Genomic DNA, 72,089 nt, shown 5'->3' with positions numbered 1-72,089 from the left:
CCATTATGTAGCCAAAGGAAAATTCTCCTCAGTCATACAAATGGAACCTGAATTTTGGGACAAAAACCCATACAAGGCAATTACTAAAGTCTTCCCACCAGGATTTCATTTCAGACCATATCAGGCTAATAAAACCAGACAGTTTTATGAGTTTATCTTAGTGGATTCAGATTCTGTTTCCATTAAGCATTACAAGGACCACAAGGATCCGTCAGTTACAACCCATTCAACAATACAAATCCTGAAAGTCTTAACTCCAAAGGCTTTTGGAAAAAATTTAAATTCTTACAAAAAGTTTTCCCAACCATTTGATCCAGTAGGATATAATTATTGGGACTACATTGACGCATGGACAAGAACTTTCTGGTTCCAAAATAAACTTAACCGACATTCTTGGTTAATATATTTTAAAAAGAATCAGAATTATAACTTTCCAAATTGGTTCCTCCAATGGTGGGATTATTTTGGACCAATTGAAGAAATCCTTCCCACTCCTGTCAAAGAAGGATACAAAATTTACAAGGGCAGATATCTGCGAGAATCAAGAATTCCAGCAGATCTTAAATACTTCTCTGATTTTGCCCTGGCATGGGTATTCTCATGGCAATACAGGTATGGCAAGACAGAAAATGAAGACACTCTCCCATTGTTACACAGGTATTCCTTTGTAAAATGGTGGAATCAATTCAATGCGGAACATGCCGGACCAGAAGGAGTTGCTGAATATTTTGGGAAAAATCCCAAATTATTAAATCTTGCTGACCCAGCAACATTCCAATTCCTTAATCAGAAATCCAAAATTGCAGCATTCTTATCAGGATGCGATACCAAAGAGAAAATGAAGAAAAATCTTCAAGATGTTCTCCTGTTATTGCAAAGCCAAGAAGAAGGAGAATCTTCTAACCAAAATGCCAATATTGAAGAAAATCAAAATGAAGATGATTGTTTCGGTATTGACATTCAGGATCTTTAGAAACAGGTACTATAGTTAATAGTTCCAGTCACCAACCGGAACTGTAGAAATAGTACTTTAAGATTTTCTATATAAGGAGGCCTCGACTATATTGTGAGGTACCCTTTCATTTCAACAAGATAAGAGAGATTTAAGAGAGAGAAGCTCTGAGAGAAAAACTTCTTGTAAGCCTTCTTCTTCTTTGAGATCTTTCAATAAAATTTGCTGTTTCAAATTATTTTCCTCTCTTCTCCCTCTTAGCCGGTCCTGTTCGGACTACCGTCGCTCCGGCTTTCTTCTCTTCTCCCTTCACTAGATCTGTGTTGGTTATACCACCGTTCTAGTTTCTTTATGAGCTAACTGTTTTACATACTGCACTTTTAATTTCTGCATATCATTTAGTAGTCCTGCTACTGCCTACTTTCCTTTCAGTCTTTGTTTCTTTGATCCACTACTCATAATCTGGTATCAGAGATTTATATAAATTAATACTACCAAAATTCGGAGCATTACACTTCATCTATCTAATTTGCTCAAAATAAAGTCATATACATTCTCAATCACAACACAACATATTTTTATTATATATATATATATATATATATATATATACACACACACACACAATCATACATTTCCATGAATACAAACATACCACGTTCTTAGTAACAAGATAGAGTTCTCTTTACTACAAAGAACAAGTTTTGTGAAGGTAAGGGTGGAAAGAGTGGTCCTAAAAACTAATATCGTCCTACACTTTATAAAGAGGAGTGTTCTCTAAGAAGAGAGGAAATAAAAAAAATAGAGTTGAAAACAAGGAATCAAGCTCCGAAACACTCACTAATGACTCTGTGGAGTCAGGGTTTAAGCTTAGATTCAGAGTAGCTTTGAAGTTTCTGAAGCTTTTCTCTAGAGGAGGAAAGAGAGAGTTTAGAGAAAATGAATTAGGAAATCACACACTTTCGCTTGAGCAAGACTATCTTCGCTTGGGCGAGCTCCATTTCGCCTAGGCGAGATATGAAAACAATGGTTTTTCACCTATTTTTTGATATTCTCACTTGAATGAATGAGCCTCATCTCACCTGAGCGAGATGACGTCTAAAAAGATGGATGTTTTTCCTGTGAGTCCTCGCCTGAGCGACTCATCTCACCTGAGCGAGATCACTCTCGCTTGAACGAGGAGACAATTTGGTTGAATTTATCCTATCTCGCTTGAGTGAGATCACTCTACATCAAACTTCTCTAGAATGGTCAAAATTCATTTCTAGATACATCCTAATACTGTATAATACTGAGTAATTCATCAACTATCCAAATAATGAAAAATATGGTGTTACAAGATAAATGTTTGTTGGATGCTTGGTATAATTCTTAGAAATGCTTGGAATATGTTGTGAATTATGTGATATTCTCATGCGACATCTTTTAGGGGAGGGTTAACGAGAGGTGAAGGGCTTATGTAAGGATAAAAGAGGTTTTGTTTCATTGTGAAAGCATTGGAAACAAGAAAGAAAGAAAGAGAGAGAGAGAGAGAGAGAGAGAGAGAGAGAGAGAGAGAATTTAAAATAAAATTACTTGTCTTAGATAAAGGAGTATGAAACCAGGATAGAGAAAGAAGAGGTATTAGGTAAGAAGACATTATGAGGGATCTTACTTGTTTAGAAGAGATGGACTGAGAGCAAAAAAGATTTAGAATGTTAGAAGTGTACTAAGTTAAGGAGAGTCCGAAACAATTATGATTAGGTCCAAAATTGAATTAGTAATGAATAAGAGAATTAGCTTCGTATAAGTGAGTGATTAATGTTGCTAAGAAATAGATATATAGGGATTCAGAGAAGATGTAATGTTAACTAATACCTATCAAGGAACATAATTTATCCAACCATAATTAGACTATGATTAGGGAAAGATAACATGTATTTAGGAGTAGGTGAATGGGTACACATATACTTTTGTTCTGTCTAAACCCTTTGAATGAAATATTGTTGTTATTGCATGGTGAAATAAAGGAACTTGGTGGAATTATTGGTATATGGATCATGATATGAGTTATGACCATGGTCATGAATTAAGGAAATGGATGAATAAAGATATGTGTTAACCTTATAAAACAAAAAAAGGGAATGTATGGATATGCAACCCCATTAGCAGGAAAGTGCTATGCCATGAATGTAGTTAAGATAATGAGAAATAATACATGCATCATGAATATGAGAAATGAGATGGTTATCGAAGCAACATTTTGGCATAGCTATGAAATGACAGGTGTCCAGGTTTTGGGAGAACCTTTGATATGATGCCTCAATGGCACAGAGTAACTTATTATTGACCAAACCAGTTGCTTGCAAACTTTCACCAATCCTAACGTGAGCAATCATTATTAGATTTGTTATAGATCCATTCTTAGCTTCCCTTGAGTCAAGTGTATTGTTCATAAAAAAAAATTGATTTAATTATGTGCCTGTACATGTAAGGGATGGAGTCCTTTGACTACTTCTGACGTTAAGTGATCATGCGTTGTGTTGAGGCATTGTTATGCCCTAGGGCCCTCATGCATTGCATGATTAGATTAAACCAAGAGAAAATTCATAATGAACTTACATTATGCATCATGAAATATGTGAATTTTCAGCTAGGCCATGTATTTGGTATTAGGCGTGCTTTTTGGTAGATATTAATATTGTGATTGTTAATAAAAATTGTCTGTATGTTGCCAAATGGATGTGGACTTGTATGTATTTTATGAATGTGGACTCACTTTACATACTATTGTATTTCTTTTTCTTTTCCTCTTCAAGTTCTTTCGATATTGCGTTTCATATATAAGTTAAGACCTTATAAAGATTTGGATTTTTCCTTCTGGAGAAATGGTATGGATGTATGCTTCTCTACATCAATGCATATATCACAAATTGGTCATTGTGGGTCTTATTGATTCTTATATCTAAACACAAAACTTAAGCAAAAACATAAGAACAAACTAGCAATAATCACAAAAACAAGAAAATTGTCGAAAACTTAATGTAGGAATGACTTGATTCCTTTGAATTTGCAAATAATTCCTAGAGCAACTTCAAACACTGAATCTTGCTTTCATGAAGAACAATGCAATTGGACAAAAAATTTCAAAGAAAAAGTGGAAGAAGAATGAGATAGAAATTGGCGCCACTCTCAATGGGAGATAAACCACATGATTTTTACCATGATAGAAGGATCCATCAATAAGAAATAGATTCAAGTTCTCTACCTAGATTACTTGAGAGAAAAGGGAGTTTCAGCAAACTCATTAGATTTCATAAATCTGAAAAAATGAACTAAGGTTACAAAGTACAAAGGGAAAGTGTCATATATAGGCAACAAACTATACTAGCTATTAGACTAGGGCTAACTATACAAGAAGACAAAAACCCAAAGGTACAAAATACACTATGAGATTTAAGAATCATGAATGATACAAGAGAAATAAGAATAGATCTTCAAAGTGTGGCCTTCTATGGGCTTAGGCCTAAGGTGACTCACTAGGCCCATAAGCTTGCCTAGGACTTCTTTGATTTTCTTAACTCTTGACCTAGTTGTAGGGCCTTGAAGTCCTTTCAAAGCATCTTTTACTTGCCTAAAGCTTTTCAAGCTAGTAAGGCCCTCATCAAAACTTAAAAGAGAGAGAAGAAGAACACCAAAGTTTTAATGTGGTTCAACTAATATGGCCTACATCCACGAGATAGAGCAACCAAAACAATTCCACGAGATAGAGCAACCAAAACAATTCATTAGATCACCAAGAATAGGTTATTAGAAAATCCATGAGCATTTATCCAAAGTCTTTTTCTTTCCCTTCTTCACATTGTTTTCCCTCTTGCTTTTGATCACTTATTTCACTCAATAACTTACAAAACTCAAATGAATGATACCTTGTTTTGAAGAAGACTAGAAACAAGTTTTATACAGGAAACTAAGACTCTAATCAAATTAGTTAGGAAAGTCATTAAAAAACTAACAGTTCTAACAACAAGTTGTTATTCTATTTGAACTTGTTTTTAAGTTATGACATCATCACAAATCTCCACCTTGACTCTAAAACACTAGACATAACTTGTTTCCTTGAGTTGCTCTCCCACTTAGCTTCAATCACCTTATGAAATTGATCAAGTCCAAGCAATGCTTGAATTTCACTCTAAGAAAGGACTTTGACAACATATCTGCAAGATTTTCTTCAGTTAAAATCTTCAGCACTTGAACCTCCTTTGAATCAATCACTTTTCAAATGAAATGAAACTTCACATGAATATGTTAACAGTCCTTTCATGGTAAGTCTGATGGTTTGCCAAATGAATAGTAGTTTAGCTACCACAAAAGATACTAATTATAGCTTGACTTATGCCTAAATCATCAATCAAACCCCTTAACCATAATCCCTCCTTTACTCTTTTTGTAAGAGTAATGTATTTATCCTCAATAGTTGATAAAGCTACCAGTGATTGCAAATTTACTTTCCAGGTGATTGTTGTCCCAAAGAAAGTAAATACATAATCAGAAATAGATTTTTGATATCAATGCTATGACATCCTAATCTATTCGTCAAGAATACAAAACATACATACGCCTAACGCAACAATTCATTTCGGGACATATACACGCATGTAGGAAAATCCATGGTAGTTGATAAAAGTGAAGAAATAAATTTGCATATCATAAAACGCAAGTGTAATTTAAACATTGAAAGGTGTCCTCGTGTCACGTCTAAAATAAGTTTGTTAACCACATATAGTCATCCACATAACATAACAAAGACTAAGAAAAACAGAAGAGTCTGCGGTACCAGTAAAGCTCCTAGAAAGCGTCCACAAAAAGAAACAAAATAACTACTATTTCTCATGCCTTTTCCCAAAATAGCCCTACCATACAAGGAAAACACAAAGTACGTATGAAACACTATTAGTCTAAAGGAGAGTATTCCTCTGAAGGGTCAGTGTCTGGTGAGGTAGATAGAGTCGCATCCGGGTCACTAGGTAGGCTAGGTAAGTCTTCATCCACATCTTCTAACCAGCCAGGAGTAGGTGGGGGGTATATGGGAAAGTGGAGAGGACAAAGGTGGAGAGGGGTTAAGGTGTGAAGGACCAGCCTTATCAATGAGAGAAAGTCTATGAGGTGGAGTAGGTGGATGGGGTCGGACAGTGGACTAAATGACCTGGATGTCTATGTATTCAAACTCCACAGGAAGAGGAGAGGAAGGTCGAGGTACATGGGCATTAGGGATCACATCTAAGACAGGAGCGAGAGCATCAGTGTCCATGAGTAGTTACAGTTCTAGGGGTGATGAGGGGAAAAGGTATAACAGTGTACGGATAAGAAAAAACAATCTCAACAGGTAGATCGGTGGTGCAATGGGTTTCCTAACCCACCTTAGATATTGAACCAAGGGTCATGCGAGCGAATCCTTGGTAAATAGTCTGTTGGGTGTCATCATCATAAATCCATAGGTCGTCCATTGTCAGGAGGACTGTCATCTTGACCATCTCGAATCTCATATGCACACGACATGCAAAACACACCAAACAAGGAAAAAAGGAACAGAAAGAAGAAAAAGGGTGAGTCCATATAAGTTAGTTAAACCATACAATGAATATACACAAAATCTTATAATACTAACGTTATTATATCCAAAGCATAGATAGTAAGATCATTCGTAATATGAATATAATGATGCATGATGCAAGTTAATTATGGGATTTTCTTCTTACTTGACCAATTTTTATGCAATGCATGGGGATCCCATATTCTTTTATCCAAATTCACATTTTTCTTGATCTTAAGGCGATCGAAGGACTCCATTCCCTACTATCACATTCAGTAAATACGTAAATTGAAAATGTTTATTATCCATTTGCCTTAAAGGTGTTATTTAGGAATTGACTTACTACGATTCTGGTAACAGGTGTTCACGTCAAGCTTGACAAGGGTTTGTTGGCGACATGACCTAGTCACAGTGAGCTACTCTGTGCCGTTGGGTCATCCCCCTTTTGCCACCCCCAAGGCTCGTCATTAAATCTAACACAAGTATTCCACAACTGTGCTAACTGTAGCCTTAAGTCTGCCTCCTTCTTTATGAGTATGATGCATGACTACATTCAGGTTTTAGCTAGTTTCTTTTATCTTGTCTCTATAGACTTTAACTAACTAATACAAACATCATACCACATTTGATCCACATATGAAGTTATCTATAATCTAGGCTTGTCTTAACCTTCTCCATTTCATGACTCTTTTCATGTACAAAATTTGAACCTTAGGATTCTTAATTGTTAAGGGATGTTTACTAACTATATTATCTAAGACCGCCACATTTAAAATTTTAATGCTTACCTTATTATTGTACTATTAATAAATTTAGACTAAATGATGAATTTTTATTTTATTTTATTATTATTATTATATATATATATATATTTATTATTATTATTATTACCTCACTTCCATCACCCCTTGGTTTCACTTTTATTATCTTAGGCTTCAAATTGACAATCCCACTTTACTGGATGCTTGGCGCCTACCATTCAAATATTTCTTAATACACACACACACATATATATACACGCTCATCATCCCTACGTCACTTAGCATTCAATGTTCATTTCTAATTAGAATATCTACCATTTCTATTCCTAGGGTATCTATTCTTTGATTCGGCTTTGGACAATCTGTATTTAATCCCCTAAAATCCTATTATTCTGTAATATTAAAGATTTTTTGATGGATATAGTATGTTAGCTACTTACGATATTTAGGAGTATATGAGGTTATATTCTTTTTTTTTCTATTCACCCTCATATTAGTAATTTATATCACACATTAGATACTGGAAAAAACAACACCAAGCTATACTCTCAGGGTTTTATTGCTATGTCTCAACTATGCTATTAAATACGTTGTCATCATATTAATTTTTTTTATACCATGCTATTCAACTAAGTTCATTACAACATTTTCCTTAGTGTAAGGTGGTTATTGGTGATTTCAAACACTTATTCTCACCATTATCTCTCTAATAGTCTACAAGACTCAATTACCAATTATTACAAATTTGAATATTCAGACTTTGCAATGTATATACCACCATTATGTGCAGTAAAAGTGCACTCATACACACATCATACGAAACAGACACAGTACAAGGAAATTCTTATTTTCATTTAGTTTCTTGATCCATAACATGTACACATTTTACAAATTAGTCGTGCCAATACAACCACTAACAAAAATAGAATGGAAGAATTTTGCATGCGCATGAAACACCCATTACATTTAATCCAACAATCATTCATACAACACAAACTAAGATTATTCAGCATTTTCTTTTTACTTCAATCACTTAGTAACAATTCTATCAAGAGAAGTACATCTTGCAGTACGACTTTCACATGCAAGGATAAAAGACATGGGACTATCCGATTCCTACTTAGTATCAATTTATATCTTTATACTTGACACATTATTATTCACTCTTTTTCCAGCAAAGAGGACAACTTCATTAATTTACATACAATAGAAATTTTAATAGAACATGCAATAAAATTCAACAAGGATTTTCAACCAATATGGACCCTTTTATTTGTTAAGAAGAATCATGTGACAAGAAGAAGGTATTGGATACGAAGAGTCTAAATTCAGCTGGGTGAAAACTTTAATTGCAATCCTAAGAGAGACAAGGCAAAGGAAATGAAATATAGAAAGATGAGGGAGTGTAAGAAGAGAGAAAAAGGTTGAGATTTTATGGCTAAGTGTTTTCCTAAAAGTGAAGAACCAAAAGCTATTCTCTTATCAATATACACACACCTTTCACCCTTGTTTGCATGCAGGATATACTAAGTTCGGCTTCTTTTAGTGATTTGTTTTCAATGACGAGAGTTCTAAGAGTGTGGTGCAGCAAGACTTTAAATTGAGGGGACTATGAGTAGCCTATTATGATTTTCAAGGCCACTTGGTTGTATGAATGACTAGTGGGACGGCTGGGTTATGATTGTGGAAGAAGGGTGTAGTAGTGTGGTCATCTCAAGGTTAGAATAAAAGGTTTATATGGTAGATACAAAGATAGGAGAGAGACACATTTTGTGTGTAAGTGGAAGGTGTATGTATTATAGGATTTGCACTCCATTTCACTAAGATTTAGAGCATAAATCATGCCTATTCTCTAATGTGTATTAATGTTATTGCAGGACTTAGCAATTTAGCAAAACTGAGGATGATAGGTAGTGGGGTACACGTGCAGTGTGGAAGGATGGTCACTTGAACTTATGCCATGCAGAGACAAGATGAGGGTTAAAGACTCCTTTGCAACATTGTACATTTACGTGTGAAAGGGAGATATTTAATGTTAACCTTGTGAAGTGATTTAACAATTTAGAGGTCCTAAAAAATCGTAACTTCTCAAACAAAGAAGTTGGATGTGGTTCTTTAGGGTAGTAGCTTACTCCAGCAGCCTATAATTGTCTACCTAAACTGTACCCTTTGTGAAAGGAGAAAAATCTGATTGCAAATTAAACTAAGTGCATCATGTACAACCATTATTGAAATTTAGGATAAAAATAAAATATTGGGGAAGGGCTTCATGTGTTGCCAACATAGTAAAATCTTTGGTGTGTATGGCTTCATTCACACTAAGACTTGGATAAATACTAAGGAGAAATAACTAGAATAAAAACAAGAAAATCTATAAACGTGGATATATATGTATATATATAGATAGATACATACATACATACATACATACATACATACATAAAGAAAGGAGTAAAATGTTGGAGTGTTACAAATGTAGTTTGCATCCACATAACTTATTACAACATCACTTCTAGCCAGATTCCCTTGAATCTAAAACCACAATCTAATGTACCATTAAGATAGCTAAGCACCCACTTAATAGCATTCGAATGAGCTTGTCTAAGATTTTTCATAAACTTACTTATAAGATTGATAGCATAAGCTAAGTTGGTCTACTGCACACCATCCCATACATGATACTTCCTATGACACCCTTAACTTTTTATTTGTAGCATACATAATATTTTAAATTGAAATTGATCAATTGAAATAAAATTTTTCTTTTAGTCCTACAAGAAAATTAAAAACTTAGTTGTCCAATGAATATCTTCACTCACAATTAAATTGAGGCAATAAATAAAAGAAATAAATCATAGTTGAATAATTACATTATTTTGAAAAGTTTAAGAAATACATGTATTCTAATGTCATTTCATATAGACAGTATAATAATTTACAAATACTTGCTCAAAAGCTATAAGACTTAGAGTAATTAATTACATAATCAAAATAAACTATGTCCTAAGAGAAATCATAATCCATATCCAAAATACTGAGGACTCAGTTTTATTCGTTACCATGTCATTCCTGTATTTCAACTAACTCCTCAGAATTTAGACCATTGTCTTCTCCGAGATAGAGATTGCCATAATTAGCCGCAATCTCAACACCTGTGATCCGCTCAAAGGTCACTCGGGTTAGTCTTCCAAGAAGATCATGATTAAGGTAGGAGCATAGATAGCTCACAGCTGCTGAAGTTCTAACTGCACTTCTATAAATATAAATAGAGACGATAGGATGAATCCTATTGTTTATAAGAAAATCTAAGGGCACATTGTAATACAGGTCCATTTCTAAGGTATAAATATGTCTAAGTATATTATCACAAAATACCAAAACTTAAAATGATAAAACTTCAGATATTCATTAAATACGTAATTTATTCTACAATTTATATAGCTATTTATTAATCTAATTTGTCTTTGGAGTGTCGTTATCCTTGTTCCCTGAAACATTTAGTAAGCATGAGTGTCTACCTTATCATTAAACATAACATAATCTCATACAACATACTTATAATCATGGAATAAGAAGGACTGTAATTATATTAATCACCAAAATAATATATAAAAAATTCTCATACAATCAAATATACATTCCGTCTAAATCCATCACATTTCTCTCTTTGAAATATACACTCCCAGTGCATTGTGATCACATATATATGATACCTCTAGCATTTTTTGAGGTCTTACACAGCTAGGTAAATAGTCGTCGGTTAGCCCATGCACACATATACAATGTATATAATAACAGGCCCCTTAGCAAAGGTATAGTTAGGAGTCTAGTTAGAAAACAAGTGTGAGGTCATGTGTACACATTCATGTGACACATTCGCTCTTAGAAATAGTGTGTACACATATGCAAATGTCGCTCATCATCCTACGTTCCCTCAGATTTCCCATAATCTTCGGACTTTATACCTTAGTGTATCTTTATAACTATTCACACTAGATCCATTCAACACTTTATACTCATCCCATATTTCCTTTTCATATCATTCTCTTTATCCAGCTAAAGATCGTGCTTAATAAATCACTTCCAGACTAAGTTCATATCACTCATAGCATCAAGATACAATTTCAATAATCAAATCCTTCACATTAGCATTATTAACTTTTTATCACAATCATATATTCTTTAACTTTAAGATCGTATCTAGTTAAAACATCTCCACGCATACATCACCAATACAATATATACATTTCAACCAACAAATACAATATCATATCCAACACCTTCAATATGCATTTTCAATTGTTATTTGGCTATAATATCATACTTTATCATAATATCTCTACACTTGATTCTCATCACATATTGCATATAAACACAGCATGATCACTCAAACCAATCAATCAAACACACATATCATCAGCTTTCCTTCACAGATCCTATTATTCTAACATATATTCTCATACAGTAATTATGTAATAATGCTCCCATGAACACAAAATATACACTATAATAAAATGATAACATAGAGCCCTCCTTATCTCGAGATGAAGATTTAGGGAGAGATTAATGAAGACTATCGCTCAACAACAGAAGCTTTTGCCTAGATATCACAAGATACTATTAAGAAGTAGAAAATGAAGAAAACCAAACGGAGAATATAGAATCAAACTTAGAGAAACTTACTTAGAATCACTTAGATTAGACGTCTAAGTTTGGATTTGCATAACAATTGGAGTTTGAAGGAGGTTTCTCTAAGAAAAAGAAGTGGAAGTTTATAGAGAAATGAGGGAGAACGTAGAAATGAAATATAATAAAATTTTCATGTTGAAAATTTTATTAAATATCTCTCAAATCTCCCGCGCTCTTGCTTGAGCGAGGTGACTCTCACTTGGGTGAGACATATCTTGTCTGGGCGAGAACCCTAGATAGTGATCATTCTAGGCTTTTTCTGATATTCTTGTTTGAGTGAGGGTTATTCTCATCTAAGCGAGAAGACGTCCAAAGAGTTGGTTACTTTTCTTGTGAATCATTGCTTGAGCGACTTATCTCACCTAAGTGAGATCTCTACTAACTTGAGCAAGATCACTTTTTACCTAGGCGAGAGGGCAATTGAGCCAAGTCTATCTTGTTTCGTTTAAGTTGATTGCTCTAAAATCATGTGATTCTACGTGCTAAGTCTCACTTAAGCGAGATTTATCTTGCTTGATTGAGACTCCCTGCACCAAAACTCTATCAAACACTTATCAATTCAAATTAAACCACTTTCCAATTATACCCAATATCAAACAATTTTATCAAATAATAAATAAATAAAAAGAGGGTTTTACACTGCCAACACCAATTGCATAATGGATGGACTTAATCTCATTCCTTTCTTCCTTAGTTTTAGGATTCTGAGAACTTGAAAGTTTTGTAAGAGAATTCAAAGGTGCGTTGGCAAACTTAGATTGGTGCAATCTAAATTTTTCAACCACTTTCCTTAGGTAACTTTGCTGAGACAGAAACAGTTCTCCATTAATCCAGTTCCTTATAATGTCCATGCCTAAGATCCTTCTAGTTGGTCTAAGGTCCTTCATTTCAAACTCAGAGCTGAGTCTATCCTTAAAATCTTTTATCTTCTCCATGCTAAGACTAGTTAGCAATATATCATCCATATATAACAATAAAGACAACACACACTCTTCATTTCTCTTAAACATATACACATAATTATCATATCTGCACTTGTTGACGCCAGACTTTATAATAAAAACATCAAACTTCTTATACCACATCCTTGGACTCTATTTTAGACCATATAAAGACTTCTTTAACAAATAGACTTTTTTTTTTTTGCTACAAAACTTTGTAGCTGCTACATAAAGATAGTTTCCTCTAACTCTCCATGTAGAAATGCTATTTTCACATCCATTTGGTCTGATTCCAAGTCCAACTAATTCACCAAACTTAATAAATTCTTATAGAACAATGTTTCACAACAAGTAAAAAGATTTCATTATAATTCACTCCTTCAACTTAAGTAAAACCCCTTGCTACAAGCTTTGCTTTGAATCTTTGTGACTCCACTCCTAGCTTGCCTTCTTTCCTCTTGAAGATCCACTTACAACCCACAACTCTATTACCTTTTGGTAAGTTTACAAGTTCCTAGGTCTAGTTCTTCATAAGAGATTCCATTTCTTCATGTTTAGCCTTCATCCAATTCTATGATTCACAACTCTTTATAGCTTTCTTAAAAGTCCTTGGTTTTATACTTTGAATTTTCTCTTTCACACTAAGAGCATAACAAATCAGCTCTGCGTATCCAAATATGTTTGGTGGCTTATGATTCCTCTTAGTTCTATCTCTAACCAGCTAATAATTAGAAGCATTCATGTAGCTCCACCTGCACCAAAAATATCCTTGACATACCAAATGAATCCTTAATTCCTCTGTCCCTTTCCTCTTTTATAGAGACTAACCCTAAACTAAACCTAAGCTAATAAGTTTAGAAAGTAAAATAGAGCACAAAGTCTAATTAGGCTCAAATTCTAATTGCAAATTACTAATCGATTCTTAATGATTGTAACAAGGCCAACTTCAAATGTCTATAACATTTATTAACCTTTAGGTACTTAGCCTATACATCATCATTATTCACTTTAATACTTTTTTCTCACCATCTTAACCAAATTTACTTTAATTTAGCATATAATAAATTATCTTTAATTTTTTTATTGTAAACTCAACATGTGGCATCATATATATATATATATATATTTTTTTTTTTATTTTTTTTTTTATTTTTTTCAGTATAAGTACCAATCTTTAATTGTCATGATAGGTAGGTAGATAGATCAAAATATATAGCTTCACTTTAATTCCACGTCCAAAAAACTTTTGTAATTTAGTCTTGGCGATTATGAAGGTATGAATTTTAATTGCCTAATATCTCTTACCTTGCTTTAAAGCTTCATTCACAATATCAAAAAAAGATTTCATCCTCATCGTTGGATCATCGTATACAATCTCACTTTTTCATGTCATTTTGTTGCATATTACCCTAAAATTTCATTCCTATCTCATTACCTAATTATAGATCACAAAGCTTCAATCCAATATGTTATTGGCCAAAGTAAATGTTTAAATAATAAAATGTTGTGTAGTAAATACAAACATATATTAATATTACCAAGTGTCACATTCTTGTGATATTTGTGTTTCAAAATTTACATTTAATTGTGCTTCCACTATGTTAGTTGGCATTTTTTTAATAAAATTGTGTAGAAGGCAAAACATTGATAATGTGATTTTAAATTTTAATTGGGTAAAAAAAATTGACTTTTAAATATAGTTCAATACAATTTTTTGTAATTCAACCTATCACATCTTTTGCTAGTCTCATATTAAAGATTTATTTCTTATATGATGGTGTGTATCCACATCTCCAATCATTATGATGGTATCGACATTCTCTATATGGAATAAATAATCCTTCACAATTTGTATAGTCAACTTTCACAGGATAATAGTATCTTAAAAAAACTATAATTATCAACTAACAGTCCCAATAACACATATATAAATTTCATATGTATATAATGCCAATATTTTTTTTCATTAGATCTTTTATTAAGGGAAAGAATGGAAAAAGGAAACATGAAATGACCATCTATATGAAACATGATAGAAAATTTTAAGTTATATCTATTTGCTACTTAGCATATATGCTAATGAACATATTTGTTTTGAAGATATAATCAAGTTTAAATTCAAATTTTAGTATGTTATAATAAAGTTGGTAATGATACCTGTACAATGTCTTGGGACTATTTTTTAGGTTTAAGTATACCAATAAACTATGCACTAAAAGATAAAGAAAATATCAAATTAAATAATACTAGAAGGTAAAAATACAAAATTATGTGTAGCAACTATTTTTATCATGCAAGTAAATGTTTAGTTTCACATTTGATTAATCATGGATGCATAATCATTTCAATCTTGCTAGTCATAACTTTTACGTTAAATCTCTATTTATAAGATTTTTTTAACGTGAAACCAAGCAAACTAAATTTAGTAAACAAATTATGTGCAACAATATTTAGATGCAAAAATAAGAAAACGTTGTATAAAAATCAATGCGCCTATAATTCCTCACATGATTTACCATTAAACTAACAAAGCAAGACAAGAAGATGTTATTCTTAATTATTGGCTAACAAATATAGTATTGTTTGTAAAAAGCTTCCAGCGGAAGAAATAAAGCCAAAGCCCTAGTCAAGAATTATCCACCATCTCCAAAATGGTTACTAGAAGAATTTGTTAGTTAATTGAGCAATTTCCTAAGCTATGTATCAATGAAGTCAAGTGTTAAATGAAAACTCATAGTGAGGTGTAAAATGCATAATTTTTTGGTGATCTAGAAAAAGGAGCTATCAAATTTTGTGGAACCTAAGTTAAAAAAAGAAAAAAGAAAAATAATAAATAAATAAAATTAAAAGATAGGTAGTGACAAGGAAAAATATGAATGACTCACTAAAACAATCATAATATTTAACACAAGAGGAGTGTCAAAAAGAGTGGAAGAGAATAAAAGAGAGAGGAGGATAAAAAAAAAATTAAAAGAAAGTAAGAGAAATAGTATGTATGTCACAAAAAGAAGGGTTATGCACACTTGCTAGAAAAAGGAGTTCCAAAATTTCATAGAGTGCACATTTTTTTTGGAAATTTAGAAAAAGAAGCTTGAAATTTTGTAAAAAAAAAAGTGTATAAATAAAAATAGAAGTTAGGTGATGCAAGGAGAAGTAGGGATGTTAGGATCACTAGGACAATCATGAGGGAGAAAGGGGAGGGAAGGATAGAAATCCAAAGAAAGCAAGGATAAGGGTATGCATATCACATGAAATAGGCCCCACAAAAAGCCTTGCTCAAGGATTTGGACGAGAAACAAATTTTCTTTTCTATTGTGTTCCTATATAACCCCAACCATTTCTACTAGATTAATTTAGAGTTTAGTGAAAGGATAAGTCTATCTTATCCTAGTAACTCACCAAACTATAAATTAGAATATGATATAATTTATTATAACCTATCCTATTCATCATGTCTACCAAATAAGTTCTTAAAGTTCTCTTATTTATGTAACCAGAACTTTAAGAATTGCATTTTAAATTAATAATCATGTTATATATATTTAAGAAACAATTTCTTTGAAAGCTATTCCACACAGAGGTTTTGCTTAATATCCCTTTCTAGCATGATTTTTATAACAACCAAATTTTATAGGATTTTGTTTATACTCAATTATGTAGTATGTGAAATTTAGAATTAAGCAAAACTTATTTTTATTTAAGTAATCATACACATCCATAATTGTGTGTGGAAATAATATATAATAATATATTTTCACAAGAAAATATCTACTTAGAAATTTTACAAAGCAATTTTTCACTCTCTTAAGGGCCATGATTTAGTTAATATGACTATGTTCTTGTAAAGAAAATTCTACTTGAAATCTTGTCACAATTCTTATATACTTAACAATGGACCAGAACTCTTTATCTCTTGTTGACATAGAGGATGAATAAAGAGGAGTCATGTTCTTTCCCACTCCTTGTGGGATTTATCTATCACTTACTTATAGGGTTAGTGAAAAGGTATATACACATTCTTGTTAACCATGATATGATGTTTCACATTTAGATTATCCCGATTTTAGGTTGCAAAATAATTTGACACCAATGATACTTTTTCTTTTGAAGTCTTTTAACCAGTATCCTTCTCTTAAGGTATCCATAGTTTATCTCCTTAACATGCAATTTTCTTCTTTTCAAAATTTCGGTAACCTCTCAAAGTACATGCTTTTTTCCCCCTCTAATATATGTCAATTCTTTAAAATGATGTGTGTTCATACTATTTAATTTATTCTTTTCTCAATTTCTTGACCTACCTATCACAATCTTTCCCTTTAGCTAATCCTTCAATATTATTTCTATGGTCTAGCTTTAACCCTATTTATTTTACTATTTAAATTATTTACATTTTTACCATTATTTTTCTCTCACTATTTAGACAAATAAAAAATTATAGAATAATTTTTCATTATATTTTTTAAAATTAAATAAAATATAATTAGATTTATAAAATCAAAGTTAACTAAAATAATATAACTAGTAGTTAATATAATGTTTAAATCTATTAAAATATTTTTAGATTCATGAGTTATTGACCAATAACTCAATGAATAATAAAACCTAATAAAAAAAAATCTAACCTATTTTAAAGATAAAAGAAGAGAAATATAAAGGTTTTGTAATTAAATTTCTTAAATGTAATTTATCAAAAAAATATACCAATAAATTAGGGTTTTAAATAACCTTAATAATCACATTTTTGTTAATCTAGAAACACTATATTCATAAATATAAATGAAATTAAAGCCTTTAAATAAAATTATATATAATTATATACATATTTATATAAATAGGAACTAACTATTGTTTTTACACTAATCAGTTTGGGATACAGATAGTTCTAAAATATATTCATATGTCAATTTTTTTGAAATATTAGTTAAACAAATATCTAGCAAATCAAATAAAATTTTATAAGAAACTGTCTAAATAATAAGCCTTTTATAAGTTTTAAATAGATATTCATATAAACAAAAACTAAATAATGTACATACACATCCATTTAGAAAATAGAAAATTCTTAAAATGTAATTAAGAGTGAAAACAAAGTTTTTGAAGTATCAAGAGACATAAAACGCGTCGAATAATAATTTTTTTGGAAACTCTTTAAGTATGAATTTAATTAGCAAAAATAATCAATATAGAACACAAATATATTAAAAAATAATTAAATATACTGAGAATTATTTTAGTTATCCAAACAAACATTCACATTGGAGTTAAGCATTCCCTTCAACTAAATTTAAATATCCTATATCTCTCCAGACTTTAAAGTTGTATTTGGATGGAAAAATTTTAAAATTCTATAAAATATGAAATCAATGATAAAAGATGTTTAAAGTGAGAATCAAATATGAAAAAAATTAAATAATTTTTTTATAAAATTCTTTCTAAAAATAATTTATTTGAAATTTTTTTTATTTGACATAAAATTATATAGTTAAAATTCTATACTATTTAAAAAATGCTTTTCTTTATTATCTAAATAAATGCGCTATAATAAAGTTGAATTACTCTATTCAAACACAACATAATATCTTCCTCTTTACCTTACCCTTCATAAAATAATTGAGGAATTTTAAGATCAGTAAACAAAAACTAGAGGTCTAGAGGTAGGTGGCTCTCAACCAAATTAAGGAAAAGAGAAAAAAAGAGTTTATTTGAAAAATTACTACTATGTTGAGACTTTGTTCTCGAAACTAACATATTTTTCTCCTTGAAGATATCCGAGAATAATGGTTGTTTCTAAAGGAGGTGAGGAATAAGCAAAGGTTGAGAATTGAATAGAAGTTTATGAGAAAAATGACTTTGATAAAAGAAAAGTAATAAAATTTAACTCGCGGTGGCATTCTCATACTCAATTAGGATTTGAAATTGCTAAATCTTTGAAATTATATAACACTGAGAAAAAGATAGAGTTTTAGTTTGTCACGAAAATGGTCAAGTTTGATCTCCATTTTGTATGACACCTAAACTCCACTTGAATTAAACTTGACTATTATTGGGAATAAAACTGAAGTTAATGGTTTTTGGTTTTTTCTGGATCATTTAATCCAGGTCATGTTCACCCAAAAATAAGAATAATAATAAAATCCCAGGGTCACAAACAACTTAGAGCTTGATTTTTTTTCCCCCTCACACTTTAATTAATTAGGCATTGATCAAACTATTTTATCAAAAATTAAATTAAGGGTTAGCCAAACTTAGGTTTGAAAGTAATAATTTTATGAGCTTAACTAATTTTAAAGAATTGTGTTTTATATTCATTTCATTTTACACTGTATATATAAGGTTAAAGAATAAAATTTAAAAGTAACCCAAAAAACAATTAAAAAAATAAATTTTGAAATAACGTAACAAATTTATACTTAAAAATCTCTAGCAAAGGTTTTAAGGTGATTTTTTTAACACTTAAGAATATAGTTAAATTAAAATTGCTAAAGTTATGAATTAGAATTCTCTAATAATTAAATAACAATATTTTAAGAATTAAAATTTTAGAACAAGACATCTCTCATACTTTTTTAAAGTGTGACTTATTTAATTTTTGTTAAACAATTCGACACCATTTACATATATAAAAAAAAAAAAAAACCGACTTAATTAGTTTACTTCAATTCCAAAAATAATTGATTCAAATTATGATTTAGATAAGATATCTAATCGATTCTCTATTAGGTCTAAGTTTTTAATCATTACCTTTACCATAGGACTTTCTTCTTATTATAGATGAGTTTTCACCTCTCTTTAAAAACATTTCTTTTTTATAAAATCGTTTATTCTTTCTTTTATTCCATCCTTTCATCATCTTTCTCCTTTACTGCTACTTTGATTCTTCTCCTTGTCTCGGCCTCCATATTTTTCTTTTTTTTCATCACTCTTCTCCTTTCACATACACCAACCATCCCTCCCTTCTTGATAAGTTTTTTTTTTTTGTTCATTCCTTTGGTCTAAAAGATAAGATTATCAATAGTTAATCATCATTAAATGAGCAAGCTATTTTTTGTAATTATTTTTGTTACAACATTATAAAATCACTCTAAAGTTTTTAATTGAAAAATAAGAGAAGAAGGACTGAATGTGTTTGTAAAAATACTTTTTCTTTCTAAAATTTGTAAGTTTTTCAAACTAGTAATTTAAAAAGAAAAAGTTGTATCATACAAGAGAAAAAAGATAAGGCAATGAGCAATTGAGTTGTATCATACAAGAAAAAGTTGTATCATACAAGTCTTTTGATATGATTTTTCAACTAATTACACTAAGTATTTTTCTATACACCTAAAGACTAAAAAAGAATTGAGTTTAACAAGATAAGAAAGACTTTGAAGGCTGTGATAGTTAAATATTTACTTCTTTTATGCCAAGTATCAAAATAGCAAAAAAAATATAAGAGAATAAATATGATTTTGTCTTTTTTAAATAAATATAACTTTATTCTTTTTAATAATAATTTTATTGATAAAAAGTATAATTTTTAAAGATTGACAAACTCTCCTAGTTTGTACATATAATTTATTCTTTGAAATTGTCTATTTTTTCATCCATATCTTAAATAAATCATTTGATAGATTAAACTATTAGATAAACAATATTCTTAATATAAAAAACTCTTCAATCATAAAAAAATTAAACAAACCGTTCAATCTTTAACACTTATAAATTTTCTTTTGTAGTGCCATTAGACTGCTCTTCCAACTTTTATAATATCTTTAATCCTAAAAAATCTCTCTTCATGAAATATTTTTTTTTCTTAATATAATTTGAATTCCCTTATTTAACTTTCACAACTCTTTTGATTTCATTTAAGATAATTATGTAATTGTAATTTAAAAATTAAATTAGGTGTAACGTTTGATAAAAATTAAAATATGAAAAATGATTGTTTAAAGACTCCCAGAACCAACGAAAAAAAAAAAATCTCTGAAATAAATAAACTGAACCAATCATACATGTGATTTATGAGAAATTTTAAAACAATGATATACAAGGAGTATAACCCACGATTGCAAGCTTAAATGGAAGTTGAACTAAACATTGTTATGATCTCAAATCAACATCAATAGGCTGCTAACCGTGCAGGATTAGTGAACTATATTCGAACAGAAACTGGCATAAATCAACTGATAAATACACCATAAGAAAATAGAACAAACTTCATTAGCTACTATGATAATTCGCCGAGAGCAAAGTTAGAACTAAGAAAAGGGTACAACTGCTATTGACCAAAGAAAAACTAAGCTAAATCGCTAAAAATTCCTATACACAAGAAAAAAAAGTGTAATCGACCAACCAATTAGGCATCATAATTGGTACGTGAAACAAGCCTTCCCATTCTTGTAAGACATTCTTATAATCTTCAACCTTGCCACTTTACATGTTCATTCTCATATGGCTCAGCAAATCTTTGTTGCCAACGTTGTTCACTCTCTTTCAGCTCTAAATTTGGGTCTGGTTTATCAACTCAACTCGACTTTCCTGACTTTTTCTGAGCCGGTTTTTTATTTTACTTAGTGTCAGAAGGGGAAAACAAGCAAAACCTTGGAGCACAAAATAGTCGTGCCAAGTTTCAAGAATGTAACAGCCAAGATTAGGAGATTACAAAGAATACACAAACTTTACATATCATGGTCTATGAGTAGTACATCACGAATTCAGACAGTAAACTCCAATTTTACCCTACAAGCAACGTATAAAGATCCCTCAACCATAAAATAATAATAAATATGTAAATTACATCAGGGTCCAGCAAACCCATAATGGATCACTATCATACAAGGAGAGGAAGACGAATTCAGCTAGGAGCCAAGCTCATCGTACCCACGAAACAGAATCAATTTCATCCCTGGCTGCTTTATATAGTTCGAGCCTTTTCGCACACTGTTGTCTCCTCTCCATCAATGCAGGGTCTTCGTCCAACAATTGGGACAGCTGTTTACCCTACAGCAAGGAAAATTTCATCAAGGACATTGAAATTATGTAAAACAGTAAGTACATAAAGTTCGGCATGGAGGAATAGAATGTGAACGCATAGTTACATCACAATAGAGGATTAGTTTATCATGACAAACAGAAAAAGCGTTGAGATGATAACTTCGTTTCAAACCATAAATTAGTTTCAACACAGACACGTTCCTTTAAATAGCACCATCATATAAATTTTGATGGTTCATTTATATGTTCTGTTCATGGCTGGCTCAAACTACTACAAATTCTAAGAAATACACAACTGTATACAGTGTTTGAAGCACCTCAACAGATATAATGGACCGACAGTCAACAATTTTTATATTGATACAAATAAAGCAATTTGCCAATCTTTATTATACTTTTTATCAATAAAATTCACACAAAATAACAGCTAAGACATAATTCTGAAAGTAAATTATCACATAAAAGCAATATGCAACTGAGTGATCTTTCCATGGTATAGCTATTTTGATAGGAGTAAGGGTCTTAACCCTAATATCTTTGTAAATACTAACCTAGACAAGGCCAAGCCTTGGCTGGTTTACTCTAAAAAAAAGAGGACGGTTAATAATGTTAGTTAGCAGTTGGCAATTAGCAATTAGGAGTTAGGAGTTATTTTTCTGTTTCAAGCCCCAGTTATAAATAATAGCTGGGAGAGTAGTTAGGGGTCTCTTTTGGAAAGTTAGTTTCTGAAACTTGGCAGAGAAAATTCTCTGAGGAGCACTGCTCTGGGAAACAGAGTTGTATACAGAAAATTCATCAATTCAATGAAGAATTCATAAAGATTGTTTTCTCTACCCTCTTTTCTGGTGAACACAACATATTTACTGCCAAGCTTGTAGAAAAAGATGTTTGTATGCAGCTGATTGTCTCCAAGAGTACTTCCCTATCCCAAACAATTATCAAAGTTTTTACGTATAAAGGTGAATGGTAAGATAAATCAAATAACAGAAAGGCATGTCATCCACTCTCCTCACTAGTGCCTCCAAAGGTCTTCTTATGGGTCTGGTCAATAACTAATAAAATCTATCTGTTTGGATAAAGATAGGTTTTATACTAATTTTCCAACAACACTTACGTTCATCCAAAATAGATGGTGATAATAAACAGAAGCAAGGTGCAAGAGAGAATGATGTACCTCTTTCTTCCCTATTTGTGTGTAGAAATGGTTTAGCAAATACTGTTTTGCTTGTCTGACCTGGCAATAAACCACAGCCTTAGGAATTGTGATCCTAAGTGTGTCTGCCACCAACCCTATATAGGATGACACATTCGATGCAATTCTCCTGAAATGTCCCTCTGCATATCGATCAATGTTTGAGGCAGCAGGACTTCCACTTTTCTCCACTTCTTGAGGAAGTTTTCGGAAGAAGTCCACAGTGAGATAAGATGATTCCATGTCTACAAGCCGAAGAGTTGTCTTCTTACTCTCTTCACGAAACCTTTCTAGAGCCTCATTTGCGGCAGCAGCTAGTTCGGCTTGAAATGTTGGGAAGCGCTTCAGTTCCTGCAGAGTCACATATTAGTATCTTAACTAACTATCCCAGCAGTTTGTAAACAAAATAAATATAAAATATACTCCCAAAGGTTACCCGAGTTTCAGCTATTGATTTCCTTACAAGTTCTTTTAGAACGAAGTTAACCTACCAAAAAATCAAGAAAAGGAAGCTTAAATTTTTTACTGTTAGATAAAAATTAATAACCAGAGAACAAACCAGAGTGCTTACAGCATCCACTGAAGCTTCAGCTGGGCCTCTAAAGTAACTGAGAGCCCCATCAATCAGGCGCCTGTAACCTTGCTCTGGCGCAATCAAGTGAGGCTGATATCCATCAGCCTCTGATACCACTTTCCTTACATTCTGGAGAGAAAGGTGCCGGTCAAATGGAAGCTTTCGTAAAGCAGCAGGAAGTTGATTGTCAAAGACATTATATATCCTATCTCCTCCTGGCCGCCTAAGAACAAAATAGAAAAATAATATGTAAATAAAGAGACCTATCAACAAGTTTGTCAGACATAACAAAGTCAATCCAAACAATAATTTCAAACTGTTTTAGCTTATGCAGTGGACAACTAATCACATCACAAAGGTTCCTATTGCTGAAAGCACATTTTCAATCAGAAGTGCATAACAAACAAACCATTCATCATTTCAAGCTGTAAAGCCCAGATACGTCAAAAATGGCAAAGTACCTGTATCGGACACGTATCCGATACGCTTAGATACGTACCCAAGAAGTATCAAAAATTAAATTTATTTTTAAAAATTAAATTTAAACTGGATACAGTTGCGATACGGCTTGGATATGGCTCCAAATATTTTGATACGGCTCGGAAATGGCTTGGAAACGGCTCCAAATCAGCTTAGCTAAAAACTTATTTCAGATTGAGTGAATCAACAAAATTGAAACGGAGAGTTTCACTTCATCTTTCACTTTCCCATTTCTTCTATCATTCGTGAGTTAGGAACAAAACAGAACACCCTAAAATCAAAAATCAGCTAGGGTTCACGGTTCAAAACTCATCTATTTCTCCATTTTCATCATCGTTTTGAGGTTGGATTATGGGCTTCACGGTTCGACATTTGAAATGGAAGGTACCCAGAAAGCAAAGCTAAGAGGATAACCCGCACAACCAGGTTCGACCCATCGTATCCTTTCTTCTTCAACACCTCTGGCGCCACGTAAGCTGGCATTCTGCACGGCGTGAGGAGCATCCCGGATTTCCGCTGCTCAGGCAAGGCAAAGAAGACAAAGTTGGAGACCTTGAGTTCCTCATTCTCATCAAGGAGGAGATTTTCGGGCTTCAAGTCAGTGGGTGTGTTCTGAACTTTGTTCCTCTTCTCTCTTCTCACTTCTCTGGACTTTAGCAACAATTTTAACATTTTTTCTCCATTGCTGTAGCGGTTCAAGTCAGTGGGTGTATTCTGAACTTTGTTTCTCTTCTCTCTTCTCTTCTCTGGACTTCAGCAACAATTTTAACGTTCTTTCTCCATTGCTGTGGTGGTAAAATCTCACAAACTTCCTCTTTCATAAATTTATATTTTCTATTCATTTTATAGCAATATTCAATAAAGTAAAAATATTATTCTTGCATTTTTTCACAGCTGTGTTTAATGACAAAAAATGAGTTTTGGTTCTGACTCTAGTTTTAGAATTCCAAGTAACTTTGGTTCATTAGAATTTCAAGATGATCATGCTCCACTTTGGGCATTTGTCACTATAAAAGATAAGCTAGGAGATGGAGGAGGCAACAAGCTATGGAGTTGTAATTTTTGTGCTAAAGTGGTCAAAAGTTCATACTCAAGAGTGAAAGCACATTTACTTAGAATATCAGGTGCTGGTGTTGCTCTTTGTCCTAAGGTCACTCCTGAATATTTGGCTGATTTGAAGAGAATTTGTGAAGAAGCTGAGAATAAAATTAAGCCCAAAACTATCCCACTACCTTCAGCAGCTCCAGCAACCTTATCCCAGAAAAGAAAAAAATAGGAAGTGGTACACTAGAAAGGGCTTTCAATGAAGATGAAAGAAATCAACTTAGAGCAGAGATAGCAAGAATGTTTTATTCAGCTGGCTTATCATTTCATCTTGCTAGAAATTCTTACTATGTTAGCTCTTATTCATTTGCTGCAAACCATAACCTTAGTGGTTTCCTTCCTCCTAGTTATAATACTTTAAGAACAAGTCTTTTACAACAAGAGAGATCTGATATTGAAAGATTGCTCCAACCTATAAAATCTTTATGGCTTATAAAAGGAGTTACATTGATTTCTGATGGATGGACAGATGTTCAAAGAAGGCCATTGATAAATCTCATGGCTGTAAGTGAAGGAGGACCAATATTTTTAAAGGCTGTTGATGGTTCTAAGGAGTACAAGGACAAACACTATATGGCCAGCATAATAAAGGATGTAATTAATGAAGTAGGGCCAAAAAATGTTGTTCAAATCATAACGGATAATGCTCCTGTTTGTAAGGCAGCCGGGATGTTAATTGAAGCTGAGTTTCATCATGTATTTTGGACTCCTTGTGTTGTTCATACTTTGAATTTAACATTGAAAAACATATGTGCAGCTAGAAATATTGATGGAAATGAAAATATTTTCAATGAGTGTCATTGGATCACTCTCCTAGTTGATGATGCATCTTTTATCAAGACTTTCATAATGACTCACTCTATGAAATTGGCTATTTTTAATGAGTTTTCATCTCTTAAATTGCTTTCTGTTGCTGAAACCCGTTTTGCATCAATGGTTGTCATGCTAAAACGATTGAAGTTGTTGAAACGTGCTTTGCAAAATATGGTCATTAGTGACCAATGGAATAGTTATAGAGAAGATGATGTTGGTAAAGCTGCCCATGTGAAAGAACTTATTTTAAATGATATATGGTGGGATAAATAAGACTATATTCTTTCTTTCACTGATCCTATATATAGCATGCTTAGAAAATGTGACACAGATGCTTCTACTCTTCATTTGGTCTATGAAATGTGGGATTCCATGATTGAAAAAGTGAAGACAGTCATATATAGGCATGAGGAAAAGGAAGCAAATGAAGTTTCCAATTTTTATGATGTGGTTCATAATATACTGAATTTTAGGTGGAGTAAGAGTTGTACTCCACTTCATTGTTTGGCCCATTCATTGAACCCAAGGTAAATTTCAACTTAGTTACTGTCTCTTGAAAAATAAAAATCATACTATAACAAATTTTTTAATCATCTGTAGGTATTATAGTGAAGAATGGCTTAGGGAAGCTCCAAATAGAGTTCCTCCACATCAAGATGATGAAGTTTCGAGAGAAAGGAACAAATGTTTGAAGAGATATTTTCCAAATGCTGAAGAAAGAAAAAATGTTTTTGTTGAATTCTCGAATTTCTCATCTTGTGCAGTTGACTTTGCTTTTTTTGATTCGATTGAAGATAGGTGGACATTGGACCCAAAATCTTGGTGGGTAATGCATGGATCTTCTACCCCTTTACTTCAAAAGCTTGCCTTAAAGCTTCTTGTACAACCTTGTTCTTCATCTTGCTGTGAGAGGAATTGGAGTACGTACTCATTCATTCATTCTATGAAGAGAAACAAAATGGATCCAAAAAGGGCTGAGGATTTGGTTTATGTGCATTCCAACCTTCGTCTTTTGTCTAGGAAAGAAGAAAAGTATACTAAAGGAGAGACAAGGATGTGGGATATTAGTGGAGATGTACATGATCCACTTGATAATGGTGCTGGATTTCTTGAATTGGCTGAATTATCTCTTGATGAACCAGACTTAGAAGTTATGTTTTTTGTAGATGATAGAGATGGAGAAAATGAGTGTGACAATGTTAGAATTAAATAGTATAAAGGAAGAACATTTTTTTTGTGATAGTTCTATATTTCTTTTGGATAAAACTACCATTTCTTTTGTGAAATTCTACCTTAAATAGGGGTAAAGTATGTAATTTTTTTATGTGTTCATAGACAAGGAAAGATATGATCGCATGTATTTTTTTGTAAAATGTGATCATTGATATGTAAATGTAACACATTAATATAAATTATCAATATCTCTTTATAAATATTATTTCATTAAATTCATGTTAAAGTATCTAAGCCGTATCGTATCTTAAAATTTAAATTTTTTTCGTATCCCCGTATCGGTGTCGTATCAAGTATCCGGGCTTCATAGATTTCAAGTAATACTAAATTTTGTAATCACCAAGGAACTAGGTATAGTAGTTTGTCCAGAGTAGAAGCAGCTCAAGAAAAGCAAACCAAGAAACTAGGTAGTTTGGAAAAAGAAAGAAAGCATACTATTGCAAGAATGCAAAATCCCTAATGATATAGATCAATGTTAAATAAATTAAAATTAAAAAGCACATAAATTTTGGTAATAACTATTTCCACTTAGGAACAATAAAATCACTGAAGTGGTTATAAGTCTATATGCTTTTAATTTTCATTTTTTTAACATTAATCTACATCATAAGGGATTTTGGTAAAAGTATTTCCACTTAGGAACAATAAAACCACTAAAGTGGTTACAAGTCTATAACTTTTTAGCCACTAATTACTCTTTGACCATCCTTAATCAGTTCAGTGGTTAAATATTGATCTTACAATCTTTCCCTCCAATTTTTGGGGTAAGGGACGGAACAAGTGTTCTTTCCTTATTCCATCATAAAAACATTCAAATAATAAAATGGTAATTTTGTTCTATTTTCCACTTCATTCTATTTAATCCATCACCATTCCAAACATGCCTAAAAAAATGGGAGTAAAATAAAAATCTGCTTAGTTTTTAATAAGGGTAAGATACAATTTGCTTTATCACAACTGAAGGTCGGCAACAATTTGTTTGAAAGAAATAAAAGTCTCTCAATCTCAGCAGAATCATCTCAACTGATGATTTTCCCAGCAACTACAACTGACTCCAAAGTACCAGAAATAATGACAGACCTATGTGATGTAATGTAACACTCCACTGTAACAGCACCGGTATTTGGCACAATTGACTTCTCTAATGTACATGATATTAACTGATGTAAGTACTTATGTTTCCTATTATGATTTATTGTTTTTTGTGCTTATATTCCTGATCCAATCCTAGGTAGGATCTGTAGTTCACACCCTAGGCGCTACTACCCTTTATTTGGATACTATAAGAAAAGAAAAAGAACCCTCTTCCATAGGTAAGTTTCGTTAAGAAAAAAACTCTACTCTATTCATTCGGCTGAGCACCAAATTTATGGGTGCTTGCATCCCCTTTCTATTACCCAAAAAATATCTTCGAAATAAGGATTTTCATCACTTTTCCCCTTCTGTCTCCCTCCTTACAATGAATTCAAACACAGCACAAAAATAGAATACGGTAGAAGATATTTACCCTCCATCTAAATGCTCCTTGAATATCCTCTCAAATGCTCGGCAAAGTTCTAGGATAGTGTATAACTGAGCCTGAATCAGAAATCAACATTCAACAAATACATAGGACATCATGGAATGAATTTTACTCTCTAAATAAATCATCACAAGAACAAACCACTCACCCCAGCATCAAGAGCAATAGGTCTCCCAAGATGATCCATCTCCAATTCAAGTTCCTCAATGCTTTTGTTTATTAAAGACACTATACTAGGTATCCTTGCCCTGATTACTGACTCCAAATGCTACAAAATAAGCTCACATGATTTAAACGATAACCTATCTCAATAAAATATCAGTAGGGAATATCATCAAAAGGCAAACCTGTGAGAGAAGTTTTGCAAGGTATTCTGAACCCATTTTATTGGCCAAGTGCCCATAATCAGGACTGGTTGCAAAATACTCACGCTCCTTGCGTCTAGCAACAATCATATCAACATTTTTATTGATGTCCGCTTGAGATCGATTTACTATACCAACCCAAGGATGCTGCAGCCGATAAGACCTTCCTTCAAGGACCTAGAGCATATAAACCCAGCCAAGAGGATAAAGCAGTTATATAATTTTACAGGAATACTTCAAACTGGAGTATCAAAGGAATATATGCATCAAATAAGAAAGAGAGATATTACATCCAAAGAATTAGTTCCTTTGTCCATCAAATCTAGCTTTGTCAAGACCCCAAATGTCCTTTCACCTAGGCAGATTTAATGGATTTTAGTACAAAATTAAAACAAACAACAGGTAATAATTGGGTATTCCAGGAAGTTATAAGAAAATATACCTGTGGGATCAACTTCCCTAGCAAGTTTAATAGCATCAGAAGTAGCTATGTCCTGATTGGCTGGAGATATTGCTAGTATGATGCAATTAGGCTGTTGAACATAAAGCATGATTAATGTATGTAACTTATTTTTCACAGATACTTTAACAAAGAAACAAATTTTACCCACCCATCACCAACAGAAATGTATAGAAAGGAATGTTATTTGAAAATTGACAGTTCATAATGGTAAACCCAAAATATATGTGAAACTAAATAATGCGTCCACATCCTCATTTATGTGGATAGATAATTAGGAATGGAAATAAGTCAGGATGTCCAACAGAGGCCTACAGCCTATCTTCGTAAAGCCTAACTCAACTTGACCTAATTGTACCCACCCATCACCAACAGAAATGTATAGAAAGGAATGTTATTTGAAAATTGACAGTTCATAATGGTAAACCCAAAATATATGTGAACTAAATAATGCATCTACATCATCATTTATGTGAATAGATGACTAGGAATGAAAATAATTCAAGCTGTCCAATAGGGACCTATGGCCTATCTTTTTAAAGCCTAACCCAACTTGACCTATTTAAATAATAGGCTTAATATAGACTTTTTAAAAGGCTTAATTAATTGAATAGATCAAACTTGAACTAAAGAAAAAGTCTATTAAACCTATTAGAATGATCTATTTAAAACTCATAAAATTTATAACAATATATTAAATAATTTTATATCAAAATTATAATATAATATTATATTAAATAAATTAAATTTTAAAATGAATAAAATCTAAATTATAAACCTAATTCTTTTCGCTGGAGTTGAAGAGTGTTTCTATTATATACCTCGAAGAAAAAAAATCATACTTGCTAGAGTCTTTTGCGTTACTGTTGTTTGATCTGTATTGTATGCATAATATTGATTTATATTTGTGCTGTATCGATTACGTATTTTGATGAAATAAATATGTAATTTTATTACACATATTTAAAGTCTTAAACCATTTTTTTATAGCTCATTTAAATATATGTCTTGTGTGTTTTATAAAGATATACCTATTTAGATCGTTTAATAGCCTATTTATAAAAAAGCTTAATCATCGATTGAAGGTCTCAATATGAAGTAAATCATTAAAAAGACTAATAGACTAAAACATACTTTTAAAAAGGCTTTTATATATGCATGGTTGAAACACACAAATTCATCCACATGTTTTCTCACTTCTCTCTCTTTCAACAAGATATCTAAAGCCTAATAAGAGACTAACTTTAATCTGTATATCTTCAAAGGCCCACTTCCCATTGATAATCTCTTTCTTAACCAAAAATTGACTTCTCTCTCATTTCCAATCTCTTCTGCAACTGTTCACCACTGGTGCACTTTTGTAGCAACCACGTGATTCGAACTGCCTCTTCGTGTGTAACCAAATGCAGCTACACCCATGTTGATTGTCTCAAACACCCTAATAGGCGTAGGCCACCTTTAGTGAAGGTTTATCAGAGGAAGCCTATAAATAGGACAGCTGCAGAGGATTTGAATTGTCAGTCATAACTGTATTAGTTATAACTGTATTTTGTTTCATGCTATATAAATAGTTAGTTAGAGAGGGGGGGAAGATATCTTGGGAGAAATCGGATATTGTAAGGAGAGACTGGAACTCTCGAAATTCTAGTACAAAGGTGCTGTATTGTTTCCTATTCTCTTGTTCAGAGAAGATTCAATAAAAAAATTCTATTCTTTGTTCGGTACCTATCAATATGGAATCAGAGCTCCATCCAGGAGCTGTGGTATTGGTATCATTTATGTGCAAAATAACTACCAGAATGGAGTCAAGAATCGAACGATTGGAGCAATGCATGGAGCTGTGGAACCACGATCAAGAAGCTTGGAATTGCGAGTGAGAAGAGGATCGAAATCGAGAGGAAGAACGATTCCAACGACTAGAAGCATTGGTGGAATCCTTGGTTTGCCATTTTGGAGAAGATGCGAGAAATGACGCAGCGTGTCGGACGGCAGAAGAAGCAGAGCGACGGGCGGAAGATGACCCTCGGTCAGATGCGACAGTAGGTGGGCAACCTGTCGGAGTGAGTGAATGATGGAAGAAGATGAAAATTCTGGTGTACGAAGGAGAAGAAGACGTGTTTGGGTGAGTTAATAAATTGGAACGCTATTTTCGCTTGCAAGGGACCGAGGATGGGGAGAAACTTTAGGCGGTGATGTTGGCACTTGAAGGTAAAGCTCTAAGTTGGTTTCAATGGTGGGAATCATGTCATCCGCACCAAAACTGGGAAGTTTAAAGCAACTATTATTGGTAGATTTCAGCCTGCCATGGTACATAGTCCTTTTGTGGCTTTATTGGCTTTAAGGCAAGAAGGCATGGTGGAGGACTTTGTTTCTCAATTCGAGAAGTTCGCAAGAATACTGAGTGGGGTAGGAGAGAAACATTTGATGGATATATTTGTCAATGGCTTGAGGGAAGAAATTGGAGCTGAGTTGAAATTGTATGAACCTCTGAATCTATCAGCAATGATGAAGAAAATGTTGATGATTGATCAAAAGAATGCAGCACTGATGAAGAATGGTGTTGGGGCCGTAGGGAAGCATGGGAGCAATCATAAACCATCCTCTTTTTCTCGTGGATACAAGGCAGAAAAGGGGAGTGGGAGGAACATATGCTAAAGTTGTTTCAGCTGCATCGTCTGCTGGTAGTAATGGAAGTGGGTCTGGATTTAGAGGACGGGGTGGCAATTTCAAAAGGTTGTCCAATGCGGAAATGCAGGAGAAAATAAGAAAGGGGGAGTGCTTTAGATGTGAGGAAAAATATGGGCCAAATCATATTTGTAAAAATAAACAGTTAAAAGCAATGTTGGAGGAAATGGAGGGTATGAATGGGAGTGAGGAGGACAATTCAGAATGTGGGGAGAGAGGGGCAGAATTCAAGCAATCATCGTTAAATGGTATTACTGGATTTACCTCCAAGAGGTCCCTTAAGGTGTGGGGTGAACTTGGTCAAGAGAGGGTGATAGTGTTGATTGATTGTGGGGCTACCCATAATTTCATCTCCCATGAATTGGTAAAAAGAGCTCAATTACCAGTTCAAGATACGCCTTCCTACGTGGTAGAGGTTGGTGATGGACATAAGGTTCGATGTAAAGGTAAATGTGCTGAAGTTGCCATGATGATACAAAGGGTGCCTATCAAACAAGACTTTTATTTGTTTGAATTAGTGGGGGTAGAGATGGTTTTGGGGCTGGAATGGTTGGCCAGATTAGGAGAAATCAGAGCAAATTTTGAGCAATTAACTCTGAAAATAAGGGTGGAAGGGTAGCTGGTCACATTAAAGGGGAACCAGAGTTAATGAAGGGCAGAACTTCATTGAACTCTATGATTAAGACTATACAGCAAGAAGGGGAAGGTTTTTTGTTGGAGTATTGATTGATTCAGCAGCCTGTATTGACTACAGTTCTGCGACAATATGCTGATCATGCCATACATCTTAAGGAGGGAGCTGCTATTCCCAACATCCGGCCCTATAGGTATCCTCATTACCAAAAACTAAAATTGAAAAGATGGTTAGTGAAATGCTGGTAGCTGGAATTATTAGACCGTGTTTGAGTCCCTATGCTAGTCCTATTATTTTAGTAAAGAAAAAAGATGGAAGTTGGAGGTTTTGTGTGGACTATAGGGCCCTTAACAAGGTGACTATACCTAACAAATTCCCTATTCCCATTATTGATGAATAGGGTAATGCTGAAATTTTTTCAAAACTGGATTTGAGGTCCGGTTATCACCAAATCAGAATGAGAAATGAGGATATTGAGAAGACAGCATTTAGAACTCACGAGGGGCACTACGAGTTTGTAGTGATGCTTTTTGGGCTCACTAATGTGCCATCAACCTTTCAATCTTTGATGAATGAAGTGCTGAGACCATTATTGAGGAAGAATGTATTGGTATTTTTCGATGATATTTTGATCTACAGCAGAAATGACGATGAGCATGCACAGCATTTCGCTGCAATAATGGATCTTCTACAGCAGAATGATTTAAAGGTGAATGGAAAAAAATGTATTATTGGCCAGTATACTTTGGAATATTTGGGCCATATTATTTCAGCGGGTACTGTGGCTGCTGATCCAAAAAAATTAGAATCTATGTGGATTTGGCCTCAGCCTAGAGATATGAAGAGCTTGCGTGGATTTTTAGGTTTGACGGGATATTATAGACGGTTTGTGCAGCAATATGGTCTCATTGCTAGACCATTGACTCAACTCTTAAAGAAGGATAGTTTCTTGTGGAGTGAGGAAGCTCAAGTTGCTTTTGATAGACTCAAGCACGCCATACCTTACTGCCCATGTTGGCTGTTCCAGATTTTTCTAAAACTTTTGTTTTAGAAACTGATGCTTCAGGAACAGGTTTGGGTGCAGTTTTGCTTCAAGATGGGAAGCCTCTTGCTTTTTGGAGCACTGCTTTGCCAGACAGAAATCAGAAGAAATCAGTGTATGAGAGGGAGTTGATGGCAGTAGTTAAAGCTGTGCAAAAGTGGCGACATTATTTTTTGGGAAGTCATTTCATCATACGGACAAACCAAAAAGTTTGAAATTTCTCACTGATCAACGGTTGTGGGCAGAGGAACAGTTTCGTTGGATTTCAAAATTGTTTGGATATGATTTTGAACTACAGTATAAACCAGGCAAAAATAATACAGCAGCTGATGCTATGTCTCACCGAAGCTCTTATTTTTCAATTTCGATTATAAAGATGGCTGATTTTGAGGAGTGGCAAGAGGAGATTCAACAAGATGCTAAGTTGAAGGGTATTATACAGGATTTATTGCTAAACCCAGCCTCTCATGAAGGGTACGTTCTGAAAGATCAGAAACTATTTTATAAAAACAGTTTGGTGTTGCCTAAATCTTCTGCTAAGATTCCCATTATTTTAAAGGAATTTCACTCTTCGTTGATTGGAGGACACTGGTTATTTTAGAATAATTGCCAATGTGGTTTATTGGGAAGGTATGAGGAGTGATATAAAGGAGTTTGTGGCTGCCTGTGATGTGCGTCAGAGAAATAAGTATTCTACTTTGACTCCAGCTGGATTATTAGAACCGTTGCCAATTCCCGCTGTTGTATGGAGAGATATATCCATGGATTTCATGGGGGAGCTGCCAAAATCCAAAGCGAAAGACACTATTTTAGTCGTGGTGGATAGACTAACGAAGTACGCCCATTTCTTGCTGCGGAGTCATCCTTACACTGCTGGAGATGTGGCAGCCATCTTTGTGCATGAAATTATGAGGTTACACAGCTTCCCTAGTTCTATTGTGTCGGATAGGGATATGATTTTTATGAGCAACTTTTGGAGAAGTTTGTTCAAGGCAGTAGGTACCCAGCTGAAGTTCAGTTCCACTTATCACCCGCAATCGGATGGTCAAACGGAAGTGGTTAATAGGAGTGTGGAAGTTTACTTGAGGTGTTTAACTGGGACAAGACCCAAAAACTGGAGTTTGTGTTTGGCTTGGGCTGAATTTTGGTTCAACACAAACTATAACGCATCGAGTAAAATGACTCCCTTTCGGACTTTATATGGGATTGACCCCCGAACGCTTTTAAGGGGTACTGTGATTCCTTCTCGAATGGAAGAAGTGAATCAGCTGCTGCAAAGCCGTGATGAGTTGTTGGTTGAATTAAGGGACAATCTTCTTAAAGCCCAAGATGTGATGCGGGTACATGCTAATAAACATAGAAGAAAGGTGGAGTTTCAGGAGGGTGATTGGGTGTTTTTGAAACTTCAACCTTATCGTCGAAGGTCTTTGGCTAAAAGAGTGAATGAAAAGTTGAGTCATCGATTTTATGGACCTTTCAAGGTGCTGTCTAAGATAGGACAGGTGGCATACAAGCTGGAGTTTCCTCCAACGAGCAGGATTCATCCAGTGTTTCATGTTTTATTGTTGAAAAAAAATGGTGGGTCCGTTAGTTCAGACACAGCCACTGCCGGAAATGTTGTCTGAAGGTCAGGAATTGCTGGTTTGTCCACAAGCAGTTTTGGAGGTTAGAGAATCCACTATGGGTGATGTGGAAGTTTTGATACAATGGCAAGGCATTCCTTCTTGTGAGAATAGTTGGGAATCTGCTGCGAGGATACAAGAGGCATTTCCTGCCTTCCACCTTGAGGACAAGGTGAAGCTTTTGGCGCCGGGTATTGATAGGCGTAGGCCACCTTTAGTGAAGGTTTATCAAAGGAAGCCTAAGAATAGGACAGCTGCAGAGGATTTGAATTGTCAGTCATAACTGTATTAGTTATAACTGTATTTTGTTTCATGCTTTATAAATAATTAGTTAGAAAGGGGGGAAGATATCTTGGGAGAAATCGGATATTGTAAGGAGAGACTAAAACTCTCGAAATTCCAATAGGAAGGTGTTGTACTGTTTCCTATTCTCTTCTCTTGTTCAAAGAAGATTCAATAAAAAAATTCTCTTCTTTGTTCAGTACCTATCACACCCCCTCACGCACTTTAAAATCGAAGTGTGTCAAAAATGTCCAGCCACCATAATCACTGTGCTTGACTACATTTCTCTAATCATTGTCGACATCTATGGCATTGCCATTCCCTTCTTCCGGACTGGGGTTAGTTTGCTTGTTTTTGCTTCCTATAGCCAGGGTTTGGCATTTTTTACACTGTTCACATCAATTTCTCTTGCTTTTGCATTGTCCCATGGCCCAAACAGATTCATTTGCTCCTTCTAAGCTTACTGCTTCAGTTGTGATCTCAACTTCTGCTCCTCATTCCACATACAGTAACTTCCTTCGATGGTACAAGGTGTATCATGCCTTTATTTCCATTGCCTTTGTTGCACACACTAGCAATTCCTTCACCAATATCTCTCACTCTACGTCTCTTGCCGCAAGAGTTGTTGATTCTAGGACTACTACTACATTATCAAAGTCTATTTTCTTTTATCTTTCTACTTCTGGTTATTTACCATTGATAGTTATGACCAATGAGCCTCAAACACAATCTTATGGTCTTGGTATTGTTTATCTCCTTCCATCACTATTCATTAATAATGTTCTTTATATTCATGGATCTCTCTTTAATTTGTTATCCATCAATGTCTAACTCATTCTCTAGATTGCATCATATAAGATAAAGACTATTTTTCTATAGGACCAAAGTTCAGGGTGGATGACTGATATCAGATTAGTGTCACAAGGACTTTATCATCAATATCTCTTGGTTCAAGTTCAGTTAGATCATTCCAGTCTGCAAGCATATTCGCAGTATTTGCAGTTCCCTTCCTAATCATATTAATCACTGAGCTTCATCTCTTTTTAGTTTAGTTCATTATGATGTTTGGGGTCCAAGTTGTACTATGTCTAAGATTTAGGTATTTTGTTACTTTTTTTAATGATTAATCCAGTTGAACTTGGTTATATTTAATAAATATTTTTATTTTCTATATTGCAATCCACTCTTCTTTATGGGAATATTCCTCATCATTTTTGAGGAAATGTCCTTACAGCATGCTACGTTATAAATTGGATGCCTTCTTCCATCCTTAACAATTAGCAACCGCACTTTGTCTTGTTTCTTCATCAATCTATACAATCTTATATGATCCGTTGGGTAGTTGAAACATGAATTCATCCATATGTTCCCTCACTTTTCTCTCTTTCAACATATATATTTAAATTATTAACAACAAATCTTGAGTTACAATATAATAGTTAAGGCTTGAGGAAAGGATATATAACTTAAATTTATTTGTTTCTAGTAAGATCTAGTGAATCTCATTTTTGTACCTTGTTTGACCCTTCAACTATCTCTAGCTAGAAAGAACTTTGATACAGATACATTGAAATGCATCTTGACAAAAACTATAGCAGCTGATGGCTGTTTTTCCATGCAAAAGCATGATTGAGGTGCTATTCCAAACCATTGCAATGAGCACTTGCACATGTACCTAAAGAGACCCATCAGCATATCTAACAACAGAAGATGCTTACATCCAAAGTTTTGTAATTCAGTTGGGGAAAAAGACAAAGCAAACTGATTGAGCCCACACCAAGGATATCTCCAATATATATTCTCTGCATAAGAGAAAAGTATATTTACCTTCTCAACATAAGTGCGAACCATAGTTTCAATTTCTTGTACAATGCTCTCAGGCTGTCCCTCTAAGAAAGATAGACAAAGTTCTCAATTAAAATATAGAGTAACATTTTATGCAAATAATTGATTTGTAATTGGAAATTATATGCAACCCATACCTACAGCCACTTTAGTCAAACCCGGTAAATCAATCAAGGTTAGGTTGACAACTGTTCAAAACAAAACAGGAAAAGCCATAAAATTAGTTAGAAAATAAGGTATAGCACTTCAAATTACAGCCATTTTGTGCATATAAGAATACAATGAAAAAAAAAAAACAGTTAAATATGCTCAATTAAAAATTCACAAATGTATGAATATTCAGAAATAAGAATTTATAATACAATTAATTGACAAGTATTATTCTTATGATCTAAATTACATCAAATTCATGTCTATTTTCACTAGTACAGTCTTGAGCAAGTTCTGAAGAAATATCTGCCCCTAACATCAAAGGAAGTGACAGTTGAGAGCTGCAAATCCAGCTCCACAAAACAGGAGGTAGATAGCTGCTGAAGTAGTTTTCAGCTGCTTTTATAGGCAGAAATAGTAACGAGTATTACTTTTAGGCTCATTATACATTAATATTTGAAAGTTTTCTGATAAACCTATAATTGCATATCAATGGAAAAGGGCACGTGGGTCAAACCATAACAGCACTTGATTTTCAGTTTTTATTTCTAGAAGCTATTCTTTCATGCATTGAGTCATTTGTTCCCATTAAGTAGGGGTTTATGGAGTACATCACATAGTGGTCAAGCTTAGTGCTTTGTAGTGGTATTGCTTAGTGCTTTGTTGCAGTTATTTTTAAATTAAAATAATTATGACCAGCCCTACAACGTTGATTAGACCAATACTTTGATTTTGGTATTCCAGTAGTCTGTTGTTTTCACAAAAGGAATATGGAGGTGAGTAGTCCTTTTGTGCATTTTCCAGTCAAAATAAGCATACTATTTGTCAAAATGGTTGGACTTTGTTGAAGTATAAGTATAACTTTATTCTGGGATTAGGGAGGAAGAAAAGAAAAAAAAAACAACTAATACTAACACAGAATCTATTATTGACTGAACATAATATGATCCATGGGTTGTCTATACTAGTCCTACCTCCAATGCAGCGCCATTTCCCAACTCATCACCAATGGTATCAAAACACCATAGGAGAAGAGTCGACTGTTCAGTTTTGGCACCAGTGCTCTCCCACAATCATAGCACTCTTGTTCCAGTGGAGGTCATAGTGTTTAGATTGCTTTTAAGCATCTATTTACCAATGCCATTGCCTCCTGTGAGATTTTTACCTGCTACAAGCAACCATTTCCAATAGTGTCATATCAGGGACTCCAACTCTCAAGAATGCCTTGATAGTTTTCAACAAAGCGATGCTATTTGCTGATGCTCCTGAGGCTATGATTAGCAAAACCTTTTTCCTCAGACACTTTGAAGCTCAGCATTAGCTTGGTTCCATACGCTACTTGAGCACTCAATCACTAATTGGGACAACTTGGCCTACCAATACACACATCATTTCATCACCTACAAAGAAGTTCTTAAAAATCATTCTATGACAATCATCCAATTGTGAGGGCCATTAAGAAGGACCATTTGCATTGTCTCTAGCAAATTTCTTGAAATTTGCTAGAGAGCAACAAGGTAAATAAAAATGGACACAGCCACCTCAATTCAGGCTACACATCATCTGAGTAGACCAAAAAAAACGAGACAGAATTCAAATTTTGGAAGACTGCCTTGGAAAGGCATAAAGGAATACAAACTCTCAAATGATAGTCCCCAACTCAAAGGCAATACCATTGTATTCAATTATTTCTCACAGTTAATAGAAGAGAATGGTTAACTCCAACCCTTTAAATTGAAGATAAGTAGATAAAATTAATAAATTTTTATTGAGAAAAAAACTACATAATATTTTAAGAATTTAAGAGTGTAATAAATGTTAACATTTTTTTGATTAAAAACTTGTTATTCATAAGTTCATAAACTCAGGTCTAAGGACTGAGATTCTCAAAATTGCTCATAAAATTCTCTATGTTTTACCTTTGACTATTTCAAGATTGTCTACATATATTGAAGACTAGCCTAAGACCACATGAATAGCATGAGTTCAGATTACGTGAAGAATGCAATCTCCTAGGATTGGTATGAAAAAGACCAACCTAAAACTATGTGAAGAATGTGGACTCAGATTACGTAAAGAATGCAACCTCTTAGGACCAACATCCTTGACTCAAATTGCATGAACAACGCAATTGGCTAGGCTATGAAGACATCTTAGGATCAAATGAAAAGCATGAGTTAGGATTGTGTGAAGAACATAACCCCCTAGAAATAATTATGAAGACATCTAGGTACAGATTGCATGAAAAACACAACTCCCTAGACTATGAAAACATCCTTGGCTCGAATTGTATGACGAACACAACATCCTAGGTTAGGATATTGTAGCCTAGGCTACATTGTAGCCTTAGGGGTAGCCTCATCTGCAAAACAAGGGAATATCAAACACTCAGACAAGATAACACAGCATATCGCCATGCCTATGCATTCAGTTGAGGCCAAGTAGATCTTAGCACGTTCTCTGCACCAATGCACTCAACTAAGGCTAGGTTTGGCGCAACACATCACCATATCAATGAACTCAGCCGAGGCCAAGGATAACTCAGCACTTTGCCATGCCGATGCAATAAGCTGGGAAGGCTCTTAATTTGGGGTAACCCACTTAGGCACAATCTTCAAGGCTGTTTTGTGGCCCCACTGCCATATGAAGTCAAATCTCAACTTGAATAAGCATTCATGCCTGTATATTTGGTATTCCATACACATTTGTCATAGGAGATCAAAGCCACCAGTAACACCTATAATCACATAGCCATTAGTAAGGCCTATAATCACAAGGACAATAGAATCATAGACAGTTATGCCACGCTAACACCATAAAGGCTCGCTTCCATATCATGGTTGTCCACCACTCACATCTACGCGCTATTCAACATTCACCATATTCTGTTCTAAGGTATGTGATCTATTCCTTGTTATGTTGCTGTTACAAAAACTAACTTGGAGTTCCTTTTGGCATTGTTCTAAATTTCTATTTCTTATGTTGGAATTTGATTCTAGCCCCCCTTCGTTCATCACCAACCTCTTGTACCAGCTCCATAGTGGCGTTCTCTAGACCATATTAGGCCAATTACTATTGGGCTCACTAGAGATATACCAAATTATCTAGCTTTGGAGATATTCATGGATTTTATTATTTTCATAGAGGATTTTTCTATTAGGTAGAATTTTAAAAACATGAGTTGTTCAGCAACAACTAAAAAAGATACACAGCTTCAACAATCATACCAGTTTGGCAGTTACTCAAAATGTAGTTATTCTTTCGTTAGTTTTTAAGTCATAACAAATAGATACATACTTGAAATGTAGATTTGTTTGCCTGTTTTGGTTAGCATTCCCTACTCTCAAAACGAAGGTTACACACTTTACAAACTGTAGAACTGAGGTCTCCCAAAAGGGAAAAAATATTATTTTGCTAAACAGAGATTGAATCACAGAAACAAAAGGGGCAAGTTGTTTCCAAATGTTGAAATTACAAAGTTCAAGTGGAGAAAGGAGAAACAGAAAAACTTTATATGATATGATATTGATAATTTGATTTGATACAATGCACTTAACAGTATTAGATATTCTAACACTAACTAATTAGGTCAATAAACTAATATTCTAACACTAAACAGTATTAGATATTAAAATAAACTAAATATTCTTTTAATTAGTTCAAATCTATATCATATGATAAATTTATTTAATAGATATCAGATAAATCAAGTAATAATAACAATTGATGCGCACCATTTGGAGAATAGATGCTAAGATGAATTGGAATAGGAGATATTTGTTTCGTCTTCCCTGTTACTCTATCAGTTTCATCCTGAATTTCTTGGCGTACCAAAGCTGCAACCAGAAAAATTGTTTTAAAAAAAGTGAGTTAACATAGTTTATATATATACAGAAAAATAAGAAAGAAACATCTGCGCACAAAATCTCAAACCCAGTAAACTAACTAATCAGTGTCACAACTCACAATTGTCATATGATAAATTGCTAGTCAATGACAAGTATTGACACTTGAACCCCATAAAAAATTAAAAATTTGTCAAACGCGTTAAATTTGATTATTTGTTAACATAGGGACACATGACGTGAGGATGATTCTAAGATTATCAGGAAGGAATATGAGAAATTTATCAGATTGATAATAGAAAATTGAAAGATGATTTCAGATGGCAGAGGCACATTAGCAAATATGCAATTTAGGAACTTCAAGCACAAAGACCGTAACAAGCATTAAAATTCTTTCATGGGTAAAGTCAATCAGAAAACAAAACCCATCTATAATTTGTTAAAACATGTCATTACACATTTACACTTATATGCAAGGAGGGTAACTGTCATACCAAAGTGAGTGAACTTTCTCCTAGGCAGGTGTAGAAACTCGGCATACTCTTGCGATCCACTTTCCATTTTATGAAGCTGTAACACCAATGGACGCCTTGTCACAATCCCTACAATTCATTCACACCAAAGAAAAGTACAATTTAAATTAAATCATACTTTATAAAAAGAGAAAAATAATAAAGAAAAATGAGAAGAAAAAAAAAAGAAAGAAAGAAAAAAAAACAAACCTGATCCTCGAGGCAAAAAGTCACGACCAACGATGCTCTCCAAAACTGAAGACTTCCCTGAACTCTGCTCGAATTTCAAAAGAAATCAGGCACAAAAAAGTTAAAACACGCCCCGTCAACAAAAAAGTTAAAAAAAAAAAGTTAAAAATTCGATTGTTTTTCTTCCACCCCGCCAACTTAATGATGTTATTATGGCTGGGAAAACTAAAATTCAGACCCACAGCCAAAACACCATTTCGAAAAAAACAGCTACATCCAGTAAAAATCCACAATAACAGAACAACGATAAGAACCCAATTCCAACTATCTTATTATCCACCGAAATTTTCAAAAACTCACACACCCACCCAGTAAGCAAAAACAAAGAACCCAAAATAGCCACCGCTGACAAAAGAACACTCTCCAAAACTGAACACTTTCTGAACTCAGCTAAAATTACAACAAAAGAAAAAAAAAATCAGAACCACAAAAAATTTTGCCTGAAAATTCGAAAACTCAACTCTTCAAAAAAAAAAAAAAAAACACACCACTTCCGAAAATTTGATTTTCGTTCTCAGCCACAAAATTCAAGGACGTTGACACTGAGAATGATAAAAAAAAAAATATCGATAGGTTGTGACGAACCTGGCCACCGACAACAGCAACAGAAGGAAGAGCTTCCCAGAGAGACGAGAAGGTGTTGTTATCAGCACCTCCATAGTCACCGAGCACCGTGCAAGCCCTCTGAATTCGGTTCACCAGCCCAATCAAGCTCTCCATAGTCGTCATCTCCTTTCACAAAACCCTAGATTCCCAGAACCAGCTTAAAACGACGATGTAGAACGCAAACTAGAGCACTAAAAACACGACGAAGATTCGAGAAAGAGAGATAAAACTACTGCGCCTTTTGTTTTCAGACAATGGTCAAGCACTAGTCACTCCCAGTTGAAGACCAGCTAATAGAACGGTACGCACCGTTTTGGACTTTTTGTTCGTGTTAACGAAAGTTGCGTTTTCGAAATTTGAAATTTTGAAACCCGAAGTGGAGTCCGCTGAAGTTGTTGGCAGGGTCCACCCCAATCTTGTGACTTTAGACGACTCAATCCGAACGTTGGATTGACAGTGCGGTGAGTCGTAAAAACGGCATCAGGAGCCAAATTAAACCGTTTTGCAATATCAAGGGTATTTTTTGTAAATCAAGCTAAAAGACAATAAAATTAATGTATGTATTGAAGTTTTAATTGTGAAACAGATAAGTTATCTTTTAAAAAAAACATTAAAGGGTGAAAATATAATAGGAACATTAGTAACTATCTTTTAAAAGCTAAACGCTACTTTAAATATATTTTAAAAAGTTAATTTTTAAAAATTATAAGGTTATTTCATTTTTTTTTAATCAACCTTGTACCACCCTCAATTTTGTAGCTTTTGTATGGAAAAATAAGAATTTTGGTGCAAGATATCTTGCTATAGCAAGAAAGAGCGTCCAGAATCAAGCTTTCTAATACTTTCTCGCTATAACTAGAATCTCTCGCTGTAACGAAAAAGTTCTTGCTATAGTTAGAATGACAGACAGCAAAGGAAAAATTTGTCTAATTTTTTTGCTATAGCGAGAGGAAGGCTCGTTGTAGCGAGAATATCACGAGTTAAAGGATATTTAAGGGCCTTCAACCTAGAAAACTTGGATTACAATATAAAATCTTGACCTCCTCTCTATTCTCTCTAATCTCTCACCCTCTCTTCTCAAAAATCTTCCTCCAAACTTCAATCTTCCTTTGAATTTGGTTTTGAAAGTTCAACCATTCAGATCCAAGAAACTTTAACCCTTAAGATGATATTCTCTACTAGGATGTTGTGCTTCTCCCTTATATCTCTAGAAAAACTTGATCTAAGAGACCAATTTCCAAGTAAGGGAAGTTGATTTCAAACCTTAACTTCTTCTTGATATTTTGGTTTGAAAATACTAGGTTTTCTATTGGGACCCTAGAATACTAAGGTTTTATTAAAAATCTATGTGTGTAGGAATAGAGAGTTTAACACGAAAAACCTATGCTTATTTTCAAAACTAACTAAATATAATTTATAACTAAAGCTTTGAACAAAACTATTTCAAGAAATATTATGATTTTACTAGTAAACCTTGTTCAGCGGTAATTGAAGATTTACACATTTGATATTTTTGGAATAATAGATATACTGTGAACATTGGTTGTTACCGAACTTTGGATAGATGACTATAATGAAATTGTACGATTGGCTGAGTCTAGAGTTGTCCGACCTCCAGCACATTGTATTAATATGTGTAGTGTGAAATCGTTTGATGATGTTCTATGTTAGATGAATATTTGTTGATGACTAAGGTATGTTGAAATGGATGAAATTAGGTTATTGATGAAAAGTGTTATATTGTTCTCAAATAAAGAAAGAGTTTTATATATAAAAGTAAATGATATGACATGATGAAGGAATTATGAGAAATGTGATTATAATATGTGAATCAGATAGATTGATGAATGTTATTACGATACATGTGTTGTGATACATCAAAAGTTGTACTTATAATACATGTATTATAATACATTAAGTTATATGATCAAGACTCGCGTATTATGACATGTTCATCTATAAGAAGGATATGGAAAAGAATGAGAATAGTTGAGAAATGTCGAGAAAAGAGAATAATATGAGAAATGCTGAAAATAAGTATAGATAGTTACAAAGATACACTGGGGTATAATGTTTGGAGAAGATTTGGGAAATAATAGTGAAATAAGAGTGGTCAATGCTAATTGTAAATGGGTGCACAATGATTTGTTGAAAGTAAAAGCATTCACAAGTCACACACTTGTTTCCTGATGAGACTTCTGACTATGCCTTTGTTAAAAGGGGCCGAGTCGGCACACCTTTCTCCATTTTTATTATATTCATTTCCATAAAATCTCAGAGAGAATAACACATTTTTCGTATAACCATTAATCAAATTTACAAAAATAAAATCTTTCATAACAGTTAATTCATATACAAAACATATTTGAGAAGATAATTGCATGAAATATAATACAAATTAATATTCACATATCATTATCCATAACATGTCAAAATTTACAGCAGTTCATACTCATTCCCATATACTGAGAACCCGAAACTAAACATTTATATCATGTTAGCCCTCAATTTCCATCAATTCCTCAGTAGTTAATTCACCATCCTCTCTGAGATAGGCATTACCAGAGTCTACTATTAATTCTATACCAAGAAATCTCTCAAATGTATAATTGTTAGCTCTTCCTAGCAAATCATGATCATGATAAGTAAATACATTATTCATGATTTGAGAAGGCCTTTTAGTTCCCTAGTATAGATAAAAACTAAGAGATTGATGAATTTGACCACTGGTTGGGAAATCAAACAGAACTGCATAATTATAGACTATTTCTAATGTGCACTCCTGATTTTCCTCAAAATGTACCCTAAAATACAAATGTACTACACGTCTATATTTGCTAAAAACATAGTTTAATCTACTACTAACAAAGACATCTACTACATCAATCCGCATGGAATGAGTTGTCATCTTTACTACCTGCAGGATGATGTAAGGGTGAGCGTTTATCCCTATTTTACAATACATTGTAAAGATATCATAACATTTTCAAAACAACATCATGATTATACAATTAGATGATAACCACACATTATATATATATATATATATATATATATATATATATATATATATATATATATATATCATCCATCACTCACGTTCACACAATCTCATTGACACTTCCATTCTCAAATTCGCACTTTAAGTATACTGTGATCACAGTCATTCGATGCCTCCAGCAATTCTCGAGGTCTTAGTTAATAATGTAAACAGTTGCTGGTTAGCTCATGCAATACGGATACAACATATGCAATCACGAGCCCCTTAGCAAAGACATAGTCATAAGTCTAGTTAGGAAACGAGTATGAGGCCATGTGGCACATTCGCACTCAACAATAACGTGCACAATCGCGAATGTAGTTCACCACCCTACATTTCCCTAAGATTTCTTTATCTTCTCTGGACTCTATACCCCTAATGTATCTTTGTAACTATTTACACTAATTCATTCAGTACTCATACCCATTCCACAATCTAATCATAAAATTGTGCTTAATAACACTTCCATACTAATTCCATATTGCTCATTACTGACTCATGATCTCAATAATCATATCATTCAACAAATCATCGATGACATATTTATCATTTTTAGACAGCAATAAAGTTATATCACATCCAGTACATTCATTAAACTTGTTTAACTATAATATTATGTTGTTTCATCATATATTTCATATTTACACAGTATAATCAGTTAACCAAACCATCAAACATATGTATATTAGCAATTTTTCTTCATTAACACTCATTTTTCATACATATCTCATCAAAATTGCTACATAAACATGCTCTCACGAACTCAACATATAACTTACATCATATAATGATAGAAAAGAGCTCCCCTTACCTTACAATAAAAATCTAAATGGAGATTGATGATGAAAAATGTCCTAAAATAGCACTTCTACCTAGATAACATGAATTTATTCCTTAAGAACAAAATTCAAAGAAAACGAACAGTAAAAACACGATTAAACTTAAGGAAACTGCTCTAGGATCGCTTAAACGTATTTAGAGAATAATTAGTTTTTGGAGAGGTTTTATGTAACATCCTTATTTTTATTCAACACAATAAGAATATAATTTTTAGAATACAATGGAAAATTTGTTAAATTTATTAACGGGCGAATATAACAATGAAATCATAACATATTCCGTGATTTTTGCTCAAATGTATTAGAACTTTGAATAACAAAGCAATAATAATTAAACAAACTTTAAGAGGAAACATTAAAATGTTATGGTCATACCTTGAATTCATAATATACAAGATATTAATATTTACAAAATATTCATTAAAATACAATAAAATACATTAGGACTCTTTTCCAACATTTTCAAAATACAAAACATAATAAGTCTTAATAAGCAATCTATCTATTATGTGACCAAAGAGACAATAGTCATCTTCGTGTCATCCCTCTATCATCGTTATATCATCGGAGTCGAGGTCATCATCCGATTTGAGATATAGATCACCATGGTCTGCAGTAACCTGGGTGCTCGTAATCTGCTCAAACGTCCATGAGATGGTCTCCCAAGATGATCGTGGTCAGATACGTGAATAGATAGGTCAAAGCTGCTGGGGTTCTCATGGTACCAAGAAAGATATATACACAGAGGGTATGATAAATTCTACTAACAGGAAAATCAAAAGGAATACTATAAGCTAATTTCATTTCCATCATAATAAAGTCACTAGGTACATCATTTACATATACAACAATCCTAAAGAAACAAAGTCTCTGATACTTATTAAATCATAATTCAATCTATTAGTTACAGAACTATCTACTAATCTAATTCTCTCGGTGGGTGCTGTCATCTTGTTTCCTTGAAATGTTTACGTAAAGATGAGTCTTTATTTTCATTACTAAGCATACATTCACAGATAATTCAATGATACAGATAAAGAAGTCATGTAAGCATTATATAACAAAATCATTAATCATCAAATTTATTCAACTTAGGTCCATTACTACTAACACTTTCAGTTCTCACTTTCACTGTCTCTGGGATTCCTCAAGGTCTTCCTTAGCATAGATAGTTGCTGAATAGCCATAGCTACATGGATACAACATGTGCTGACCCAGCCCCATTTAGCAAAAGCATGGTCAGGAGTATTAGTCAAGAAACAAGTGTAAGGCCTGTGGTGCTCATACTCCCATTTGTCTTGCACAATTCAAGAGGAGCATCCACCACCCTCATTTTCCCAAGTCTCAATCTTCTTTATCTTCTACACATCCAATATACCTCTGAACTATCTATACTCATCCTTATCATATCCCTTTCTCATTTCATTTCTCATTTCATGTTTTCTATCTCATTTCTCTATATTTTACTCTAGTTTATTATCACATCATACATTACTCAATAATTGCCAAGAGTTAGTTCCCTCAAACTCAGTCCACCATATACATGCATATATTCAAATAAAGATCACACTCATCATCAATCACCACAAAACATACTTTAAACATAACAAAATATATTCCAAATATAACCAAAAACATATTATCATTAAGCACATACTCAAATCAAACAATTCCATAAATACAAACACAACAGTTCTTAGTAATAAGATAGAGCTCTCCTTACCTTAGAAAACTAGTTCTGGTGATGAGAAAGCAAGAGGAGGTTGATTCACGGACCAAGGTAGTTCTACACCTTATAAAAAAGAGGTTCTTTGAGAAAGAAGAAACAAAGAAGATAGAAGTGAAAATGAGAGGTTTGAGCTCTAAGATACTCACCGATAATTCTATAGAGTCAAAGTTTGAGCTCAGATTCGGTGAAGTTTTGAAGTTTCTAAGGCTTTTATCTGTAATATAGAAGCGAGAGTTCAAAGAAAAGATAGAAGGACATATGTTTTGAAAGTGAAACGAATTTCCATGCTGGAAATCTCTTAAATATCCCTCAGTCTCGCGCTCTCTCGCTTGAGTGACTGCATCTCACTTGAGCGAGCTCCATCTCACCTGAGCGAGATGGCGATTAGAGAGGGCAATATTTCTCCTGCAAGTTCTAGCCTGAGCGACACAACTCACTTGGGTGAGATCTTTATATCGCTTGAGCGAGATCACTCTCGCTTGAGCGAGGTGACGGTTGAGCTAATTTTATCCTATCTCACTTGAGCGAGATTGCTTTGAAATAAGATATTTTTGTATGCTCAGTCTCACCTGAGCGATATTTCTCTTGCTTGAGCAAGATTCCCTACACTAATCTCCTCTAATACTCTTCAAAATACACTTCTAACACATCTTAATGTTATTTAATATCAAACAAAATATAATTTTCTAAATAATGAAAAGAGGGTGTTACATTTTATCTGAGAAAATATAGAGAGAGTTCAGAGAAAACGAAGTCTTGACATGAAAGTGTTCATGTATAAAAACCCTTAAATACCCTCAAAATTGCGACATTCTCACTACAGCGAGTCTTTCTCGTTATAGCGAGGCTCTCTGTCGCCACAATGAAAATATCAAACAACATTACATTATGTTTTCTGCACTTTTTGCTACAATAAGGGACCTCTTGCTACAGCGAGAAACTCTAAAATGTTCCATTTTCACCGCCTCATTCTCGCTACAGCGAGAGCCTTACAGTTCAACACTTCAAAACTCTCCCAACATACCCTTACATGCATATTTATCATATAATGTAATTTTAATTAATACAGAAACAAGGAAAATTAATTAATGGTTCTATAATAAAGAATAAGGTTCCTAAATATTCAAATTCATGAACTCAAACAACAATTATATCACAAAGAGAAAATATGAGGATGTTTTTTTTATCATAAATGTATAAGAGAATATTTAAACATTTTGAAATTTATCTATTATTCTATTCATACAATAAGAAGAAGAAAAGAGATGCTTTAAATAGAGTACTTCCTTTTGCGATAAGTCAAAGTTCATAAATCCTTCTATCTTTTCCAAAGTTATGTTGTTATGATGAGCCATAATACTTAATCCTTTGCTGCATTATTCCCTCTTCAAACTTAACTTTAATGTTATCCTCAATATTAACATGTGGCAAGTAAAAAGAAAAGATGTGGCAAAAATTTAACACTACTGAACAAAACTAAACAACAAAAAGATTAAAAACTTAAAGATTTAAATGATAAGCCAAACTAAGTTTTGGGGGCAAATCAATGTGAAATAAAACAAATGCATAAAGGAAAGTTTTTTATCTTAAGAAAATAATGTGATAAAAAAGAATTAAAATACAAGTTACTTCTTGTTAACACTTGTCTAACTCACAAGTCTAGTATACTATTCTTCAAGTTAAGTTGGATAATTAGGTAACTTGATTTTCCCATGGTCCAAGCTACCTTAATTTCAACTTCCTTAAAATTTGAATAGAAATATTAAAGATCTAACTTAGAAGGCTACTTAATTGATAAGTTAAGATTTTCATTGTTAAGTTCTTTCAGGCCTACAATTTGTTTATGTCCTAAGTTCTTTTGCTTTTTCAATATCTACAAACATGAGCTCTTCTTTTACACCCTATAGGTGTTTTAGGCAATCCTCCTAAAGTTCCAGAACCTTTTCAATTTATCTTGCATACAAAAATCATGTATAGAAGAAAAATCAAGAGCACACGTGGTATCTAAAGTTGAAATAGAAAACCAACCATCACAAATAGATTGATGTTTCAAGGAATCAAACAATTTAAACACCACTTCTTCATTGTTTAGTCTTATAGTAAGCTTTCCTTGTTGTACATCAATTAAAATCGTAGTTGGGGCTAAGAAAGGTCTCCCCAAAATAATTGAAATTTTTTCATCTTCTTCTAAGGTAAGCACAATGAAAATGAACTTATCCACCTTCATAGGTACATCTTCTACTATTCAACCACTAAGATATAGTTGTTGGCTTAGGTTCTTTCATTCCAAGTTTCTTGAAAACAAAAAAAGACATAAAGTTCATACTAGCTCCTAAATCACATAAGAATTTATCAAAATGAAAGTTTCCAATGGTGTAAGGTATAAAAAACTCCTTAAATCCTTGAGCTTAGAAGAAAGTTTTCTAAAGACTATAGCAGAACATTCCTCATTTAGAGTTATGGTCTAAAATTATGCTCATTTCTTTTTGTTGGTTAGAATTTCCTTTAAGAACTTGACATATTTTTTCATACAAGCAATGACTTCAACAAAAAGAATTTTGATCTTCATATCCAAGAACTTTTTAAACTGTGAATTTTTGTTGTTGCTCTTTAAACCTTTGAGGAAAGGAATGTTGGGTTTGTAAGGTTCCACAAAGACTTTCTTTGATAACTTTTCTTTCCCATTTTCTATGTTCTCATCAGTAGGATCTGTTTGCCTTTTTTTTCACTAACTACTATTTGCCACTTTCTAAGGAAAATAGCGAAATAAGATTAACAAATATCAGAAAAGATATAAATATTCAGTTAAATATCAATGAAAGGGAATGTTGAGATTGAACTTCACCTAACCTTCTTCCCATAAATATCTCAAAACACACAAAAAAATAATTGCTCTTTACCAATATTAATGCAATAGTATAGATATTCATAACCTAGTTTCTTAGCACTACGATTGAGTTATTATTACAAGTATCAATCTCTAACATATTTGTAGTGGTTTGCCGTGTAACATCCTTTTTTTTTAATTCACACATTGAAAATATAATTTTAAAATTAAGAAGGAAATTTAGTTAAATCTATTTACTGGTTGAATAACAAGTGTAATTATAAGATATTCCGTTTATTTTACTCAAACTTATAAGAACTTAAATGACAAAGTAATAATAAGTAAACAAATTTTTAAGAGGAAACATCAAAATAACATGAACATACATTATTCTCATAATGTACAAGATGTTGACATTTGCAAAGAATATATATTAAAATACATTAGGACTCTTTTACAACATTTACAAGATACAAAATATAACAAGTCCTAATGAGCAGCCTTTGCATCACAGGATGAGAGAGACATTAGTCATCCCTGTGCCATCCCTCTATCATTGCGATATCACCTAAGTCTGTAGTAACCTATGTACCAACAATCCGCTCAAACGTCCATCGAGATGGTCTCCCCAAATAATCGTGATCATGGTACGTAAAAAGGTAGGTTAAGGCTGCTGGGGTCCTCATAGTGCCAGAAAAAATGTATACACAAAGGGTATGATGTATTTTACTTACAGGAAAATCAAAAGGAACACTATAGGCTAATTCCATTTCTATCATAATAATATCCCTAGGCACATCATTAACATGTACAACAATTCTCAACTAACATAATCTCTGATATTCATTAAATACATAATTAAGTCCATTAATTACAAAGCTATCTACAAGCCTAATTTTCTTGGTGAGTGCTGTCATCCTGGTTTTCTGAAATATTTACATAAGGATGAGTCTCTATTTTTATTATTAATCATCCAATCACAAATAAATCAATTGTATAGATAAAGAAATAATACAATCATTATATAACAAGATCATCAATTGTCTAACTTATTCTACTAGGGCCCATTTCTACTTAAACTTTCCTTTCTCACTTTCACTGTCCCTGGGATCCCTCGAGGTCTTCTTTACCATAGATAGTTGTTGGATAGCCGCAGCTACACGGATACAACGTATACTGACCCGACCCCTTTTAGCAAAAGTATGGTCTGGGGTATTAGTCAGGAAACGAGTATAAGGCCTGTGGTGCTCCTATGCTCACTGTTGATGTCACCATCACCCTATCTTCCGTAAGGTATTTCTACCGTCTCCATCTTCAATATCCCCAATGTCATTGAACCATTCATAGTTTTTCAACATTTCAAACACATCAATATTCTCATTCAACATGTCATTCCACATATGTCAAACCATTTTATGTTATTCAACATCAATCAATGGCATGTTTAAGCATTTCAACCACATTCTCAATCACATCATGATATTCAATTTCACACATGACACGTATGTCCATATTCAATCACATGGCACTCAAGCATCAAATTTTCATCAAAACCTTATTGCAACTCACATCATTTTCATCACACACATTATCCAATGTCTACCACATTATAACTAGCACAAAATTTCCATCAATACACGCATTTCCTACGCTCTAACTCAATCCTAATCCATTACATAGCATTATAAACGAAATTTAAATATAAGAGATAGAGTTGAGTCCCCTCTTACCTCAAATCGAACACCTAACACGAAATTTATGATAGAATTATTCCCCACACAGATTTTTGTCCTAAATATAGGGGAAAACCCCCATGAGAAACTAAAAAGAATCAAGAAAGGATGGAAAATCATAAACCCTAACTCTCAAACTTACATCCAAATGCTTCAAACGTGATTCTAACCTTCAATCTCGTTTCCAAACAACTTTGAAGGCAATTTAAACGATGAAATAGGATTTTTGGTTGAGAGAATCGAAGAGATTTCGAAGAGAGGAATGAGAAATGAATTTTTTAAACCCTAAACCCTTCAAATACTCCTCTAGTCGCAATGCTCTCGCTACAGCGAGAATGCCTCTGCAGCACACACTTAGTCTATTCTCCAATCAACAAAATCAATCACAAGTCAAATATCCTAATCCAATTCACATATATTCTCACACATGTATTCATATCATCACATAGTCAAACGTATATATCCACGTCATCATATTCACATCCAACTCATAACACAATCAAATGCACATTCAAATATCCTTTCATATATATATATATATACACACTAATAATCACCAACATTACAAAATTTGAGGTGTTACATCTTGCTCCAGTGGAAAGGAGTATGCTTGATGCAGCCAGCGGTGGAGCTCTCATGGATAAGACACCAATTGCAACCAGAGCATTGATTGACAATGTGGCAAAGAATTCCTAACGATTTAACACGAGTCATGGCACCAATGAGAGAAGTGCACAATGTGCATCAACCCAAACAAATGGCATCAAATTCTAGTAGACCTAAGGGTAGAATTGAGGAGCTCACTACATTTATAAGACAGTTAGTTGTTGCACAACAAACTGTTCTACAAAGAGGAATGACAAGGGATTGTCAAATTTGTTCCTCCATAAAGCATCCCTCAAATTATTGTCCTTTATTGCAGGTGATGAAAAGAGATTTGTTGCGAATCCCAATAAAAATATAAACAGAAATTAATGTAATACTAAGGTGCTAACCTAGGTCGACTCCAATGACAATGGTTGAGAATATGCATCAAACATGTTAAAAAAAATTAATTACAAAAGCAATTAAATAGGGAGGTTTTGTTTGATTCCAAAATTAATATGAAGAACAAAAAACAAAATTATAATGTCCAATCAATAAAATGTAGTAATCCCTAATTCATTCATATAAACTCTATCCTCATTCTTCTCAAGATTTTAATACTTTTCCTTTCCTCCCAAAATTAGATTAATTTAACAAGCAAAAATCAACCTTAAGTTTTCATATGAATTAAGCAACCCAATGAACTCCAATCTCTCATTCCTTGATTACGCAATCTTGGAATTAAATAAGAATTAAGCAATTCAAATTTAGAATTTTCTTAAAACGAATTAGGGTTCATTATGCAATGCTCCCCTCATTCAACCATTTATTCAATTTAAGAGTTTGGGAAGAAGAAATTCATGGAAGAAAAAGAATAATATCAACATTCAAACCTAGGAATTCAAGAGTCTAAATGAACTCTCTAGGGATTACAAAAGAGTTTAGCCCTCGATGAGGATGAGTCTTACAATTATCAAATGAAAATAAAGAGAAAGAAATGACATTAATGCAGAAATTAAAGAAGAATTAACAAGAAAATGGAAATCAAACCTAGATTCGGTCCTTGGCTGTCACCCAAGGATGACCTAAGCTCTGCAAGCATTCCTAAATTGGTAAGAAATCTTAAAATGTGCGAAAAGCTCCGTACCTAATTTCTAAAGTTCTATTTATATGCAGTGATTTTTGTCCATAGTAGCTACTATGGTTTCATAGTAGCTACGCTCAGCGCTCCCAAAGTAGCTACAATCATTTCATAGTGGCTACGCGCAGGTCACCATGCTGTTGACCCTCTCTGGAGTGTCTACTATGGGTTCATAGTAGCTACGCGCATGACTAGGGTCTCTTTGGCCTTCTCTAGAGTGTCTACTATGAGTTCATAGTAGTTACAAGTATCACCTCTTTAAACTGGTGTCTCTGTAGACTGTAGTGTCTACTATGGGATCAGAGTAATCACTTTAGTCTGCTCTTTTGGATCTAGCTTGCTATAGTGTCCACTATGGAACTCAAAGTGATCACTTTTAACTCAAACTTTCTCAAATGCTAAAAATCCATGGAATAAGTCCAGAAATTCCTGCACAATTATTCAAATGATCAAAATTGCAAATTATATCTATGTAAATCAATGTAAATTAACCAAAAATTAAGAAAGCTATAATATTTAACTAAAACGATGTTTCTATGCTATTTACACTCCCTAAGTCTACTTTTTCTATTAAAGAACACTAAAAAAACAAGTAAAAATTTAATAAAATGTGGATTCAGCAGCAGGATAGCAATCAACAAGCTTCTGTCTATGGGGTTTTTAGTGGAAGACAAGAATAATACAGAGCTTCGAACTTTCAGCAACCTTATATTTTTTTTTTTTTGTCTCTTTTTGGTTTATTTTTAGTGTACTTGATAGAGAATTAAGTAGCCTTGTGCTTAACATACTAATTTTGTGAGATAACTAATTCTTCATATTTTGCAAACTAGTTTCTAATTTGGCTATTCTAGCCTCTATAACATTACTCAGCTTTTAATCATACCTTTCAAGTCTATACCCCCCTTGATTCCACATGTAAGGTTGTTTATAGACATTTTGTTGAAAATTGGAAGGTTGATCATATTACACTACCCTAAGAGAGATTGGGATAGTTCTTTCAACTTAAGTTATAAGTGTTACCGAAGTAATTCAAATATATAGTTTCATCAGCTAAATGTAATTCTACTAAACAAACACTATTGGAGTGGCTAATTGATCCACATAAATTGTAGGCATTGCTTGCAAGAGGTGGGTGTGTAGCCATAAGAAAGGATATATGTTTAGTTAAAGCCTCCACTTGGTTAGTTAGAGTAGCCACCTTGTCAACCTAATGTATCATATATTGATGCATCTCTTTCTTCTTCACATGTCTTTAGAAAACAGCTACTGATGACTACTAGTAGTGAGTTTCCATATGACTTCCTATGTTTCTTAAGAAGTATCATATATGTTTAGTACCTATGATTTGGGCACCTTGATAAGTCTGCAATTAGGCCCTATTTTACAGTCCATATATTCATATTTGACCTTTATTTTATTTGGTGCTCATACTAATTTATATATTAATTATGCAGTTTGGTATAAAGATGCCGCAAGTATACTTTGAGTGTGTTTTTGGCCCAAATTGATAGAAGATTAGAGTTTCGCAGCAGTCAGCACATCTAAACCTTTTCAACAAGCACGGGGTACTTCGAGCCCATGCACGGCCTTGCACGGCCGTGCTCATCTGCGATAAGCCCAATTATCAAGAGTCTTTAGGGTTTTCAAACCCTATTAAAAGAGAGATCTCAGGGCATCGTAAAGGAGATTGTTTTTACATCTAGTCTTTGGCTTTCGAATACACTTCTCATCTCGTCTCTCTTGCACAAGATCCTTGGCACATACTTGGCGAGACTTGGAGCTTCAAGTGATTGTACTTTAAGACGAGGAGCACATCTCATACTCTAGTTTGCTACTTCTTTTGCTTATGACTGTGTTTATGATTGTTTTAGTTCTTTTCTTTAGCACGAGTAACTAAGTCCATAGCTAGGGCTATGGAAACTATTGTTCATGAATTTATGGAATTTTGATGTTTGAATCTAAATTTGATTTTTGTTTTGTGATTAGATTTTATCCTATTGCTCTTCTTTCTTAATCCTAATCAATTATATCGTCAGGCGACCGTACCTTGCTTAATTAATAGATCTATAGGGTAAAACGAGACAAAGGCTTAGGTGGACCAAACTAATCTTTCTCTTCTAATCGTTATTAAATTAACAAGTTCATAGGTTCCTTAAGCTTTCTTAAATTGATGTCTTGTATGACCATTGGGGATGTTAATTTAGAGAAAAGAATATTAATATTGCATGACCATTGGTATTAATAGTATTCGTATGAATGATTGGTAATCACAAGGAAATTGAATTTAGAGTTAAACAAAAGAATTACATAAAGGATTGAATGAGAAAATCCATATACTCTAGATTATTCCCCGATAAGTTTTACCAAGACGAGCATTGTATTCCTTGCCCTTAGTTTTATAATTAATTTTATAAATTCTTGTTTTAATTAATCTCATATCTTTGAAGCTTAAACAATTGAATTAGAAAATACTTAGTAATTGGAAAACAATGCTCGTGGAACGATATTTTGAAAACTTAATTTAAGAACCCTTTATTACTTCTCGATGGGTACACTTGCCCTCCGAACAAGTTTTTTGTGCCGTTTCCGGGGATTACTTTCTAAATATTAAGAAAATCTCAAATTTAATTGATTTGAACAATTTGTGTTTTATTTTTATTTTAATTCTGTTTTGTTTATTGTTAAATTTTTCTTTTATATTTTATAATTTTTTATTTTATTTTAATTTTTTATTTCACAATTTCTTTTAATGTATGTTCACTCGTTCTAAGTACTCTACATCTTGTTTATTTGATCTGGAGATTGAAAGAACAGTTCGTAGATAAAGAAAAGAAGTGAGAGAGCAAATAATGGCAGAGGGAAGGAGATCAATTCAAGATTACATGACACCCACTGCTAGAGGCACTCCTGGAAGCATCGCGGCCCCTAATGTAGAGGCAAACAATTTTGAATTGAAACTAGTACTCATAACCATGGTCCAAAACTCCATCCAGCTTGGAGGCATGCCTAACGAAGACCCCAATCTCCATCTGACAAAGTTCCTCCGATTGACAGTACCATCAAATACAATGGAGTCTCTAATGATGCTATTCAACCCTGTCTTTTTCCCCTTCTCAGTGTTTGAAAGGGTGAATGTATGATTTTCCTCACTCCCAGCCAATTCCATCACAACTTGGGAGGATCTCACTCAACAATTCTTGAGAAAGTACTTTCCCCTATCAAGGTAATCTAAGCTTATGATGGAGATACATTGCTTCCAACAATATGAAGCAGAATCCTTATTCGAGACATGGGAACGGTTTGGAGAGCTTTTGAGGAGATGTCCTCATCATCATTTTCTGACGTAGAGACAGGTGTAAATCTTTTACAGTGGCCTATCTATCAATAATAGGGCTACAATTGATGCCACAGCAGGAGGGTCCCTCATAAGAAAAGATCCAGATGATGCATACAAGCTAATAAATGAGATGACATCTTCTAGCTTTCAGTGGCACACCGCTGACTCTTACGACATCAAGAGGAAAGAGACTGCCCCAGTCCACCAGGTAAAGAGCAGCAGTCCACTAATGAACGAAATGGCAGACCTTGCAAAGTAACTAGAATCTTTAATGAAGGCTCAAGACCAACCTGTAAGAGCTTCTACAAGCCTATGATTTAGGAGCAAGTATTAATCTTATGCCTTATTCTATTTTCAGGAAGCTTGGAATGCATAAACCTAAGCCGACCTCCATGTCACTTCAGCTGGCAGATAGGTCGATCACATACCCCAAAGGCATAATGGAGAACGTACTTGTAAAAGTTGGGGAGTTTATATTTCCTGCTAACTTTGTGGTAGTTAACATAGAGGAAGATGATGATGTCCCCATCATTCTAGGGAGACCGGTTTTGGCCACTGCTAGGGCCATCATAGACGTACAAGAAGGGAAGCTCACACTAAGGCTAGATGATGAGGAAGTTGTATTTCAAGTTTTCAATTCTTTCAAGTATCCTTCTAGCCAAGAGTCTTGTCACTTTGTGAGCACTGTAGATATTGCTTCTCCTCCTCCAATTTATGTGAAGCATGAAACCATAAGAAGAAGGCCAAGGAGGAAGCAATATAAGGAGAAGAAAAGACAAAAGCTTAAACCATCCATTAATAAGCCTCCCAATTTAGAGCTTAAATTTTCTTCTCTTTATTCTAATCTCCATCTTATGAATAATTTTTCTGATGTAATAAGTGTTGGGGAGGCAAAGCTGCTGGAGAGACAATTGTATATCAAGAGAGTCACCTCTGGACTCATACCTTCTTCCCACCATGATTTAACAGGAACGTCAGGCTCATGACGTTATACAAGAGTTCCCAGGAGGCAACCTGTGTCTTTTATTTTATTTAAATTTTATTTCTTTTTTTGATTTTAATTTTGCTATTGTTATTTTATTTTCAGAATAAAGACTAAACATATTGAAAGATTGCAAGAACAGAGTTGATTGTTCCCTCACACACTTTTGAGCTATGATCTAAAAGCACGCTCGTGCTCATCCCATACACGACCATGTATTTAGTCGCAGTTATGAGATAAGCTTTACAGCATAAGCATGTGCATGCTTAAGATTTCAGCATGGTCATGCTCCCTCACCCGAAGTCGTCGCGCCAAGAATTATTAGGGAACCTCTTCCCTTTTTATTCAATTGCCCTCTTTGCATGCTTTTAATTTGATTGCTTTCAAACATTGAGGACAATGTTTTGCTTTAAGTATGGGGGAGTAGTTCTTGATTATATAATTGTTATTGCATGTTCTTGAGTAAAGTGTCTATGCTATTTTTTTATGATAATTTAAAACTTTTTCCCTTATGGAACCCAATTTTCCAGATAGAAGAGCATGTTGAGTGATTATTATTGGCATTATACTTTCATTTAGAAACTAATAATTAGCTAAGTTCCTTACTTTTATGCTCTATATTAAACTTTAACCCACAAATGTGAGTTTTGAGCCTTAAAAGGGATTCTTATCTTAATCTAATTAATGGTACCATTTTCCTCATTGTTTTGTGTGATTATCTCCTTAGGATTTGTGCTCTAGAACTTGACTTGGAACCGACTTAAGACTTCTCTTTTTAATTGCATGTTTTAATGTGATTAAGGCATAATAAGATTTTTATTCTTGGTCATCAGCATGTTTGAGATACAACTAATTGCCCATTTTGAGCTTTATTAATCTTTTTGGTCCCTTACATTAAATTTATAAAAAAATTTGATGACCTTGAGTTTATAAATGGAGCAATTGAGTTGTTGAATTATTTGATAAATTCTCCTCTATATTTCTTATGTGCAAAAGGAAAGAAAGAAAGGTATGAAAAAGAAAATGAAAAATAGAAAAAAAAAGAGGTTATATATGATTGAAAGGAGAAAGGAGTAAAGATATTGTTTATATACAAAAATATAAAAATTACTCCAAGAGCTTCATTTGTAGACTTAGGGGATGTTTATAATTTTTATAATTTATTACTCCTTTGTATATCTCCTTCCTTTCATTTATCTCACCTCAATTATTATAACTCCTTAGCCACATTATAACCTGAAAAAGACCTCATGATTTTTTACTTACATTTAATTTATTTAGTGAAGAGTCGGTTCATAGTCAAGTCTATGGTAGTACACTTTTCTCCAGGAGAACTGAGTGATATCTTATTTTGTCCCTTAGTGAGAGAGGAAAGTTGAGTACGTCAGTTTGATATTTGAGTGAAAAGTATGAAAATATAAAATTCTAATTGAGAATCCTTTTGATTGTTTATGCTCAGTGATATTACTCTTATTGCTTTCTTTATCCCCTTCGTCTCGCGTTCCTTGTGTGATATTATGTTTCAAGTTATTATGTTATTCTCTTAACCAGCACTTTGCTTGAGGACAAACAAACAGATAAGTATAGGGGAGTTGATAAGTCTGTAATTAAGCCCTATTTTACAACCCATATATTCATATTTGACTTTTATTTTATTTGGTCCTCACACTAATTTATATATTAATTATGCAGTTTGGTATAAAGATGCCGCAAGTATACTTTGAGTGTGTTTTTGGCCCAAATTGATAGAAGATTAGAGCTTCGCAGTAGTCAGCACATCTAAACCCTTTCAACAAGCACGGAGGTGCTTCGAGCCCATGCACGACCGTGCTTCAGGCCTTGGACAGCCGTGCTCATCTGCGAGAAGCCTAATTATCAAGAGTCTTCAGGGTTTTCAAATCCTATTAAAAGGAGATCTCAGGGCATCGTAAAGGAGACTATTTTTACATCTAGTCTTTGGCTTTCAGATACACCTCTCATCTCGTCTCTCTTGCACAGGATCCTTGGCATATGCTTGGCGAGATTTGGAGCTTCAAGCGACCGTACTTGAAGACCGGGAATACATCTCATACTCTAGTTTGCTATTTATTTTGATTATGGCTTTGTTTATGATGGTTTTAGTTCTTTTCTTTAGCATGAGTAACTAAGTCCATAGCTAGGGCTATGGAAACTATTGTTCATAAATTTATGGAATTTTGATGTTTGAGTCTAAATTTGATTTTCGTTTTGTGATTAGATTTTATCCTATTGCACTTCTTTCTTAATCCTAATTAATTATATCGTCAGGCGACCGTACCTTAGTTAATTAATAGATCTATAGGGTAAAAAGAGACAAAGTATTAGGTGGAACAAACTAATCTTTCTCTTCTAATCGTTATTAAATTAACAAGTTCATAGGTTCCTTAAGCTTTCTTAAATTGATGTCTTGTATGACCACTGGGGATGTTAATTTAGAGAAAAGAATATTAATATTGCATGACCATTGGTATTAATAGTATTCGTATGAATGATTGGTAATCACAAGGAAATAGAATTTAGAGTTAAACAGAAGAATAACATAAAGAATTGAATGAGAAAACTCATATGCCTTAGGTTCCTCTCCGATAAGTTTTACCAAGACGAGCATTGTATTCCTTGCCCTTAGTTTTATAATTAATGTTATAAATTCTTGTTTTAATTAACCGCATATCTTTGAAGGTTAAACAATTGAATTAGAAAATTCTTAGTAATTGAAAAACAATCCTTGTGGAACGATATTTCGGGAACTTAATTTAAGAACCCTTTATTACTTCTCGATTGGTACACTTGCCCTCCGAACACACCTCTTGAGTAAATCTTAGAGTCCTTCTAATGCCTCATATATGGACTTTCCCTCATATTGGACAAAACTGGTTATGTCTAAGAATAGTTTTAAAGATAGATAGAGAGAGAGAGAGAAATAATAAGTAATAAATATCACTGCAATTGATTCCATGTAGTGATGAAACCTTTTGCTAGAGAGTTAAGTCAATCACTAACTTTGTCTCATATTGAAAATGGAAATAGCATAAGGTGTATAGTATCAAAGTCACCCATTAAACTTGATTATGTTTTCCAAATGGATAAATTGTTGTTATGAAAATGGGGATCTTTAAAAGGTGTTTCCCATGTTGGAGACCTTTTGGATGAAATCATAAAATGTTGGCTTCATCTTAAAGTTATTTGCATCAATGGCTAGGATCTGAATATAACTTCTCAATTCTCATTAGTTGGAGACAGGTAATTTAATAAGGTGCATCAATTACCTTGACCCACCATTCTACCTTCTCCTATTTCTTTTCTCAGTTACCTTACTATCTTTTCAATTTTAGGATCAAACTACAAGGCAAAAGAGCAAGAGTGAATAAGATGCACTGAAAACACTCTAGAAGAGATTAGTAGTGTCAATTTTTAGTAGTTTGCAGTGTATATTTGGAAGTCCTTTCATTTAGTTTTCCATTTAATTTTCTTTTAATTTCAAGAAATTTAACTTTTGCATCCTTTTAATTTGAAGTCATTTAAATTTAGCATTTATTGTTTTGTTTGTCTAAGAAGAAATATTTGATCCATTTCTCTTGTGCAATTTATTTAGGGCAATGCTTGATGACAATTGAAGGCATAAAGAGGCTAAGGCACCTATTATGATCAAGTCTCACTCCAGTGAGAATTTCTTCGCTTGAGCAAGAAGACATGTACACTTGGCTTGCTACCTAAATTTCGCATGAACGAAAAGACCTGTATCGAAATTTGTTCTCATTTTCATTCTTGCATGAGTGAGAAGTGTCTCATCTAAGCGAGACTGTCTTATCAACCTAAGCGAGACTGTGGGTTGAGCGAGATTTGGCTTTTCCCCTTAGCGAGAATTCACTTATTACCCATTAAGAAAGAAGATTTAGCTCGAGGAAAAGGTGAAGGCTCGCATTTATGACCTAACTAGGAATTGTAGAACACTAGAGAAGGCTAAGGGAAGTAGTGAAGATCATTGGAGAACTATTTTCTAAACTCTTTTCCTTATTATAATGTACATCATGGGTGGCTAAACCTTTATTGGGATTAGATGTAATCTTCATACTTTGAATACTTTAGTATTTTTAATATACTTGTTCACTTCTATAAGTTATGGTGATTTCATTCTATTAGTAATGCTTGATATTATCTTACGAGAAATAATTCATGATTTGAAAATCTAGAGTGAGTTGAAAAACTATCTTGGAACCTTATTTTAATAAAATTCATACTATGTGTTGGAACCTTAGAAATAGATTTCAATGTGTTGTATATTAAATAGCTCTTGATTGTAATACTGGAGTGTTTGTTGAATAGATAAGGAATTATTATTCAAGGAATTACACTTAGAAACTTGGGTGCGAGAAATCAAAATAAAGGAATATAAAGACTGCATTTATAACCATGGAACATGTTCAATAATTGATGAAATCTAATATTTAATCTAACTACATTAGTTAAATTCATTTTTAATTGTGTTTTGCATGTTACTTTCAATAAACTCAACCAACCAAAAATCAATTCAAACTAGTTGTACATTTGTGAATACTTAGGATTTTGTTATTTTAATTAGGATATTAAAAATTTCATAAGTACCTTGCAATCCCTATAGATACGACAACTCTTTACTCACCTTTTACATAAAAAACTTGGTGTGCTTGCCAAAGTGAAACAAAAAATCCTAACACAAATATAATGAAGAAAATAGTTTGTTATTGTTTTTATGTTTTATAAACTTAATCACCCAATTTCCAAATTCATAATTGTTGCTAAATATAATCTCTAGCACCAACGCCAAAAACTTGTTTTGGATATCACCTAGAAAAATCAGGTAGTTTGATAGATAAATTTTTCCAATATCTATTTAATTTATTTAATGGTTGAAAAATTTTAAAAACTAAAAAAACATATTTATAAAATTTTTGTCAAGTGAAATTTTAAAATATAGAATTTATTCCATCAGTTTTTTAAATTAGTGTGATATAGAATGTTACTAGTATAGATATCTTTGGAACATGAATAAATGTGTTTAAAGACTTTGAAGATATTTAATGATATTATATCATAGCTGCTTATCATGTTTTAGTTGTAATGATGACTTAAAGAAAATAATTTTTTTTTACAAGACTAGTCATCACTATTGTGACAACTAGTCATCATTCTCATAACACTCTGTCATGTTAACATTTTTTTCTAAATTGTTTTTAAACCTTGAGTATTGATCTTCTTTTGTAAGGATGAAATCTAGGCTATTCAATTTTGTAAGTTTCCACGAATGTAGTTTAACTTCAACTATGAATTTGGACCCTTGATCTTGAGTGTAAGAAAACAATTTATACCATTGAATTAAATTCACTTTTCCTTATATTTCTCTCTTTATTTGGTCTTAAGTATATCTTTTTCTCTCCCACTTGCTTTCGTTTTCTTTGTCTCTATTTTTATTTTTTTTATTTATTAATTTTGTATTTTGTATAAATTATTAATGCATGATGTTTGAAATTAGAAGAGTTTTAAGTGTGTGAGTTACAAGATTTCTCGTTGTAGCGAGAAATGAGCGTTCATAATCAGGCTCTTTGACGTTCTCTCACTATAGCGAGAATGCTCTCGCTATAACTAGAATGACAGATAGCGAAGTAAAATTTAGACTTGTAGATAGCTTTGTACAGTGGAGGTTAAATTATGTACTTAACAAGTACCATAGATTTTGCTATTTTAAGTTGACCTTACAGGTCGATAATGTCCCTCGTAATATTATTATGCTAGAAATGGAATTATCTTATAGTGTACCTTTTAATTTCCCTGTAAACAATAAAATCCACCATACCCTGTTATGTATCTATACCAAGGCACAGTTAGAACTCCAGCAACTGTGACCTTCTTGTTCACATATCATGATCACGGCCACCTCGGAAGACCAACCTGATAGACTTTTGAGCGAATTACTGGCAGACAGGCCATTACGAATTCAGGAGATCCTTATCTCGAGTCAGATGAGGACCTTTATTTTGAAGATTTTGCAAAGATAGAGAGGTGGCATAGGGACGACTAGTATCTTTTTTAGTCTTTTGGTGGATAGACTGCTCATTAGGACTTGTTATATTTTGTATCTTGTACATTGTGTAAATGAGTCCTGATGTATTTTTTTATGTATATTTTGCTAATGATAACCTTTTGTAAACTCTTTTGAACAATGTACATATATTAATGTTATTTCAATGCTTTCTCTTAAATTTGTTTAATTTCTATTATTTTGTTATTTAAGTGTTTATAAGTTTGAGTAAAACGAACAAAATGTTTTATAATTCCACGTTTTATATTCAGCTGGCAAATGGATTTAACTAAATTATTCTTTCTCAACTCTGAAATTATTTTCATATTGTTTTGAATAAAATGAGGATGTTACATTAGGTCTCTTCTTTCTTCACTTTTGAGAGCGATTATTTAATCGCTCTTTAAAATGCATCTCACTTGCATGACACAACATATTATAATAGTTTTAAACACTCTAAGTGGAGGCTGAATCGCTCTCCCATCTCCTTCCAGGTGTAGTGAAATTTGTTTTTTAAAACTAAATCATGTTAATTTTCAATCAATCAAATAATTGTTTCATTAATTAAAGTATATTTTATTCTTTTCTTTTAAATATTTCTCCTTTTGATTTATTAAAATTAAAATCATTCCACTTTATTAATGCAAATCATCGAGACCTATGTGTATTTATGCTACCTGTCTCATACAATATAAATTTATTTGAGTTAAATCAAATTTTAATTTTAAATTATTAATCAATTATTTTTATTAATCAACTAAAATATACTTTATTTGATATCTAGGAATGATTAGAGAAATAGGGCTAAATTAAGAAATTGTGATACAAAAGTTAAAGAATGAGACATTAATTAAAAAAATATATTGAATGATGTTGTTTGAATATACACTATATAAATATGAAATGGGTCAAAGGTATGAACGAGCATAAATTTAAAGGGAACTTTGGATGTGGGAACAATATGTGTGTGCCACTTGGTAGGCTATGTATACCTTAGTTACCTAATACTAACTAGAAGATCCAAAGAAAGTGTCACATAATTTTAGATCATCTACAATGCAAACTCAAGATGATTCAAATACATATTATCATATCATGATTAGCTAGAATGTCATTGATATTTTGGCTAGCCTTATGAAAAAGGATAAATCTCACATGGAGTAGGATAAGGTTTGAATTTAAAACATTCACTTTCTCCCTATGCTAGAAAAGAGATAAAAGAGCGATTCTGCCTCCATTACAGAGCGTTTTGAATTGATCTAATATGTCATACTATGCAAGTGAGTTGCATTTTAGAGAGCAATAAATAACCCCGTTTTTAAAAGTGTAGATTGGAGAATGGTTTCATGTGTAACCACTTTTAGAAATATACTTTGGAGAGCAGTTGGGCTCTAAACCGTTCTTCAAAGAAGGTATTTTGAACGTAAAACTGCTCTCCAAAATGCACTTCTGAACTGTTATCCAAAGTCAAGTTTTAAGAGTGGTTCTTTTAATCTTTATCTAAAGTTATAAAAAATTTGACAATTTTTTTAAAAATTCTAAATTCTAAAAATAATCATTACACTTGATAGACCAAGTAATTTGATAATGAATAATTACAAACAGTTTGAAACATTTTAGTATTCCAAATACACCTGCTAAACCAACAGAACCATACATATGACAAATGTAACACCCTCAATTTTAATGCCTTTGTATAAGAAAAATAGGAATTTTGGTATACAGTTTCTCGCTCAAGCAAAATAGGTCTCACTTCAGCGAGATAGAACTTTTCAAAAGAAAGTGTTCTGGAGCATTCTTGTTCAAGCGAGATAAGATAAAGTTGCCCTAACTGTCTTCTCGCTTAGGAGAGAAAAAGATTTTGCCCAGGCTAGAAATAGCTCGCTTAGGCAAGATAGAGCTCACTCAAGCAAGGAGTCGCAGGAAAAACAAGATAATATCTGGGCCAAATCCCGCTTAGGTGAGAATGTTGCTTGCTCAGGCGAGAGGCAGCTCGCCCAGGCGAGACATTTCTCGCTTAAACGGGAATATCAAAAAATGCTTAAGATGACTACTATCTGCATATCTCGCTCAAGCGAGATATGTGTTGCTCAGGTGAGGGTCACCTCGCTCAGGCGAGAATTACTCGCTCAGGCGAGAGTTTCTCACTCAAGAGAGAACGCGCCAACCTGAGGGGTATTTAAGGAACCTCAGCTTTAGAAATTTTATTTTTCTCATCAAACAACCTTATCTCCTAATTTCTCTCTGTTCTCTTCCTTCTCTTCTCAAAGAAATCTTTTCCAAATCCTAAATCTTTTCCAGATCTGAGCTCGAACTTCGATTCCATTTGGATTCAAGTAAGTTTCTCGGAGCTCAGATCTCTAGTTTCATTCTTTTACTTTGATTTTCATCTCATATTAAGACATCTATCTCAAAATACTTAGGAAACTTCATCTTTCGGACAATATCCCCGTCGATATCATGGTACTTCTCTATTAGATCTCTTAAAGAACTCGCCTTGAGAAACTATTTCCAGATAAGGAGAGTTGATTCTAAACCCTAACTTCTTTGGTATTTTGATTCGAAAACCTTAAGTTTCTCTATTGGAACCTTAGAACTCTAATGTTCTTCTTAAAATCTAGAGTGTAGGAATAGAGTGCTAGACATGAAAAACCTTAGATTATTTTCAGAACTACCTAAATGTAACTTGTAGTAAAAGTGCTAAATAAAACTATTTTGTTGGAATATTATGGTTTTACTAAGCAAGCATTGTTCAAGAGTAGTCAAGATTTGCTATTTGATGTTTTGGAATAATAGTCATATAATGAATATTTGATTATGCCAAACTCTAGGATAAATAATTTTATTAATATTGAGAAGATGTGTGTATTATGATTGTATGAATTGGTCTGAATCTGGAGGTGTCCGACCTTTGGCACATTGTATTGATCTGTGTGGTGTGAGGTTAACTGTATTAATTTGTGTAGTGTGATATTGATTGACAATCTTTTTGTATTAGATGATATAATGAATATGAATGTGGTATGATGGATGGAATATGTTGAAATTAGTAGATTTATACTAATGATAAAAAATGTTTTGACCATTCTTGGATAAAAACTTGTTTGGAGGAAAAGTGTACCCATCGTAAAGTAATAAAGGGTTCTTAAATTAAGTTCCCAAAATATCGTCCCACAAGGATTGATTTCTAATTATTAAGAATTTTCTAATTCAATTGTTTAAGCTTCAAAGATACGAGATTAATTAAAAACAAGAATTTATAAAATCAATTATAAAACTAAGAGCAAAGAATACAATGCACGTCTTGGTTAAATTTATCGGAGAGGAACCTAGGGCATATGGGTTTTCTCATTCAATCCTTTATATTATTTTTCTATTTAACTCTAAATCCGATTTCCTTGTGATTACCAATCATTCATATGAATACTATTAATACTCAATGGTTATGCAATATTAATATTCCTTTCTCTAAATTAACATCCCTAATGGTCATGCAAGACATCAATTTGAGAAAGCTTAAGTAACTTATGAACTAGTTAATTTAATAACGATTAGAACAGAAAGATTAGTTTGGTCCACCTAATCTTTTGTCTCGTTTTACCCTATAGATCTATTAATTAACTGAGGTACAGTCGCCTGACGATATAATTAATTAGGATTAAGAGAAAAGCGCAGTAGGATAAAATCTAATCACAAAACGGAAATCAAATTTAGAGTCAAACATCAAAATTCCATAAATTCATGAACAATAGTTCCCATAGCCCTGGCTATAGACTTAGCTACTCATGCTAAAGAAAAGAACTAAAACAATCATAAACAAAGTCATAATCAAGAAACATCAAACTAAAGTACGAGATGTGTTTCCGGTCTTCAAGTACGATCGCTTGAAGCTCCAAGTCTCGCCAAGCATGTGCCAAGGATCCCATGCAAGAGAAAAGAGATAAGAAGTGTAAAAAACTAGGTGTCCAAACGGTCCCCTTTACGATGCCCTGAGATCTCCCTTTTAATAGGGTTTGAAAATTCTAAAGACTTTTGATAATTGGGCTTCTCGCAAATGAGCACAGTCGTGCAAGGCCTTAAGCATGACCATGCATGGGCTCGTAGCCCCCTGTGCTTGTTGAAAGGGGCTGGGCGTACTGACTGCTGCGCAACTCTAATCTTCCATCAATTTGGGCCCAAAATGCACCCAACATCCACTTGCAGCCTCTTTATACCACCAAACTGCATAATTAATATATAAATTAGTGTAAAACCCAAATAAAGTAAAAGGTCAAATATGAATATATGGGCTGTAAAATAAAGCCCAATTACAGACTTATTAAATGAAAATAGAGTATTATATACAGAAGTGAATGATATAACAGGATGGGAGAAATGATAAGATGTGTGATCATAATGCGTGAGTCAAAATAGATTGAGAGATGAGATTATAATATAGGTATTATGATACATTGAAGGGTGTATTTATGTCACACTCTTTACAACTGTTGTTGCAATGAAGGTAAACTGACTAGCAAGTGTACTAGTGTTGTTGTAGCAAGTTATAAAAAATCTTAGAATTAAATTGAGTTCCAAGTATCGTCCTCAGGGAATAAAGTTCTCAATTACCACTTCACAAGATCACAATTAGTTGAGCTTTACAAATTTCAGATGGAATTGGTATGAATGTATCAAAAACGAAATTAGAAAGTAAAACCGAACAGTTTGTACAAAAGTATATAGTAAACAGATGTAGAAAGAGTAGTTAGGAAATTGTTTCACCAAAACTTCAACATTGAATCAATAAAGTTCTGAACTTTCAAGCATTTAGATGGAATGACAATTAGTTTCACGTTGTATTAATCAAAGGACAATCCCTTGCCTCAATGAATCTAGCATCTAATCAAATCACTCCAATCCCTTAGATCTAATCCAATCAAATACTGCATTAAGTTTGAGAAACCAAAAGATTGCAAGATTAAGATATCTTATCTCTAAGAAACCAATAACCTTGGCAATTAATTCAGATCTGAGAAACAAATTCAATTCCCATTGATAAGAGTTCCTCTATGATTAGTTGATCAAATTTTCATTCAATCACTACTTTAACAGCAGAATCAATCACTCAATCCAATCCAAAACTCAAAGTTCAGATCCAAAATCAATTCAATATTTCCATTTCAGATTTACAATTCCTAACCACAAAGAGTTTAGGCAAACATTACAAAAAGAGAAGAGAAGAGAAGAGAAGAAGAGAATGAACAAAGAAGAAACATCTTCAAGCCAATCTCCAATCTGATCCCTCAAGAAATGAAGCTTGGTGTTCGTCCTCAATCTCCCTCTCTGACTCTCTCAACAACAAAAACAAATGAAAAATAAAAAATGAACAAAAAACTCCTAAATTCCTGAGCTAACTGCCTTTTATAGAATTCCCGCTCTGCTGGCGTGATCACTTTTTCCAGCAATAGTAATCACGCAGAGGCTAATTCTTCATTTCCACTTGCGCGTGTTCACTTTTGCTGGTGATAGTAGCCACGCGCACTTCAAAGTGTTCACTTTTGTTGAAAATAGTAGCTACGCAAAATCTTCCTTTGCTAATGTCATGCGCGTGTTCACTTCTGCTGGAAATAGTGAACACGCAGAAGCTGCTTTCTTGCGCGTGTTCACTTTTGCTGATAATAGTGAACACGCGCAGCTACTCTTCTTGGAGGACTCGCTGGAACGCTCACTTTTTCCAGAAAAAGTGATTACGCAGAAGCTCTTCTCATTGCAACCTCTCTGGAACGATCACTTTTGCTAGCTAGCAAAAGTGATTACGCAAAAGCTCTTTTCCATTTTATGGTTCTGGAGTGATCACTTTCACCAGCGAAAGTGATCACTCAGAGACTGTTCTTCAATTATCAACTTCTTTCCTCCAATTTTTGCTACTTTTCTTCTATTTTCCTTTGATCATCCAATCCTCATGAACTTAGCTCAGAATTCCCTACAAAAGCATACTTGAAATGTCACTTTTTACATAGAAAATCAATGAATTTTAAAATAACTATGTTTAAAAGTGACATGCAACATTTTATTATTTTTTTAAGGGTTTTCTACTATTTCTAGCATGTTTTCTTTATTAATTGCACTAAAAACTATTATAAAATACTAGTAAAATATGGATTCATCACTACCCCAAACTTGAATTTTTGCTTGTCCTCAAGCAAATTAGAACATATCAAGGGTGTAAATTCTTATTAATTGGAATTCAAAAACTTTTTACATTTTTCAGAAAAATTCAGATTAAAAATCCATTTTACTTCAATGCATTCTAATTGTTTTCTCACTAAGCCATTCACCAATTCTTCATCATGATAGTCACACTTGACTTATCTATTTGCTGCACAATCTCATTCATTTCAATCAAGCAAATCATTAAAGCTACATGCAAACAGAGTTGAGAAACATTATCACAGCTCTGAGAAAGTGTTTCTCTAACTAAATTAGTGTTTAAGCTTGTGTTTGCTCTCAGCATCACCAAATTCATCAAACTCTGCCATAAGCTTGCCTATATTCTCTACCTCCTTTGCAAATTTACAATTAATCACATATCAAGAGGACTTTTTAGGTAATATTAAGGCTCAAGGACAGGTATGATTTCAATGAATTCAGGATATAAATGCAGCTAATTTCAAACAGAAAAAAGATGCAAATTGAGTATATAAGCTTTTAAACTTAGTAA

The 72,089-nt window shown here is 33.3% G+C and overlaps 1 protein-coding gene and 1 non-coding gene across 5 annotated transcripts; both read right to left on the bottom strand.

The window, feature by feature from the left end:
- Positions 1-20,882: 20,882 nt before the first annotated feature.
- Positions 20,883-43,453, bottom strand: LOC113848893 (dynamin-related protein 1E). Of its 4 annotated transcripts, none has more exons than XM_027478291.1 (15): positions 43,083-43,453; positions 42,459-42,522; positions 42,231-42,338; positions 41,626-41,727; positions 37,879-37,929; positions 37,724-37,785; positions 29,614-29,704; positions 29,462-29,526; positions 29,154-29,348; positions 28,955-29,074; positions 28,792-28,862; positions 23,652-23,877; positions 23,517-23,567; positions 23,063-23,431; positions 20,883-21,894 (listed from the first exon to the last, which is right to left on the bottom strand). In XM_027478291.1, the coding sequence occupies exons 1-15, from the start codon at positions 43,224-43,226 to the stop codon at positions 21,766-21,768; spliced, it is 1,848 nt and encodes a 615-aa protein (XP_027334092.1). In that variant the 5' UTR covers positions 43,227-43,453; the 3' UTR covers positions 20,883-21,765. The 4 variants fall into 4 exon arrangements, with proteins under 4 accessions (XP_027334092.1, XP_027334095.1, XP_027334093.1 ...); XM_027478292.1 differs by having other exon boundaries at positions 21,349-21,894; positions 23,544-23,567; positions 43,083-43,314; XM_027478294.1 differs by lacking the exon at positions 37,879-37,929 and having other exon boundaries at positions 21,032-21,894; positions 43,083-43,370.
- A 14,774-nt stretch (positions 43,454-58,227) lies between these two features.
- On the bottom strand, positions 58,228-58,334 carry LOC113851685. The gene has a single exon (XR_003502256.1). It is a non-coding gene; the product is annotated as a small nucleolar RNA R71 (small nucleolar RNA).
- Between the last annotated feature and the right edge of the window lie 13,755 nt (positions 58,335-72,089).

Source organism: Abrus precatorius, unplaced genomic scaffold (assembly GCF_003935025.1).
Source record: "Abrus precatorius isolate BTA unplaced genomic scaffold, Abrus_2018 Scaffold9, whole genome shotgun sequence".
Classification (NCBI taxonomy): domain Eukaryota; kingdom Viridiplantae; phylum Streptophyta; class Magnoliopsida; order Fabales; family Fabaceae; genus Abrus; species Abrus precatorius.
This window is presented reverse-complemented; position numbering and strand designations above follow the sequence as displayed.

What these genes read in the sequence shown, in the direction of transcription:
- LOC113848893 (XM_027478291.1), bottom strand. Translation starts at nt 43,226, where the DNA reads ATGACGACTATGGAGAGCTTGATTGGGCTGGTGAACCGAATTCAGAGG. An exon ending in GAGAAAGTTCACTCACTTTG is followed by an intron (nt 41,728 to 42,230) that starts GTATGACAGTTA and finishes TTCTGGTTGCAG; the next exon opens with CTTTGGTACGCCAAGAAATT. An exon ending in TAGCATCTATTCTCCAAATG is followed by an intron (nt 37,930 to 41,625) that starts GTGCGCATCAAT and finishes TGTTTTGAACAG; the next exon opens with TTGTCAACCTAACCTTGATT.